Source organism: Carlito syrichta, unplaced genomic scaffold (genome assembly GCF_000164805.1).
Source record: "Carlito syrichta isolate Samal-C Ts95f unplaced genomic scaffold, Tarsius_syrichta-2.0.1 Scaffold314298, whole genome shotgun sequence".
Classification (NCBI taxonomy): domain Eukaryota; kingdom Metazoa; phylum Chordata; class Mammalia; order Primates; family Tarsiidae; genus Carlito; species Carlito syrichta.
Genome location: NW_007258394.1, coordinates 126,033 through 191,173, shown reverse-complemented (window position 1 = coordinate 191,173; position 65,141 = coordinate 126,033). Strand labels below are relative to the sequence as shown.

The 65,141-nt window shown below is 41.9% G+C and overlaps 2 protein-coding genes across 3 annotated transcripts; both read right to left on the bottom strand.

The window, feature by feature from the left end:
- Positions 1-20,441: 20,441 nt before the first annotated feature.
- On the bottom strand, positions 20,442-28,091 carry ZNF660 (zinc finger protein 660). Its single transcript, XM_008071365.2, has 3 exons — positions 28,047-28,091; positions 26,882-26,987; positions 20,442-21,639 (listed from the first exon to the last, which is right to left on the bottom strand). Exon 3 carries the CDS (start codon positions 21,465-21,467, stop codon positions 20,472-20,474), a length of 996 nt encoding a protein of 331 aa, XP_008069556.1. The 5' UTR covers positions 21,468-21,639; positions 26,882-26,987; positions 28,047-28,091; the 3' UTR covers positions 20,442-20,471.
- A 10,639-nt stretch (positions 28,092-38,730) lies between these two features.
- ZKSCAN7 (zinc finger with KRAB and SCAN domains 7) lies at positions 38,731-50,740 on the bottom strand. Of its 2 annotated transcripts, XM_008071361.2 has the most exons (5): positions 50,267-50,740; positions 45,036-45,204; positions 43,343-43,434; positions 42,911-43,037; positions 38,731-40,903 (listed from the first exon to the last, which is right to left on the bottom strand). In XM_008071361.2, the coding sequence occupies exons 1-5, from the start codon at positions 50,687-50,689 to the stop codon at positions 39,459-39,461; spliced, it is 2,256 nt and encodes a 751-aa protein (XP_008069552.1). In that variant the 5' UTR covers positions 50,690-50,740; the 3' UTR covers positions 38,731-39,458. The 2 variants fall into 2 exon arrangements, with proteins under 2 accessions (XP_008069552.1, XP_021574873.1); XM_021719198.1 differs by lacking the exons at positions 45,036-45,204; positions 50,267-50,740 and having other exon boundaries at positions 38,731-40,900; positions 43,343-43,357.
- Positions 50,741-65,141: the final 14,401 nt, after the last annotated feature.

Below are 65,141 nucleotides of genomic sequence, written 5' to 3'. Positions count from 1 at the left end.
TGCTCTACAGACTGATCCAATTAACTGTGGGCTCCTTTGCAAATATAGTGTTTTTTTTGGTTTTTTTTTTTGAGTTGGAGTCTCACTCTGTCGCCCAGACTGGAGTGCAGTGGCCGCTTCTGGCCACCGCAGCCTCGACCTGCTGGGCTCCGGTGATCCTTCTGCCTCAGCCTTCCAAGTAGCCGGAATTACAGGCATGTGCTCCCAAGCTTGGCTGATTTTTAAATTTATTGTAGAGATGAGGTCTCGCTGCCCAGGTGGGTCTCGAACCCGTGGGCTCACGCAATCCACTCACCTCAGCCTCCCAAAGGTGTGGGATTACAGGCTGAGCCACCGAGCCCGGCTGCAGATATAGGTTTTAAAGTTTTTTTTTAAATTTGTTTTGTTATTTATTTATTTATTTTTAGTTGGAATCTCACTCTGTTGCCTGGGTTGGCATGCAGTGGCATGCTCACAGCCATCACAGCCTCGACCTTCTGGGCTCAGGCAATCCTTCTGCCTCAGCCTTTCAAGTAGCTGTAACTATAGGGATGTGCTACCATGTCTGGCTAATTTTTTTATTTATTGTAGAGACAAAGTCTCACCAAGTTGCCCAGGCTGGTCTCGAACCCCTGAACTCAGGCAATCTTCTTGCCTCGGCCTCCCAAAGTGCTGGGATTACAGACCTGAGTCACCTTGCCTGGCCTAAAACAAATAATTTTAGGTTTTAATTATGGTTAAAAAAATGCAAAATATAAAATTTACTGTCTTAACCATTTTAAAGTGTACAGCTCAGTAGTGTAAGGAATACTTACATTGTACAAACACTATCTAGAAATTTTTCATCTTGCAAAACTGGAATTATACATTCATTAAAAAATAGCTCTTTATTTCCCCATCCCCCAAGTTCCTAGCTACCACCATTCTAGTCTCTGTTTTATGAATTTAACTACTTTAGTTATCTGTTAGAGGTAGAATTATATAATCTTTTTCTTGTTGTGACTGACTTATTTCACATAGCAAAATGTCTTCAAGATCCATCCATGATCTAGCATATAACCGAATTTCTTTCTTTTTTAAGACAGCATTCCATTGTATGTATATACCAGGTTTTAGCCAGGCACAGTGGCTCACACCTGTAATCCCAGCATTTTGGGAAGCAGAAGCAAGAGGATTGCCTGAGCGCAGAGGTTTGAGACCAGCCTGGGAAACTTGGAGAGACCTGATCTCTACAATTAAAAAAAAAAAACAAAACCTAGGTGTGATGGCACGTATCTGTAGTTCCAGCTACTTGGAAAGCTGAGGTGAGAGGATCACCTGAGCCCAGCAAGTTGAGGCTGCAGTAGCCATGAGCATGCCACTACACTCCAGCCTGGGTGACAGTTGAGACTCAACTAAAAACAAAAACAAAAACAAAAACCAGACAGTTGTGGTAGTGTGCACCTGTGTTTTCAAATACTTGGAAGACTGAGCCCAGCAGGTCGAGGCTGTGGTAGCCATGAACATGCCACTGTACTCCAGCCTGGGCAACAGAGTGAGACTCTTACTCAAAAATAATAATAATAATAAAAATAAATAAATATTTGTCTAACTCAAGATGACAAAATTTCTCCTGTTTTATTCTATAATTTGTATTGTTTTAGATTTTCCACTTAGGTCTATTGTTTATTATGTTTTTGTAAAAATATACAGTAAGATAATAGATCAAAGTTTATTTTTTGCATAGGGATATCCAATTATTTCAATATGATTTTTTTGAAAGATTATCATTTATCTACAGAATGCCTTTGAATATTTCTCAAAAATCCATTGTCCATATATGTGTGGACCTATTTCTGTATTCTCAATTATCTTCTGTTGATCTATTTTTCTATTATTATACCAAAAATGCAGTCTTGATTACTCAAGTTTTATGTAAGTTTTGAAATCAGAATTAGGAGGGGGATGGGTGGGGGGAGAAATAAAAAATCAGAATTAGCCCTTCAAATTTCTTCTTATTTTTCTAATTTATTTTGGCTATTCTAAGCTCTTTGCATTTTCATATGGATTTTAGAGATAATTTTTCAATTTCTACAGAACACACACACAAGTGCTGGGATTTTTATTGAGATGGATTTGAATTTATACCTCAATTTGTGGAGAACTGATATGTTCAACATATTGCAAACTTTGATCCATGAACAAGGTGGATTTCCATTTATTTAAGTTTTTAATTTAAATCAGCATTGTTTTGCAGTTTTCGGTGTACAGATATTTTGCATTTTTGTCTTACTACTTCTGTATTTCATATTATTGCTATTGTAAATGATATTATTATTTAAATTTCATTTTCAGATTGTTCATTATTAGCATACAAAAATAAAATTAATTTTTTGTTTTGAGTCAGAGTCTCACTATGCCTACAGGCTGGAGTGCAGTGGCATGCTCACAGCCACCCCAGCATTGACCTGCTGGGCTCAGGTGATCCTTCTAACTCAGCCTTCCAAGTAGCTGGAACTACAGGTGCATGCTACCATGCCTGGCTAATTTTTAAAAAATTTTATTGTAGAGATGAGGTCTCTCTTGCCAAGTTGCCCAGGCTGGTCTCAAACCCGCAGGCTCAGGCAATCCACTTGCCTTGACTGTCCAAAGTGCTGGGATTACAGGCTGAGTCACCGAGCCTGACCATAAAATTGATTTTTATAAATTGATTATGTGCCCTGCATCCTTACTAAGCTCACTTATTTTTTCTAGTAGATTTTTTGTTTTGTTTTGTTTTTTTGGATTGGAGTCTCACTTTGTCACCCAGGCTGGAGTGCAGTGGTATGCTCACAGTCACCCCTGCTGGGCTCAGGTGATCCTTCCGCCTCAGCCTTCCAAGTAGCCAAAACTACAGGGGTGTGCTACCATACAAGCTAATTTTTTGATTTATTGTAGAGATGAGGTCTTGCCAAGTTGCTCAGGCTGTTCTCAAACCCATGGGCTCAGGCAATTCCCTCACCTCAGCCTCCCAAAGTGCTGAGATTACAGGTTTGAACCACCAAACCCAGCCTGTTCTAGTAGTTTTTTGTTTGTTTGTTTTTTGAGTTGGAGTCTCACTCTGTGGCCCAGACTGGAGTGCAGTGGCCACTCCTGGCCACCGCAGCCTTGACCTGGTGGGCTCCGGTGATCCTTCCACCTCAGCCTTCCAAGTAGCTGGAACTATAGGCGCGTGCTACCACACCCGGCTAATTTTTTGATTTATTGTAGAGATGAGTTCTCGCCAAGTTGCCCAGGTGGGTCTCAAACTCACGGGCTCAGGCAATCCACTCACGTCGGCCTCCCAAAGCGTGGGATTACAGGCTGAGCCACTGAGCCCGGCCTATTCTAGTAGTTTTAAAAAGAGGTTTCAGTGTGTGTCCAGCAGAACAGCACTACCCCAGTGGCCTGGGGTGTCTCGCTAATCCCCACTGGGGTAGCTAAGAGTACATACTTGCTGGGTGCTTCAGCTCCTTTCCCCTGCACTACCCCTGAAGGCTCAAAACAGATAGAAAATTGGTGAAATCCCAAGAGCCTACCCTCGGCCTATGCTGGCTGGGCACTTTCTTGGACCAACACTTACCAAGGAAAAACCCTACAGCCACCATTGCAACAGGCTTTCTTCCACAAATACTACCTCCTAGCCAGCCAATAGTAGAGCCCACTACATTGGATGCAATATCTCAGTTTTAGGGAGAGCCTGATCCCAAATGCCAGCTAACAATACTTTTCCAAGCCACTCTAGCTACATAGGATGCTGTCAGCCAGTGCAAATACACAGCACAGGACTGCCATATCTAGCAATTGAGAAACCCACCACATCAAGGCTATATATAACCAAGGGAACCCTGCAGTGCCTATGTCAGCCCACTCCTAACCTTAAATAAGAAATTGTCTACTCAAATGAGAAGGAACCAGAAAAAATAATTCCAACTATATATATGTGTGTGTGTGTATATATATATATGTGTATAAATATATATATACATACATACGTGTGTGTGTGTGTGTGTGTGTGTGTGTATATATATATATATATATATATATATGTAGTGCTCTAACACCCCCAAAAGACCACATGAACTCTTTAGTAATGAAACCTAACCAAAATGAAATTTTTGAAATTCCAGACCTAGAATCCAAAAAGTTGATGATAAAATTGGTCAATGAACTTCAGGAGAAAATTGAAAACCAACATAAAAAAATTTAAAAAACTATTCAGGATATGGATGAAAAAGTCTTAAAAGACACACACACACACACACACACACACACACACACACTCCAAGCTGAAATACTAGAAATGAAAGAAGCATTTAAAGAAGTACAAAATCCAGTGGAAAGTTTTAACAGTAGACTAGAACAAGCAGAAGAAATGATCACAGAACTTGAAGACAAGGCTTTTGAATTAACCCAATCAGACAACAATAAAGAAAAAAGAATCGAGAATGGAACAAAGTCTTCAAGGGATGTGGAATTATGCAAAACACCCAAACCTAAGAATTCTAGGCGTTCCTGAGGAAGAAGAGAAAGCAACAGATTTGGAAAACCTATTTGAGGAAATAATGGAGGAAAATTTCCCTGGCCTTGCCAGAGATCTAAACATGAAGATACAAGAAATTCAAAGAATTCCCAGAAGATGTATTGCAAAAAGGTTGTCCTTAAGGCATATAATCATCTGGCTATGCAAAGTTAAAGTGAAGGAAATAATTTTAAGAGCAGTGAAACAAAATCATCAAAAAACTTACAAAGGTAAAGCTATCAGACTAACAGTAGACTTCTCAGAAGAAACCCTACAAACCAGAAGAAATTAGAACCCATCTTCAATCTCCTCAAACAGAATAACTGTCAGCCAAAGATTTTGTATCCACAAAACTAAGTTTTATAAATGAAGGAGGAATAAAGTCCTTCACAGACAAGCAAATACTAAGGGAATTTGTCACCCCTAGACTGGCTGTACAAGAAATTCTTAAAGGAGTTCTAAATGCTGACATAAAAGGTCAAAATACATCAGTAGAAAAATGCTGGAAATCATAAAGTTCACAGACTTTATGGAATGCCAACACAATAGAGAAAATAAAGAAAGAAAGCAACCAGAACCTGGGCTCGGTGGCTCAGCCTGTAATCCTATGCCTTTGGGAGGCTGAGGTGAGTGGATTGCCTGAGCCCGTGGGTTCGAGACCTGCCTGGGCAGTGAGACCTCATCTCTACAATAAATCAAAAAATCAGCCAGGCGTGGTAGCGCATGCCTGTAATTCCAGCTACTCAGAAGGCTGAGGTGGAAGGATCGCCGGAGCCCAGCAGGTGGAGGCTGCGGTGGCCGGGAACGGCCACTGCACTCCAGTCTGGGCAACCGAGTGAGACTCCAGAAAACAACCAGATAACAACTAGTATGGTGAATAGACTAGTACCTTAGATATCATTATTAACTCTAAACATAAATGGTCTAAGTGCCCCACTAAAAAAATACAGACTGGCAGAATGGATTAAAACACACACACACACACACACACACACACACACACACACACCCCAAATATCTGCTGCCTTCAAGAGACCCACTTAACTCCCAAAGCCTCCTATAGACTAAAGGTAAAGGGGTGGAGAAAAATATTCCATGCAAATGGAAACCAAAACCCAGTAGGAGTAGCCATTCTCATATCAGATAAGACAGACATTAAATTAACAACAGTAAAAAAAGACAAAGGCAGTCTTTTTTGACTGTCTTTTGATATAATGATAAAGGGATCAATCCAACAAGACATAATTTAAAATATATATGCACCTAACACCAGAGTCCTCAGCTTTATAAAACAAATTCTACTGGACCCCAAAAAAAGAGATAGAAAACAATACAATAATAGTGAGAGACTACAACTCTCCACTGTCTGCAACAGACAGATCATCAAGGCAGAAAGTCAGCAAAGAAACATCAGAGTTAAACAGGACTCTAGAGGAAATGGAACTAACGGACATGCCAAAACTACAGAATATACATTTTTCTTATTAGCACATGGAACATTCTCCAAGATAGAGCATATGATAGACCACAAATCAAGTCTCAATAAATTCAAAAAAATTAAAGTCATATGAAGCACCATTTCAGACCACAGTGGAATAAAACTCGAAATTAACTCCAAAAAGAACTCATGGAACTGAACAAAAACAAGGAAGTTAAACAATTTGTCCCTAAATGATCCTTGGATCAACAATGAAATCAAGATGGAAAATTAAAAATACCTCAAAATGAATGACAATAATGAAACAAGTTATCAAAACCTCTGGGACACAGCCAAAGCTGTACTCAGAGGAATATTTATAGTGCTAAGGCCTACATTAATAAGACTGAAAGATCGCATATCAATAACTTAACAGCACAACTCAAGGAACTAGAAAAACATGAACAAAGCAGACCCAAAGCTAGCAGAAGATAAAAAATAATGAATATCAGAGCAGAACTAAATGAAATCTTTTTTAAAGTAAAGAATAAAACAAAAAGTTGGTTCTTTGAAAAGATAAACAAAATTGATAGACCACTAACTAGTTTAATTAAGAAACAAAGAGAGAAGAATCAAATTAGCTCAATCAGAAATAAAAAGAAGACATTACAACGGATATGATGAAGATTCAAAAGATAATCTGAGGCTATTATGAACACCTTTATGCAAACAAACTAGACAATCTAGAGAAAATAGATAAATTATTGGAAGCATACAACCTCCCCAACCTTCAATCAGGAAGAAGTAGAAACTCTGAAAGAGCAATAATTAGTAGCAAGATTGAAACAGTAATTACAAGTCTCCCAACAACAACAAAAATGTCCAAGACCTGATGGATTCACAGCTGAATTCTACCACAGTGTCAAAGAAGAACTGGTACCAATTTTACTGAAGCTATTCCACAAGATTGAAGAGGAGGAAATCCCTCCTACCTCATTCTACAAGGCCAGTATCACTTTGATACCAAAGCTAGGAAAAGACACAACACAAAAAGAAAACTACAGACCACTATCCTTTATGAACATAGACGCAAATACCCTCAACAAAATATTAGCAAACTGAATTCAACAGCACATAAAAAATAATAATTCACCATGACCAAGTGGGTTTCATCCCAGGGATGCAAGGATGGCTCAACATAGACAAGTCAAAAACGTGATCAACTACAGAAACAGAATTAAAAACAAAAATCATGTGATCATTTCAGTACACACAGAAAAAGCATTTTATAAAATCCAGAATCTCTTCATGATAAAAATCCTCAGCAAAAGAAGCATAGAGAAAACATTTCTCAAAATAAAAAAAGCTATGTATGACAAACCATAGCCAATGTCATCCTGAATAGAGAAAGGTTAAATACATCCCCCCTCAGAATTAGAACAAGGCAAGGATGCCCACTTTTACCACTACTATTCAACATAGTATTAGAAGTCCTAGCCAGAGCAATCAGGCAAGAAAAAAAAAAAAGAGTACCCAAATTGGAAAAGAAGAGCTCAAACTATCTCTGTATGCCAATGATATGATCTTATACCTAGAGAACCCTAAAGACTTTTCCAAAAGAAAAAAAAGAGAGAGGTTTCACTGAATTTTATACATAGCCAGTCATGTTGTTTAGAAAGAAGAGCAATTTTTCTTCGTCCTTGCCAACATGGATGCCTTTTCTCTTTTACTTAACTGCAGTGGCTAGAACCACAGTGCAATATTGAGTAGAAGTGGCAAAAACAGATACCCTCATCTTATTTCTGATCTCAGGAAGAAAGTCTTTCACCATTAAATTTGATACTAAATATTGGATTTTCATGGTTACTTCTTATCAGATTGAGGGTTTCTTTTGTTTCCAGTCTGCTGAGGATTTTTAAACAGAGGTTGTGATCATTTTTTGTCTTTGGTTTTGTTTAGTTTTTTGTCTTTAGTTTGTTAATATGGCAAATTACATTTTTTTTTTTGAGTTAGAGTCTTATTCAGTCAGCTAGGCTGGAATGCAGTGGTTTGACCATGGCTCACTGCAGCCTCCACCTCCTGAGCTTAGGATCAAATTTAATGGTCTCACTATGTTGCCCAGGTGGTCTTGAATTCCTCAACTAAAGCAATTTACCTGTCTTGGCCTCACAAAGTCTGGGATTATAGGCATGAGCCACTGTACCCAGCTTATCAATTTTTAAATATAAAGGCTACCTTTCATTCTCTGAATCAATCCCATTTGGTTGTGATGTATTAACTAATTATTAGATTGTGATTTGCTAAAATTTACATTTTGTTGAATTTGATTCACTAAAATTTCATTTAGGATTTTTTACATTTATGTTTATGAGGGCTATTTGTCTGTTGTTTTATTGTAATGTCTGGGTTTTTGGATCAGGGTAATACTGGCCTCATAGAATGAGCTGGGAAATATTTCCTACTATTCGGTGAAGCCACTTAAGTCTAGAATTGTGTGTGTGTGTGTGTGTGTGTGTGTGTGTGTGTGTAGTGTTTTAGCTTCAATTTTAAGTATTTTAAATATTTATGGGGCTATTCAGATTATCTTTTTCTAGGGTGAGCATTGGCAGTTTGTGTCTTTTAAATAATTGGCCATTTCGTCTAAATTGTCAAAGTTATTGGCATAATGTTGTTTATAACACTCCCTTATTATCCCTTAATTGGTGTAGAATCCATAGTGATGTCACCTCTTTCAATCCTAATATTGATACTATACTTTGCATAATTTCTCTTCCCACCCTTTTTTGTCCTACTAGAGGTTTAACCATTTTATTGATTTTCTACAAACCACTCTTGGCATCACTGATTTTTCTCTATTGTTTTCCTGTTTTCTATTTTATAGTTTCCCATTATGATCTTTATTGCTTCATTTTTTCTGTTTTAGTTTTAATTTGCTTTTCTTATTCTAGTTTCTTAAACTTTACTCTTTTCTGATATATTTAGTGTTATAATTTCTTGCTAATCTTTTAAGAACATCCCATAATTTTAGACATTTTCATTTTCAGAGTCAATTCAAAATACTTTCTAATATGCTTTTTTTTTTTTTTTTTTGAGTTGGAGTCTCACTCTGTCTCCCAGACTGGAGTGCAGTGGCTGCTCCCGGCCACCGCAGCCAACCTGCTGGGCTCTGGCAATCCTGCTGCCTCAGTCTTCCAAATAGCTGGAATTATAGGTGCGCGCTACCATGCCTGGCTCATTTTTTTTTTGATTTATTGTAGAGATGAGGTCTCGCCAAGTTGCCCAGGCAGGTCTCAAACCCACAGGCTCAGGCAATCCACTCACCTCAACCTCCCAAAGTGCAGGATTATAGGCTGAGCCACTGAGCCCAGCTCTAATATGCTTTTTAATTACATCTTTGACCCATAAGTTATTTAGGTGTGTGTGTGTGTTGGGACAGGGTCTCACTCCATTGCCCAGGCTGGAATGCAGTGGTGTGATCCTGACTCACTGCAATCTCGAACTCCTGTACTCAAGTGATCCTCCCATCTTAGCCTCTTAAGTAGTTTGAACTACAGGCACACACTATCACACCCTGCTGGTTTTTTTGTTTGTGTTTGTTTTTCTTTTTTTTTCTATAGATAGAGTCTCACTATGATGCCCAGGCTGATCTCGAACTTCTGAGCTCAAGCAATCCTCCCGCCTCAGCCTCTCAAAGTGCTGGGATTACAGGGGCAAGCCACTGTGCCTGGCCAGAAGTTTGTTATTTAGTTTTCAAATATTTTAGGGTTTCCAGTGATCCTTGCTGTTAAATTCTAGTTTAATTTCATTGTGGTATGTCCTATGTTGCTGATGGAGCATTTCTTAAGTGTCACTTAGGTGAAGTTGGTTGGTGGTATTGCTCATGTCTTATCTTTGCTTATTTTCTCTCTACTTATTCTATCATTTATTGAGAGAAATGTACTGAAATCAACTATAATTGTGGATTTGTCTGCTTCTCCCTGCAATTTTTGCTTTGTGTATTTTATTTATTTATTTCAATAGCTTTGCAAGTACAAATATTATAGTTTTTAGTTACATGGTTGCATTGTATAGTGGTGAAGAAGTCTGTGCTTTAAGTGTACCCACCACTCCCACCTGTGCACACTGTACCAATAGGTGATTTTTTGCCCCTCCACTCATGTCCCCTTTCCCTGTATGAGTCTCCGGTATCCATTATACCATTCTCTGTGCCTTTGCAGATCCTTAGTTTAGATCCCACTTATAAGTGGAAATGTGGTGTTTGGTTTTCTGTTCCTGTGTTAGTTCACTTAGGATGATGCTCTCAAATTCCATCCAGGCTGTTACAAAAGACATTATTTCATTGTTTTTGATGGCTTAATGGTATTCCAAAGTGTATATATACCACATTTTCTTTATCTGCTGATCAGCTGATGGTCATTTAGGTTGATTCCACACATTTGTAATTGTAAATTGTGCTACAATGAACACGCGAGTGGAGGTGTCTTTTTAAATAAAATGACCTCCGTTCCTTTGGGTAAATACCTAAACAGTGGGATTGCTGGATCAAATGGTAGATCACTTTTAGTTTTTTGAGAAATGTCCATATCTATTTCCATAGAGATTGCACTGATTTACGTTCATCAACAGTGTATAAGCATTCCATTTTCACCACATTTGTGCCAGTATCTATGTTTTTTTATTTTTTAAACAATGACCATTCTGACTGGGATAAGGTGATATCTCATTGTGGTTTTAATTCCCATTTCCCTGAGATTAGTGATGTTGAGCATTTTTTAAAATGTGTGTTGACCATTTGCATATCTTCTTTTGAAAGATGTCTGTTCATGTCATTTGTCCACTTTTTAATGGGATCATTTGGTTTTTTCTTTTTTTCTTGTTTGAGTTCTTTGTAGATTCTGGATATTGGATATTAGTCCTTTGTCAGATGGATAGTTTGCAAATATCTTCTTCTATTCTGTGGGTTGCCTATTTGCTTTGTTATTTCTTTTGCTGTGCGAAAGCTATTTAATTTAATTAAGTTCCACTTATTTATTTTTGTTTTGTTGCATTTGCTTTTGGGTTTTTATCCATAGATTATTTGCCTAGATCAAAGTCCAGTAGAGCTTTTTTCAGGTTTTCTTCTAGGATTTTTATGGTTTCAGGTCTGACATTACATTTTAATTCATCTTGAGTTAACTTTGATATACGGTGAGAGATACACTATAGTTTGTTTCAACCGTTTAGCTATTCAAGAACATTTGGGTTGTTTACAGATTTTGTCTTTTACAAATAAGACAGCTATAAACATGCATGTAAAGGTTTTTGTGTGAATGTAAGTTTTCATTATCTGACATAAATGCCCACGAGTGCAATTGTTGGGTCATATGGTAAGCATATGTTCAGTTTTGCAAGAAATTGCTATACTCTCTTCTACAGTGTCTATACTACTGGCAACATATGAGTGATCCACATTCTCCGCATACTCACTAGCGTTTGTGTCATTATTATTTTCACCTTAGCCATCCAGATAGGTATGTAGCAATGTCTCACGGTGATTTTAATGTGCATTTTCCTAATGGCTAATGATGTTCTTCATCTTTTCATGTGCTTACTTACCATCTGTATATCTTCTTCAATGAAATGTCTTTTGTTCATTTTAAAATCAGGGCCAGGCATGGCAGCTCACACCTGTAAGCCCAACATTTTGGGAGGTTGAGGTAGAAGTATTGCTTGAACCCAGATGTTCAAGATCAGCCTAAGCAACATAATGAGATCTCATCTCTATTAAAAAAAAAAAATCAGCGGGGTGTGGCGGCACACACCTAATCAATCCCAATTACTCAGGAGGCTGAAGTAGGAAGTCTGACCCCAGGAGGTCAATGATGCGGTGAGCCATGAACATACCACTGTACTCCAGCCAGGGTGATAAAGTGAGACCTCGACTCAAAAACAAAACCACCACCAAAAAATCAGGTCACGTGCTTTTTTTTTTTTTTAAACGATTGAGTTCTTTATGTATACTAAATACAGAAAACTACCTTTAAAAAAATCCCTGGTCGGCTGGGCTCAGTGGCTCAGCCTGTAATCCAGCACTTTGGGAGGCCAAGGTGAGAGAATTGCCTGAGCCTGCGGGTTCGAGACCCACCTGGGCAACTTGAAGAGACCTCATCTCTACAACAAATCAAAAATTAGCCGGGCGTGGTAGCGTGCGCCTGTAGTTCCAGCTACTCGGAAGGCTGAGGCAGAAGGATCGCCGGAGCCCAGCAGGTCGAGGCTGTGGTGGCCAGGAGCGGCCATTGCACTCCAGTCTGGGTGACAGAGTGAGACTCCAACTCAAAAAAAAAAATCCCTGGTCATAGTTTTTCCTTGGAAGTCTACTTTGATAGCAATATAACCATTCCAGCTTTTAAAAAAATTAGGGGTATAAATATTTTTCTATTATTTTACTTTTAGTCTACTTGGGTCTTTATATTTAAAGTGTTTCTCTTGTAGGCAGCATATAGTTGGATCTTGTTTTATCGAATCTGACAATCTCTACTTTTTAATTGGGGTATTTAGGCCAGAACTTGGCAAAATTTTACATATATATAAAGGACTAGATAGTAAATATTTTATCCTTTGTAGGCCCTATGGTTACTTTCACAACTACACAACCTTGCCACTGTGGCATGAAAACAGCCATAAGGGCATGGCTGATTTCAATAGTATTTTATTTACTAAAACAGGCAGTGGGCAGGCTCACAATTTGCTGACCCCTTGGTTTGTATCATTTACATTTAATATGATTACTGCTATGACAATATTCTGTCATGGTGCTATATACAAACATATATTTTTTGAGTCAGAGTCTCATTCTGATGCCCAGGCTAGAGTGCAGTGGCACACTCACAGCCACCGCAGCCTCGATCTGCTGGGTTCGGGCAATTCTTCTGCCTCAGCCTTCCAAGTAGCTGTAACTACAGGTACATGCTACCACGCCCTGCTAATTTTTTTATTTATTGTAGAGACGAGGTCTCACCAAGTTGCCCAGGTTGGTCTCAAAGCCCTGGGTTCAGGCAATCCTCTCAAAAGTGCTGGGATTACAGGCTTAAGCCACCATGCCCAGCATTGTTCTGATTTTTCTGATCCCATTATATTTTCTTTTTGATCAGTTGTAATTCTTGAACATGTAATTTTAATGATTCCTTTAGGGCTGGGCATGGTGGTTCATGCCTATAATCCCAGCACTTTGGGTGGTCAAGGTGGGAGCTCAGAAGTTCAAGATCAGTCTGAGCAACATAGTGAGACCTCATTTCTACAAAAAAATATTAAAAATTAGACAGGTATGGTGGCACACACCTGTAGTCCCAGGTACTCTGTGGGGGGCTGAGGCAGAAGGATTGCCTGAGCCCAGGAGGTTGAGGCTGCAGTGAGCTGTGATCATGCCACTGCACTCCAGCCTGAGGGACAGAGTGAGACTCTGATTACAAAAAAAAAAAGATTGCTTTAGGAATTGCAGTGTAAACCTTTATTAGTATACCTTCAAATATTATATCAATTCCTGTATAGTAGTGGTATGTAACAGTGGTTCTCATTTGGGGGTAATATTGAGAGATATTTTTGATTGTCATAATTGGAGGTAGAAGCCATGGATACTGTTAAACATCCTACAATGCACAGCACAACGCCCCACAACTATCAGGTCCAAAATGCCAATAAGGCCAAGGTTGGAAAAATTCTCATTTCTATCAGGTGTCATTTTTATTCTGCTTGAAAGACTTACTTTAACATTTCTTGTAAATTATTCTTAATTATTTAGTGTTTTGCCTTTGACCTGGAACAGTATTTTCGCTGGTTTAGAATCTAGGTTGGCCATTTTTTAATTTCAGTATTTTAAAGATGCTGCTCCACTGTTTACATGGTTGCATTGTATCCGGCAAAAACTATTTTGTGACCTTTGTCTTCTTCCTCTGTACATAATGTCATTTTTTTCTCAGGTTGCTTTTATAATTTTCTTTTTAAATATTTTGAGCAACTTAATTATGACATGCCTTGGAGTATTCTTCAGATTTATTCTATGGCTTATTGTGCTCCACTATTGAGACAAATCCCTTTTGAGTACTCTACCCAACACCCAAAGTAATGAAGTGTTTTCAGTCTGGTTTGTGAGAACAGACACTATTTTTTTTGCCAAGTTGTGCCTGGTGTCATTTCTTCTAATCCTTTAGGATGGCTCTTTCCCTGGTCTCAGATAAGTTTCCTCATGTACATACATGTTTCCTCATGTACATATGCCAATCAGTACTCAGCTGAATACCCTAGGGTACCCTTCACAGATTCCCAGAATTTTCTGTGTAGTTCTCTCTTCTTCAGTACTGTCTTGTGAACACTATCTGCCTTAGTCTCCTTGGGTTCTCAGCTCTGTGTCTTCAATTCAGGAATTTCTAAAGAATCCACTGTGGTCTCCCATCCTGTGTAACTGTCTGGGTACTCTTTCAAGCAACTAGTTAGCATATACTTTCAGGGCTTACCTCAATTTGTTTCCTATCTACCAGAGATCATTGTATCTTAAAAAACCACTATTTTGAATATTTTGTTTGGGATTTTTGTTTCAGGCAGGAGTGTAATTTTGGTCTCTGTAACTCTTTTATGGTCAGAAGTAGACTACTGTCCTTCAGTTTTATGTTTAAGTATTTTCTCTTATTTAATGAATTTTTTTCTTAATCCAGGAATTACTTTAAGATGCATTAATTTCCAAGTGTATGATTTTAATTTGATTTATATCCTAATCGCATCATGACCTATACAGAGAGCATTACGCTGTACTATTTGGATTCCCCTTCAGGCTTTCTCCCACTCCACCACCTCACTAGAGGGAAATGCTGAAAGCCCTCAATAACACTCCCAGTACATTTTCTGCATCATATTCTCTGTCTCAACGTTTACATACTGAAAGGCTCAAGTTAAGACAGTTAAATAACTCAGTTTTAAAAATTGTGTCAATTTTTTTTAAACGGAATTTTTCAATGAAATTTTTTCTCCAGTATATATTATTTTGTCAATTTTTAAATAACTGCTCCAAGTATGCTTAGAAATGTGTATACTCTAATTTTATATTATTTCTTGGTTTGGTGTTGCCCAATTTTGAACCCCAAATTACCATGAGGATTATTGGCTCATGACTCTAAATTATTACAGACTTTTAAATTTTCCTTTTAAAGTCTAGGATCCTCCTTGCTGTATTTCTTTGTTGCTGGGTGGCTTTTTTCTAATGCATGCTTTTACAGAGGGTGTGTGGTCCTGTCAGCATCTGGGCTTTTTGTAGAGACCTCAAGTATGATTTTCTACCTCTTGCAAGCCCAAAGATTCACATCCTACCTTTGCATTGGTAACCAAGACCACCAAACTGTCTCATGGCACCCAAAGGCATCATCACCCACTTACTTTCTGTTTTCCACTTCCTCTACAGTTTTGGCTATGAGGATTTATTTCACTTTCTTGAAGGCCCTTTTAAAGGTTGTCTACATTTTATCCAGCATTCTAGTTCTGTAGCCAAAGGGCTTTATGATTACCCAGCTTGTGCCATACTGTTCTATTCCACCTTTTAAAAACATGAGTCTCTGCTAAATTCTGTGGTTAAACTAACAGCAAATGTGACAGGATTTTCTTTTTTTTTTTTAATCAATATTTTTATTATGATATTGTGGGGTACAGTTAAGGGTTAGGTATACAAATATGATTCGTTTGGGCACCCTTGTTGATAAGAGGTGTCTCCCCGTCCCCAGGATTTTCTTTCTGACTTAATTAACTGATTGCTAATTTGTTATATGACTGCACGCACAAACTTTGGTATAAGTCTCAATATTTTGTGACTTCTAGGTTCTTCTGAGGGAAATGGATAATCATAATAAAAATAGTCACGTGAAGAGTCAAGGCTCCTAAGGAGAAACTTTCTCTGATCCCCATTATGAGGCTTTTGTTTTATATCAATTCCTAGGCCCCATTCCAGATATGCTGATTTGGTAGACCTGGTAAATTTATCTGTAGGTATGAAATTACCCCTTGTGATTTCCAAATTTGGAGTCATTGGCCTTAGTTTCAGAGACTGGCTATAGCCTTTGCATACCTATAATTCATATAATAAAATTATACCATCTGGATTTGAAATAATTAGTGGAAGGTGTGGGAACTAGTCAGGTACTATATCCACGTTGCCCAGAAAGGAGTCTGCCATCTCCTTTTCTGCTCCCACCAGCCTACCTTCTGGAGCAGAGATGGACTTCAGAGAACATGGCCTTACACAGCCAACTGAGGTCTACATGATAGTAGGGGTTTGAGACACAGGTGTGGCTGGAGGGGATGGGACAATAACTAGCTGTATAAGCCCTGCCATGAAATAACAGAAGGAAAAATTCCTATGGCTAGAGAACTCTTATTTATATATGTGTGAAAATAACAAATTTCATGTAGTGTTTGACTCAGAAACAAACCATAATCACTTGTTCATTCTAAAAACAGCTGGTAAAGAAAGAAAAACATATTGAGATGTTTTCTTCCCACTCTGAACAAAGGAAGCAAAAAGAAAAAAACCCACCTGTGATATTTATAAGAATAGCAGATGTTTATTAGAAGAATTATCACTATTTCCTGCAAAAGCAATTTCATGACTTCAGTTTTTAACATCAGAGGTGATTAAAGACAGTCTAGTGACTAAAAACAATCTAACAATATGGAGCATATTTTAAAATTTACATTGAATGAAAAAAAATTTCAAAAGGAAATTTGTCACTGAGGATATAGAGCTGTAATGAAATTTAGTCTCATAGGATTTAGGTTGAACAGAATTATTCAGCTACTTAAAGCTCTTTTTGGTTTCAGTTTTCTTCCAAGTAAGACCTAACACAGGACACACCATCTATGGAAAAAAAAAAATCTCTAAGTCCAGGGAGACACTTTTCTTTCTAAGCACAATTCTTTGTCTTACATATTACCCTTTAATCAGGGCTATATAAAATGAGATTTTTGATTTTTTCTCTCAACTAAAAAGAGCATGTATATTTTTAGTCTACACAGGAGCAATTCTACACAACGAGGATGCTTGCAGCTCCAAATATTGCTTTTTCATATTCCTCAGGAATATTCAGGGCACTAAAAACATGAATGAATAAATGTGAGTTCACAAGAGGCCAGCAGATGACAAAAACAGAAATGGGTAATACAAAGTAGTGATGTTCATTCAAAAGAACTGAGTTTTTGATGGAGAACAGAAAAGAAATGGCAGTACTGAGAGGTGCATGAGTTGAGGACAAAAACTAGCCATTGAGGGACTGCAGAGTAAGCCCTGCCCTTAGGGAACAGGTTTCCATTAGAACAAGAAAGTGAAGAAAACGCATTCAAAGAGACAGTTCCTGAATTGCAGAGGGTATCTTGAAAGGGCTTAAAAGGATAGTAAGGGCTGCATGCTTAAATTCTGAGGTAACAGCTGGTAGTCCTAGGAGACTCCTGGAGGAAGGTGGGTGATCAGTTCAAATTATATCGCAGAATATTTATCTGAATGTATGCAGGGACCTGTTGTCAATGTTTATTCCTGCAGCTCAAGGCATGTTATCAGCCTAGAAGATGAGTCAAGGAGCCTTCCCAAGGGACTATAATCCTAGCTTGCCTGGGGCAAGAAATGTAAATAACTCCAGTATTCATATGTCTGGGCTTGAGATGAGACCACATGATATCCTTCCTAGAAGATATTTACTCTTGAAGATCATAAAGTCTTCTAAGATAAAAAAGAAAGCCTAAGTGAAGAAAGAATTTCAGACAATATGACATAGTGATGAAAAGTGTTTTGGCCAGAGAATATCTGCTAAGCAATATAGGAAATGTCAACAATTCTGCTCAGTGATGATATAACAGCCCCGCCGCTCTAAATGCTGCCAATCTGTTGCAAGCCCTCCAAAACCTGTTTTGAATAACCGTGAAAAAAGGACTATTATATTACAAAATCATGTGCAAACACTATCCTATCAAAACAGGATAAAACCTTTCATTTTCACTCAAATGTACAACTTTCACTTCTTTCTTTCCAGTAACAAGCAAGAAATATATAACCCTTAATACTAAATTATGAGGTGCAGAGATGGGCCAGAAAGCTCAGAGAAGACTGATAGCACCTTCCTTATGAAAACATGGCCAAATAACTGTCCAGATACGATCACCTTTCATAGAAGTAGCTATCTAGGAGAACTTGGTTTCCCACTCACATAGAATCACCATGATGGGCAGATGCACTTTGGTATAATGAAGAAAGTATGTACTTCAAAGTCAGATCTGAGCTCAAATCCTGGCTTCAACAACTTACTAGCCAGTCACCTAACTTCATTGAGACTCAATTTTCTTTTACAAACGTTGGGAGTATTAAACGAGATAATACCTCCTCAATAATTCCTGAAACAAATCATGTGCATACGACAAACAGCATTGGGCTTAAGGATTCACTGTATACAAATAAGAGGAATGATTGAGTTCAAATGGAAAGATTTTAAGTGCTCCGAGTTGGATTGTGAGCTAAGAGCTTAAACTTTTAAACTGGTTGAAGATGGGCTAAGGCCTTCAAAGAGGGCTGGTCATAAAGAAAGACAGAGGAGGCTAGTTGAATATCTGTATCTGTAGTACTACTGACTGCTCAACACCTCTCCCCACTTTCTTCAAGGAAATGTTTTTCTCAATGATAAAGATAAAAAACCAGATGAGAAAGCCTCAGGTCCTTTCCTCACTTCCTGACTTTGAAGGAGTTGTGTGAGGAAAATAAGCTTGTGGCTATGGCCACTGTCTTGCAAATATGATAATGAAAAATGAAAGCCAGTATGCTGAAAATTATGGCATTAAACGAAAGTCTGATGAACTACTGAGTTCCCAAACCAAACATGAAACTGCTTACCTCTAGTCTGGCTCTTAAACAATCAATGTTCTTAAGGTACAGGTTACCAGTACTTGGTATTCTGTTCATTACACCTGAAAAGATCCTAAGTGTTACCTTGGCAAAACTTCTCTTGAACTGTTCTCTCTAAAGTGTTTAGAAACACTGCTCCAGTGTCCTATGCTTAAGCTATTATTATTTACCAAATGTCAGGCTTGTCATACTTTACATGCATTATCTAATTTAATCCTCACAACAACTCGGTGACGAAGGTAATTATTCCCTTTTTACAGATAAGTATGAGGCCCAGAGCAGTTAAGTGACTGGTCCAAAATTGACAAGCTAATATATGCCACACCTGGGATTAGAACACAGAAACTCTGACCCCAAAGTCTATACTTTTGGCTACTAAGCTCTATATAACACGTGAAGGCAGAATTTTCCATTAGTTTTATATTAATGGTGACTGCATCTTTCTAAAGCTTTTGAGCCCACAGTTGTTTCAAATTTATTTTTTTCTGGTTGTTCTATACATATATTGAGAAGATGGAGCCTAAGTAATTCGTCATCATCTGCTGATCCTTCACAACTGTGGGAAAGGAAGATTCAGTAAATTTTTTGCAATGTTCTTTCAACTTCATAGTAATAGTATATACTTTGTTGACAAATCTAAAGTCAACTTATCTGAAAACTGTAAAAAACAAAGGATTGATATTTATGATTTTACTAAACAGGAAACACGCTCTAAAAAGAAGTGACTTGGGCCAGGTGTGGTGGCTCATGCCTATGATACCAGCACTTTGGGAGGCTAAAGTGAGAGGAATGCCTGAGCCCACGGGTGCGAGACCAGCCTGGGCAACTTGGTGAGACCTCATATCTACAGTAAATCAATAAATTAGCCAGGCGTGGTGGCATGTGCCTATAGTTCCAGCTACTTGGAAGGCTGAGGCGGAGGGATCATCTGAGAACAGCAGGTCGAGGCTGTGGTGGCCAGGAGCGTCCGCTGCTCTCTAGCCTGGGCAACAGAGTGAGACTCCAACTCAAAAAAAAAAAAAGTGACTTGCTCATGGTTCTACTGCCACTAAATGCCCATGTTAGGGTGCAATCCCAGGACTTGAGATTCTATATACTATGTCTCTTTCCTAACACTGTTGAGTAAAAATGAGTTAATAAACGCATTGCATTTAAAAAATACTGTACTTCTTTCCTGAATATAAAAGTAGTACATTCTCATTGTAGAAAATCTAGAAAGCATAAAAAAGTAAACAGAAGAAAATAGAAATTGCCTATCACCCAGAGATAAACACTGTTAACATTTTGGTTTGGAGTATTTCCTTCTCATTTTTTCCTATGCATAGTTTCTTTAAAAGCTAGATTGTATTTCATTTTCTTTCTTTTAACTTCCATTTTATCAAAATCATTTCCATGGCATTAAATATTCTTTAAAAATGTTTTTAATGATTGCAAAGCCATCATATGGCTAGACCATCATCCATTTAAACCCTGTGCTTCTGTACCTCTAGTTTTCTTTCACTTATATATGATGCTGGTATGAATATCCCTTTTTTTAACCTTTGTCTACTTTTGATTATTTTCCCCGTATGGATTCTTAGAAGTAGAATTAAGGTTGATGATAGTGAAAAAATTCTAAGAAAAGTAACAGCCCTATCACCAACAATATTTGTAATTTAGGAAGTCTCTTTCTCTTCATTATGTTTCCTCTGATGTTGAATAAGCTGTGAGCTATACCGATATGCTTTCCCACATTCACTACATTTATAGGGTTTCTCCTTAGTGTGGGTTCTCAAATGTAAAATAACTTGAGAAGTTTGCCTAAAGGTTTTTCCACATTCGTTACATTTATAGGGTTTCTCTCCAGTGTGAACTCTCTGATGATCAATAAGGTTTCGATTAGAAGTAAAAGCTTTCCCACATTCATTACATTTGTAAGGTTTCTCTCTACGATGAAGTCGCTGGTGTTCATTAAGGGTCTTCCTTAAGATGAAAGCTTTTCCACACTCATCACATTCATAAGGCTTCTCCCCAGTGTGAATTCTCTGATGGTCCATAATCTTTGTATTAGAACCACATGTTTTCCCACATTCCTTACATTTGTAAACTTTTTTTCCTTTGTGCATTCTCTGATGTTGAGTAAGGTTTGAGCTACGACTAAAGGCTTTTCCACACTCAATACAAGTATAGGGCTTCTCCCCAGTATGAACTCTGTGATGTGAAATAAGGCCTGAACTCCGACTAAAGGCTTTCCCACACTCTTTACATTCATACGTTTTCTCCCCACTGTGTATTCCCTGATGCCGAATGAGGTGTGACTTACCACTGAAAGATTTCCCACACTCACTGCATGTGTAGGGCTTCAGTCCAGTGTGGATTCTCTGATGAACAACAAGGTTGGAGCTATGACTGAAGGCTTTTCCACACTCCTTACACTTATAGGGTTTCTCTCCTGTGTGGATTCGCTCATGTACCGTGAGGTTTGCACTCTGACCAAAGGCTTTCCCACATACAGTACATACATACTGTCTCTTTTCAGCCTGAACTCCCTTGTTTGTTGTAGGGTCACAGCACTGACTACTATCTTTTTCAGATTCTTGATCACTCACTTCTGTGAGTGCTTTATTGTCTTTAGCTGTCTTGTGTTTTAAGTTTCTTGTCTTTCTCCTCATTTTCTCCTGCTTGGGGCATTCCAGTGGCCTCTCTAGTCTTTCCCTTCAGAGGAGGAACATTCTGACTTCCTTGGCAACACCTCTGTGGAATTCTCTTGAAAGTATAATGCAATTTTGATTTTTCAGGAATGATGCTTTGGAATCAGCACTTCCTCAGTCCCAGTTTCACCATCTGACAGGAGAAACAGAAATTGCATATGTCACCTATTCTCTGAACTAGAGGAAGGAGAATTATCCAAGAACAAGATGTGGTCGACTACAGGGTCTCATATGAAAGAGTAAGTATTCAAAGTCAAGGGAACTAATCAAAAGAATGAGAAAAATGAAGTTAGACACAGAGGCCAAAGTAAACACATATGGAAAGCCAGGGGCTGAGAGGAGCCCAATACGTCCAGCATCAGAATACAGAGTGAACAGTATAAAACCTAACCTAGTTTCTTCTTGCCTCATTCTCCACTCCCAGAACTGAGTTTATCTGGGTTCTAACAGCAAGCTCAACTATAATCTGTTCCCAGAAAAAGTGATGTAAAAGATTATCAGTTCCGTAGCTAAAATAACTAATCTTCAGATCAGTTTGGGTTTTAGTTCTTGCTAACCAATTCCCCTACTTCTAGTAATACAGTGGCTGGTTTTGTCTATCTACTTTTCACCATCCTATCACTCTGGCAGATTGAGTCTACTGGGTGAAAACGAGAGGCTCAGTTGGGGAAGAGGATTTGTTAAAGCATGGCAAGGAAAATTCTGATAGGACCTTGCATGGCATGAAATGGTAAAGTACCTAAAGATGGCAAAAGGGAACAGTAGAGAACAGCAGAGAACAGCGCAACCAAGAGGGGTTAATACATGAAACCAAAAGTTGTCAGAATTGAGCAGGAATTTCCCAACTGATTTGACATGAAACTTTGGATATGTAAGTAACCCTGGCAGACCTCAGAATCTAGAGCGGTTTGGGTTGTAAAAGAAAACCAAGCTGGGCTCGGTGGTTCAGCCTGTAATCCCGCGCTTTGGGAGGCTGAGGTGAGTGGATTGTCTGAGCCCGTGGGTTCAAGACCTGCCTGGGCAACTTGGCCAGACCTCATCTCTACAATAAATCCAAAAAATCAGCCAGTCATGGTAGCGCACACCCGTAGTTCCAGTTACTTGGAAGGCTGAGGGGGAAGGATTGCCGGAGCCCAGCAGGTTTAGGCTGTGGTGGCTGGGAGTGGCCACTGCACTCCAGTCTGGGTGACAGAGTGAGACTCCAACTCAAAAAAAAAAAAAAGGAAAAGAAAAGAAAACCAAAAGTTAACGCCATGATACTAACACATGACTGATTTTTCTTTTACTATGTTCCTTTTCAGACTTGTTTACATCATATTGTTAGGTAATAAACTATACGGTAGATGTAACTTTGCATCCTACTTCTACTTAATTCCATTTATTTATTTTTATAATTGATAAAAACTGTATATATTTATGGTTACAACATGATGTTCTGATACACACATATTATGAAATGGTTAAATCAAGCTAATTAACATATCCATTACCTCACATACTTACTAGTTTTTCATCGTGAAAACATTTAAATATATCCTCTTAGCAATGTTCAAGTATAAATACATTATTATTAACTATGATCGTCATGTCGTATAACTGGTTTCCTGAACTTACTCTTCCTAACAGAACTTTTGTATCCTTTGACTGACATCTCCCTAATTCCCTACTTAATTTTTTCCACATTGCTAATCTTCATATAATTTTGTAGCTATGCAATGTACCACTAATTGAATTCCTTATAATTTACCTGCCATTTTGCTGGTGTTAGACATTTCTGTTGTTCTCTGAGGCTTAACTACCATCAATAATGCTACCATAATCTCTTTGTACATATAAAGCTTCTTCCTATTGAAATATATTCCAGCTGGGCACAGTGGTTCACACCTGTACTCCCAGCACTTTGGGAGGTGGAGGTGAGAAGATTGCCTGAACCCAAGGGTTTGAGACCAGCCTGGGTAACTTGGAGAGACCTTCTCTACAATAAATCAAAAAATTAGCCAGGTGTGGTGGCACACGCCCATGGTTCCAGCTACTTGGAAGGCGGAGGTGGAAGGATTGCCTGATTTCAGCAGGTTGAAGCTGCGGCAGCCATCAGTGTGGAGTACCTCAAGATGGCAAAAGGGAACAGTAGGGAACAGCTGCACTCCACTGCACTCCAGCCTGGGTGACAGAGTTAAGACTTCAACTAAAAAATGTGTGTATGTGTGTGTGTGTGTTCCTAGGTTAAAAGTTCCACAAGTGAGTTATTGGGTCAGAAGAAATGAAATTGCTTTTGCAGTACTCTCTGCTTCATTTCAAAAAAAATTCAGCTGACTTCCATTGTATCATAGCTTTCTGATAAACTAAGAAACAGTTTCTGAAGAAGAGGCATATCCAATAGTGAGTACTTAAGACCAACAAGAAGAGAAATGCAAAGATTGGAGTTTACATCTCAGAACTGCAGGTTCCACTGAATCATTACACAGGCACATACACATAGACTTGTGCCCAAGATATGAAGGTAGGCAGAGACAATGGTGGCAGAGGGTGGATTCCTGCCAGGATCCTGAACTCACTCATATCTAGTTGCTACTACTTCTTCTAATCACGTAAGATGAAGCAAACAGAAACTCAGTGAGAAGCCACGTGCCACAGGACACAGTGGGATAGCAAGTGAACTCACTTCTACAGTTTTGTGAGAAAGTTTATAGTTCTTTCTGATTATCTTTCCATTTCTAATCTTTTCTGAAACTTCTATTTTCTTAATACATTTATTAAACTAATAATTACTGAGTACCCTACTCTTGTTTTTTGTGTTTTTTTTGAGTTGGAGTCTCACTCGGTCGCCCAGACTGGAGTGCAGTGGCCACTCCCGGCCACCGCAGCCTCGACCTGCTGGGCTCCGGCAATCCTTCTGCCTCAGTCTTCCAAGTAGCTGGAATTACAGGCATGCGCTACCATGCCCGGCTGATTTTTTTGATTTATTGTAGAGATGAGGTCTTGCTGCCCAGGCGAGTCTTGAACCCGCGGGCTCAGGCAATCCACTCACCTCAGCCTCCCAAAGGCACGGGATTACAGGCTGAGCCACCGAGCCCGGCTTGTACCCTACTCTTATATACCACTGTGCTAAGTCTAACACAGGAAAAATTCAAAGACACACTGTTATGGACTACATGTCTATGTCCCCTTAAAATTTAGTTGTTGAAGATCTAGGCCCCAATGTGACTGTATTTGGAGATGGAGTTATAAGGAGATAACTAAGGTTAAATTAGGTTGTAAGAGTGGCCCTGATCCAATGTGATTAGTGTCCTTATAAGAAGAGACACAAGAGAGCTCTAACATGTGAATTCTCTATCCTCACAAGCATACATGCAATGGAAATGTATTCAGGAATGCAAATTTGAAAATGAGAAGACAGAGAGGACAGAGGAAATCATGAAAATGTATGAGCTTACTGAGAAAGTGATTTGGGTTAGAGAGGGCAGCTAGGGAGAAACAGAAATGCACAGGGATGCACCATGAGGATGCCCAGGGTGGTGTGGAGGACCTGAGGAGGAAGTAAGAAGAGATGGGTGATAAGGGAGGGCCATTATGGGGAAAGTTTGATCAAAAGGAGACCTAACTACTGGCTAACCTCTGCCTGATTGGATGTGAAATTCCCTCAGAAATACTGGAAGAATTCCAAGGCATTAAGCCATTGGGGTCTTGGTTAAAGAAGATCAGAAGAGGGGAAGATAAGGTAATGGGGCCAGTAAACACTAGGGATATTGAGGCAACTAGGCACAAAAGCACAACTTAGACAGTCAGTGAATGAATGAGGACCAACAGGCCTCACACACACCTAACCCACAAATCTCTGAGACTGGTAAGTAAGTGTTCTGATCCCAGGACCATCATCCATTTCAGGCTGTGAGGAACCCTCAAAGGGTAGAATCCTATTCCCTGAAAGAGAGAAAGACAGTGAGAGAGACGGGGGAAAGAGAGCAGTAGCTTTACTTGGAGGCTGTATTCCTTTAGTTCGCCAGCATCACCTGTCTTTTCAGGTTCCTTTAAGCAGTGATCACACGGTCCTTAGTTATTAATTTACTGCAATGGAGTAAGTAATAAGAGGAAATACCTGAAAATGAATTCAAGAGACATATTAGTAAAATGTAAAAATTGAAAGAAAAAAAGAACTAGAAGAAAATATCAAGGGACTACTTGAGCTCAGGAAAATATCAAGGGACGATTTGAGTTCAGGAATAGGGCTCAAGCACAAAGGCTGACACCAAAATGGAAAAGCAGATACATCTGACATATAAAATTTCTCTACTTCAAGAAAACACCTGACAAATCTGTAATACAGAGTATGCTTTACACTAGAATTGTGTGTATGTGTGTGTCTTCCCTTCTCATATGTACATATTACCCTCTAAGCCCCCAGAGAATATCAGGGCCCATGATATTCCCCTATAGATACCACGCAGTACCCAGCACACAGAGGGTTCAGTATGTGTTATGATTTGAAATGTTAAATTAAACAAGTTCAGTCAGGCGCAGTGGCTCACACTTATAATCCCAGCACTTTGGGAGGCCAAGGCAAGAGGATTACCTGAGCCTAGGAGTTCAAGATCAGCCTAGGCAACGTGGTGAGACCTTGTCTCTACAATAAATAAAAAATTAACCAGGCATAGTGGCATGTGCCTGTAGTTCCAGCTACTTGGAAGGCTGAGGCAGAAGGATTGCCTGAGTCCAGCAGGTCAAGGCTGTGGTGGTCGTGTGTGCCACGGCACTCCAGCCTGGGCAACAGTGACATTCTGACTCAAAAAAAAAAAAAAAAAAATTAAACAAGTTCAAGATTCTGTATAATATCTAGAACCCACACAGGAAGTACAGTGACAGGTGAATCTGTATATCACTACCACCATCCTTCCTTCACCTGTTCATCCTTTTTGTTCTTTATATTATGAGAAACACCATGATGGTGTATTTGTATTCTTGGCAATTCTTTCTCAACAGAGCCACCTAAGGGCCCAAATACCCTAAGGGGATTTGACCCAGTCCTACTATTCAAGACTCTCAGAATGTCAGAGCCCCGAAGGGAGCTCCCAGACTACCTAGTCTTATCTCAAAACGTACAGAGGGGGAAACTGGAATTTAGAGGAGGGGAGGGATTCATACCCAAGTTTCATGACACCCAGTTTTGAGTTCTATGACATCACCCTTACTCCCATCCCCAAACTCTACTCCTTGAGGTCCAGAGGCCCTCCTACCACTTCTGTGTTTTTCTACTGTTTGAAAAATAATCATAGAGAAATGCTCCCTTTCAACCCTGGTCCCCGTAGGCAGGAATCCTGTCCCCAGATTAACTTCACAATCTAGGCCTCTCCTGCCTAGGAGAGAAGGGACTGACTCACCCACACTCCTGTGCACAGCAGCCTCAATCCAAAGGATCTGCCCAGCACAGATCTTGTCTGGTCTCTTTGGATTCGGTGAGGATGTTCCTAATGGGGTCTTGAATCACTGCAAACAGATATAAATGATTGAGTTCTCTGAGACCTCAACTCCAAGTGGACACTCAGGTGTCCCATTTTGGGGAAACTTTCCTTCCTATAAAACTGTGAACAGTAAAACTGATCATTTCCATTTTTTAAAGAGGAGGAAATGAAGCTCCCAGGAATTGAATGACTTGTCCAAGGTGTACACATACTGAATGACAAGCCTTCTGTGTTTGAAGGAGAACCTAATTCCATCACATCACAACCACTCTTTTTCACCTGTTCTGTTGATCTCTAAAAGCCTCTATATTTTCCTCTAACTTCAAAACGCATTCCAGTTGAAAAGTTCGCTACAATCCAGTTTTCCACAGAAAGTTTGTGCAAGGGGGAGGAGAAGGGAACTTTGCTGAGTCAAGTGTCTTTCTCTAGGAAGAAATAAGGCTTTAAAGGAGCACTAGAAAGAATTTTTTCCTGATTATGAATTTTTTAAGGCTTCTAGGCCTCAAAATATGTTTTGTTTCTCCCTCCAGATCCCCAGATTCTGCTTCTAACCCTTCAAGCTTTATCCATTTCGTCCCTACCAGAATTTAGTTCTGCCTTGTACACAATTGTTACCCCACGATCTGGTACACTAACAGGTTGGTGCTCAATAAATATTTGTTGAATGAATAAGCAATGACTGAGTAACATTGGGCAAGACTCTGTCTTCCTCTCTGGGACCCAGTTTTCTCAGTGGTAACAGAACCGAGATTGAACTGGTGATCCGAGTTAAATATTCTGGGGCTGTGGAATCTTCTGAGAGCCTGTGCATGGCCCTACCACTATTACCCCGACAGCCCACCGGCTAGGAACGGGGACCACCACGAACCTGCTCCGAGCGAGGAGCTACGAAGTCGGGGAGTGGAGCCAAGACAAAGGGGTAGCTTTGAAGGAGAGAAGTGGGAGGCCCACAACGACTTCCCGGCTGCGCGCCCCTCACAAAAGCCGGCAGCCGCGGAGGAGGCCTGGCTCCTGGCCTGCGTCCCCACCTATACTCTCAATACCCAGTTGGACCCCCCACGCGAGGCTGCCGCGCACCCCTCACCGAAAGCGTCGGACCCACATCTTGCAACAAAGCGGGGAAGGAACTGCGTCAACGACTTTCCAGTAACTGGTATCCTGACCCTCTGGCCCTTCTAGGCATTGGGAGGTTTCCACGACTCTGTGCCCCCGGGGATGGAGTCCCCCGCCCGCTCGCGGGGTTCGGGAGCGCTCTGGCCCGCCTCCCGCCGGGTTTTGCCCTACCATTGGCTGGGACGGCTTGGAGCTCAGCCAATGTGAGAAGAGCCCTGAAAGGGGCTTGGTTAGGGCGGGAAGAGAAGCCAATAAACTGGGCAGCCAAGTTGGCTACATACAGTACCAGGTATCTTGGACTGACACACCCCCCACTTGAAGTCTCATCCCCTGTTCCGGTTGCTGAGCAAAGAAGTCCTTTTTCCCTCTACAGATTCTGCATCTTTCAGCCTCAAGGCCAGCACCACCTATGGTTCACTGGCAGTTTATGAAATTATGTATTAGGTGCCTACTATGTAAACTGTTCTAGGTACTGAGGATGAAGCAGCAAAGAAAGTCAAGAAAGTGAACACCCTGCCTCATTGGATTTACATGTTCAAGCTAACGGGAAATTGGTAAATAAAGACGCAGAATGTAGTAGTAAGGGGAGAGAAGGAGATGGTGGCAGGACTATTTTATAGACGGCAAAGTAGAGACAGGAAGTGAGCATTAAAGCGTGTGGCTATCTGGGGAAAGAGTGTTCCTCATAGGTGGGACGATTAGGAGCAAAAGTTTTGAATCAGAAGGGGGGCCCACATTTAGGACCTCATAGGCTATGATAAATGCTTATGATTTGCATAATACAGGGAGCTATCAATTGGAGGGCTTGGGGACAAAGGAGTGACATGATCTAACTTTTCCCCCTGCCACATATTCAAAGATTTGTTAGCTAGGAGACACGAAAGAAATCAAGAAGATTGTTATGATAAATTCTATGAATTCCTTGCTCTCTATCCTTAGTCATTCTAACATAAACCTTGTATGAAAGTTTTACTCCATGACTTACATCTTTAAAGTTTGCATTGGCTGTCCTGTTGAAAACAGTTTGAAGGTGGGCAAAAGTAGAAGCAGGGAGATTAAGAGGCTATTGCAATATTCTAGGAGAGGAATGATGGGTGCTTGGACTAGCTTAGAAGTGTTGGAGGTGTTGAGAAATGTTTATGCATATATTTGAAGGCATGATCAGCTTGATTCATTAATGAATTGAATGTTGGTTAAGGATGACTCCACGAGCCTGAATGCAATGACTCACGCCTGTAATCCCAGCACTTTGAGAGGCCAAGGTGAGAGGATTGCCTGAGCCCAGGAGTTAAAGACCAGCTTGGACAACATGGAGAGACCTCACCTCTACAATAAATCAGAAAATTAGTGGGGAATGGAGGCCCATACCTGCAGTCTCAGCTACTTGGAAGGCTGAGGTGGAAAGATTGCCTGGGCCCAGCAAGTCAAGGCTGTGGTAGCCATGACTGTGCCATTGCACTCCAGTCTGGGAAACAGAGTAAGACTCCAAAAAACAAAAAAAAAGACTGCAAGGTTATTGATCTGAACAACTAACATAAGAGTGTCTTTTGGAAATGGAGTAGCCTGAAAGGAACAGGCTTAGGGACAGGAATTAATCGTTTTGTTTTGTACATATATGGTAAGTTACAGATGCCAATTAGAGATCCAAGAGGAAGTTTCAAACAGGTAGTTGGACTAGGAGTCTGAAGTTCCATGAAGAAATCACAGTAAAGGATGTAAATTTGAAACCCAGCTACTCAGAAGGCTGAGGTAGGAGGACTGTTTGAGCCCAGGAGTTTGAGGCTATGATGAGCCATGATTGCACCACTGCAGTCCAGTCTGGGTGACAGAGTGAAAACTAGACTCAAAAAAAAAAAAGTAAATTTGGGAGTTGTCAGGTCAGGATGAGACAAGGTAGGGAATGATTTTAGATAAAGTAGTCATCTGAGAATTCAGTTTCTGAAGTACATCAACTGGCAAATACGTGTTGAACAATTAAAATATATTAGAAACTTTCTTCTCCATCAGCTCATGTAGGTAGTACAACTCTGCCACATTTTATAGAAACTGGGAGAGATTCTGAGAGCTGATAGCATACATCAGGAAACACTTAACAAGAATCCTCATGTACATTAGGACAGTTATGGTCTTCAACTTGGTCTTCGTTTTCACTTACTCTTTTTTTTTTTTTTTTTAGTTGGAGTCTCACTCCATCATCCAGGCTGGAGTACAGTGGCATGCTCACAGCCACCCCAGCGTCAACCTGCTGGGCTCAGGCAATCCTTCCACCTCAGCCTTCCAAGTAGCCAGAACTACAAGCATGCGCCACCATGCCAGGCTAATTTTTAAATTTTATTTTGTTTTTTTTCAGTTGGAGTCTCACCCTTATCAACAAGACTCAAGGAGTGCAGTGGCATGCTCATGGTAACCACAGCCTTGAACTGCTGGGCTTAGGTGATCCTTTCGCCTCAGTGTTCCAAGTAGCTGGAACTACAGACACACACCACCATGCCCAGCTAGTTTTTGTGATTTATTGTAGAGACGAGATCTCACTAAGTTGTTCAGGCTGGTCTCGAACCCCTGGGCTCAGGCAATCCTCTCACCTTGGCCTCCCAAAGTGTTGAGATTACAAGCTGAACCACCGCGCCTGGCCATTTAAAAAATTTTTTTATTGTAGACATGAGATCTTGCCAAGTTGTTCAGGTTGTTCTCGAACTCAGCCTGAACAACTTGGCAATTCCCTCACTGCAGCCTCAGGCAATTCCCTCACCTCAGCCTCCCAAAGTGCTGGGATTACAGGCTTGAGCCACCATACCCGGTCTCACCTACTCTTTTATTTGGGTTGGTGGGTTCATTAATTTTGATTCAAGTTGCTAACACCACATCTGGTCCCGGGGAGTATGATTACTCATTAATAGTCTAGCCCCGTCATTATCAAATTTTAGAGAGCACTTGGATGCATCTTAAAAATACACATTCCACCAGGCTCGGTGGCTCAGTCTGTAACCCCCCACCTTTGGGAGGCTGAGGTGAGTGGATTGCCTGAACCCGTGGGTCCGAGACCTGCCTGGGCAACTTGGCGAGACCTCATCTACAATAAATAAAAAAATCAGCGTGGTCGCACGCGCCTGTAGTTCCAGCTACTTGGAAGGCTGAGGCGGAAGGATCGCCGGAGCCCAGTAGGTCGAGGCTGCGGTGGCTGGGAGCGGCCACTGCCCTCTAGTCTGGGTGACAGAGTGAGACTCCAACTCAAAAAAAAAAAAAAAAAAACACATTCCAGCCCTCCATCCAATCCAGTTTGTTGCCCTTATCCACAGGCATATTTTTTTTCCTACAAGGATCTATTTACTCAGTCTAGAATGATGTTCCAGATCAGAAATCAGGGGGTTTTTTGGTGTGTCACAATTGCCTAAATACTCAGCAATTTCAATATTTATCATGGCATATATCAACCAAATAAATTCCAACTCATATTTGGGTAAATGAAATCAACATACAGTCGGTCAGATCTTACTTTGTTGACAAAAATGGTGATGATACAATGCTTCCCTTGGTAGTTCACAATATATTTAAGGATATGTCTTTCAGGATATAGGAAAGAATCAAAAGATATTTCAAAAGTAAAAAAGGAGAAGTGGTCTGTTCAGTTGAACCATGGCTGGAGTCATCCCAAAAGGAGTGGTATGGGAGTTCCCAGAATGAACTGCCCCAAACTGTTCTGAGCTGTGGCCAGTTGGGATTCCAAAGAGAGAAGCACTAAATGTCAGGGTGACCAGTCCAAAGCATTTATTAGGGGAACTTACCTATAGAGTGCTGCATCGGTCCTTATCACGGACAGTGAAAGAAACAGATGTTCTTCTTCCTAGGTATGTCCATCACAAAGGAGATGGGTTACAGAGTTTATATGAGGGTTTAAGAAATTTGGCTTAGAGCCAGGGCTAGTTTATTTCAATATTTTGGGTAACAACCTGAACACTTTTTGAGTGCCTGGGAATGTTCGAGGCCTGAGCTTCAGTTCAAGCCTACAAGGGAAAATATGCAGCTGGCAGTGTCACAAAGTGATCAAGGCACTCTATTTCTCAGTTAGGACTGAGAAAAAAGTGGGGAAACTGGGGAACCTTACAGAAAGGGACATTTTACTGCAATATATTTTACTTTATACGTTATAAAGGGCTTTCATTGACTAATAATTAATTTTATGACATATGACACTTATTTTCTAGATGAGGATACTAAAGTCTGGATATGTGAAATAATTTGCTTATAATTTGCACAGCTAGTAGCAGAAAAATTGAGACTTCAACCTGGATCTTTTGACTACAGATCTCATGCTTTCTTATCTTTCTTATCCACTCTTACTCAAACTACAAATTTAATTTATTCCAAAAGGTATCAAGTTATAACGAGCCATCCATAATTGTCTTTTGCCTTTGTCAAACTTTGTTTAAAAACTTTCAAGCATACATATAACCGGTAGCTATATTCAACAATTGTTGGCATTTTACCACATTAGCTTGATCTCTCCTCACACACATACACTTTTTTTTGTTATTGCTGAGCCATTTGAAAATACATTGACCCTTTAACACTAAATACTGCAAGATACAACTCCTAAGAATAAGGCTATTCATCTATATAATGAAAATGCCAGTCACACTTAAGCAATTTACAAATAATTCCAAATAATCATCTAATATTAAATGTTAATATTAATGGCCCTACTATTAAATTTAAATATTATATTCATTCCACATTCCAATTTCCCCTTTGTTCCCCTTCTCAGTCTTTTTTTTTTAGATCAAGGTTCACTTGCTGCTCTTGATGCTATGTTTCTGAAGTCTCTTTTAATCTAGAATTGTTCTGCCACTTCTTTCTTTTCATTTCACTGACTTTGTTTATTTTAGAGATGTGGTCTTGCTATGTCACCCAGGCTGGAATGCAGTGGTGCGATCACAGCTCACTGCTGTGTCACCCATGCTGGAGTGTAGTGGTGTAATCACAGCCTACTGCAGACTTGAACTTCTGGGCTCAAATGATCCTCTTGCCTCAGCCTCTGGAGTTGCTGGAATTGCAGGTACAAGCCACCATACCTGGCTCATTTCATTGACTTTTGAAGAGCCTAGGTCACTTGTCCCATACAATGTCTCACATCATATAAATCAGAAATCAATAGATTTCTCATATAGTATCTCCCTGTATTTCCTATAAATTGGAAGGTAGGAATTGAGCCTTGGTTATATCCAATTTAAACATTTGTTTCACAGGTGGTGTTGAGACTGGTTTTGTTTTGTTTTAGTTCTGTGTCTCACTCTGTTGTCCAGGCTAGAGTACATTGGCATGACTACAGCTCACTGCAGCCTCAAACTCCTGGGCTCAAGTGATCCTCCCATCTCAATCTTCTGGGTAGCTGGGACTACAGGTGCATGCTACCACACCTGGTTAATTTTTTGATTTTTTTGTAGATTTTATGTTTTGTAGAGATTAGGCCTATGCTGCCTAAGCTGATCTTGAACTCCTGGGCTCAGGCAATCCTTCCATCTCAGCCCCCCAAAGTGCTGTGATAATAGGTGTGCCCAGCTTGAAACTTATATGACATGCCACCCATAATCTTTTTCTGTGTACATTAAAAGCTCCCCATAATAAAAAGTAAGAACAGGCCGGGCTCAGTGGCTCAGCCTGTAATCCCAGCACTTTGGGAGGCCGAGGTGAGTGGATTGCCTGAGCCCATGAGTTCGAGACCCGCCTGGGCAACTTGACAAGACCTCATTTCTACAATAAATCAAAAAATCAGCCGGGTGTGGTAGCATGCGCCTGTAGTTCCAGCTACTCAGAAGGCTGAGGCGGAAGGATCACCGGAGCCCAGCAGGTGAAGGCTGCGGTGGCCAGGAGCGGCCATTGCACTCCAGTCTAGTGACAGAGTGAGACTCCAACTCAAAAAAAAAAAAAAAAAAAAGTAAGAACAAAACAAAATAAGGGATGGTAGGGAGGGGTATGGATTATAGCTAAAGGGTGGAGGTCACTTTCTGAAGTGATGACAATGTTCTAAAATTGTGGTAATGAGCCATAAAAAAGAAAAATATCTTTTGCAGCAACTTAGATGGAATTGGAGACCATTATTCTAGGTGAAGAATGGAAACCAAACCCCACAAGATCTCAAGTATAAGTTAGAGCTAAACTAAGGAGCTGCAAAGGCATATATAATGGCATAATGAACATTGAGGACTCAGAAGAAGGTAGGAAGGGTATAGGAATGAAAAATTACCTATCAGGTACGGTGTGGACAGGTGAGGGTATCCAAATATCTTTACCACCATACAATGTATTCATGTAACCAAAAATCATGTGTACCCCTAAAGCTATTAAAATAAAAATTTAAAAAATTATGGATAATTGCACATAAATATGAATATACCAAAACCATTGAACCGTATGCTTTAAATGGGTGAATTGTATGATGCACAAATTATATTTCAATAAAGGTGTTAAAATAACAAAAATTGAGGAACTCATACTGGAGAAGCATTCATGTGCCCGCCATAGTACTTAAAAGTCCATCTTGACATTCTCTATAAGGTCAACGTTTCAACTGGCAGTGAAATGTAGATTAAAAGAACTTTTGGAATACAACCCAAGAGTCAGTGGCCATGGTGTTTAACCCATGGAAAAATGTGTTCACCTAAGAATAAGGCCAACTTGGTTGGGTGCGGTGGCTCAGACTGAAATCCCAGCACTTTGGGAGGCTGAGGTGAGAAGATTGCCTGAGTCCAAGGGTTCAAGACCAGCCTGGGCAACTTGGCGAGATCTCATCTGTATAATAAATTAAAAAATTAGCTGGGTGTGGTGGCGCATGCCTGTAGTTCCAGATACTTGGAAGGCTGAGGTGGAAGAATCACCTGAGCCTAGCAAGTCGAGGCTGCGGCAGCTGTGAGTGTGCCACTGTACTCCAGCCTGGGTGATAGAGTGAGACTTCAACTCAAAAAAAAAAAAAAAAAAAAAAAGGCCAACTCCCTACATTAGTAAGTCAAGCTAGACTTGCCCTTGTGTTAAATTGGTATTTAAAAACAAACAAACCTGATGTTATGAGCTGAACTGTGTCCACCTAAGATTCATACGCTACAGTCCTAACTTCTAGTACCTTAGAGTGTGACTGTATTTGGAGACAGAGACTTTAAAGAGGTAATTAAGGTTAATTGAAAGCATTAGCATAGGTCTTAATCCAATATAACTGATATCTCTATGAAAAAGGATTAGGACACAGACACAGAGGAATCACCCGGTGAAGACAAATCAGAGATCAGGTGTGCAACTTCTCTTGTTCTTACAAATTGGGAATTGCCCAGGTGTTCCTAATTCTACCATTTAAGCATCCTACATATCCACTCTCAATGGAAACCTTGGGGAACCCCTGAAAAGATAAATTGTCTGGTGTTCCTCAAGGCTCCCTTAAATGAGTAACTACACCTCCTTGTTCCAGGGCTCCTTGCTAGGACAGATGTTGACAGTAGACAGCCATAGTTCAGAGCCTAGAGTGGAAAGAATACAACTGCTGGTGGTTTTAACTTTAGCGCTGTGGCAGCTGCCATGACAGCCTTTTCCACAAATGATCTTTAATAGGTTGCACACATCACAGATCCTTTGGGCACCCTAGTGAGAACCTGAATATCATCAATTTTTGCTCACTGCAGAGGCAGCCTGAATGCTGACTGGAGGGAGAAATTTCACTAGTGGCCTTTTCCTGACATCAGGACATACAGTGACTTGCCAGGGCTGCTGCAGGTATGGTATCATTTTTATTGTTCCAGCCCCTCCTCCTCTGGGCAGCAGAATAGACAGTTTCAGTGAAGAAACAATAGCATTTTGTAATGTTCCCCAAATTGGGAATCAAAGTATATAACTGGTGTACTCAATCTGGTGGCAGGGGATATACAAATGATCCCCATGGCCCTAAACATGGAGCTATAGCTGCCACTACTTATTCATTCTGAGGAAGATACATATTGTGCTGTAATTACTCTGTCCATTGATCTTGTTATAACCAAACCTTTAGTGATTACTCATCCTTTTACAACTCTGTTTACAATCCATATGACACCAAGTTGGGAAGCTGAACATCCTGTAAATGTATCATCCATATAGAAGACAATGCAGCTGGAAGGGATCTGAGGAAGTCTGTTGGACAGCATTATAAAATGCCACCTGTGCATTCATTCCTAGAAACTTCTTTTTAAGTGCAGGGGTTAAGCACTGTGGGCTATCCAAGGGGAAAAGCATTGTGATTTCAGTCAGTTGACAATTCCTAACCAGGTATTCCTTGTGATAACTGCAGATCAAAAAAGAGGATGGGCCCTTATACATTTCTGTTTATATGCAAAGCAAATAACAAGGAGTCTGTACCTTAAAAGGGAGTCTGTATCTCATCCCACTTGGCACCCACCTGGGTAAAGCGACCCTGTGCATATATTAGTGGGAGAACTGTTGTGGTTCGGTAAAGAATAGATCTATAATGTCCAGTCCTAGAACAAGTACTTGTACCACTAGGTACTTTGTGGAGTCAGCTGGTATCATAACACCTTCCCTTTACCTACCTGTGGCAAGTACTTCTACAGGGCCCCCTCAGGCCAGAACATGACCTGATTTTAGGATAGGGGATTTGTTTTCTATTTTTACAGTGCCACCACGCAGGCATTCACAATCGACAAATCCACAATTTGCCCCCAAACCCTAGAGATTTTCATGAATGCATCCTTTGTAGCACTCCAGGAGGTCAACTCCTTGACAGAAACATTCTTGTAACAGAACTGTACTCAATAACTTGTTAACATCCACAATCTCTTGACTTTTCCTACTGGACATAGAAACTAAATGGCCTGAGTTTATGACCAAAATTTTTCTGTGGGATATTTTCTTTGAATGTTTAAGAGGTAAGTGGGTAAGTATCCCACTCCTAGCACCTTTACCATCATGCTTGACCATCTGAGCCATTAATGAATTATTAACTTATTATATACTTAGAAAAGCTAGGAAATGAAATTAAAAGACCTAAAAATAATTTGTCAGCATAACTGGATCCAGATTTAAATTTTTAATTAAGGTTTATACTACCAATAACCAATAGAAATTGGGAGACTATGAGATGCAACCAATTTTCCTTCATCCAAGAGCCTAAGCCTGAGCCTGTGAATGTCAAGGCATTCACATCTACTGAGCACCTACACCTGACTGGAGACAGTGGCTAATAGTTAGGAATACTGAAGGTTCCCAACCTCCAGAAGCTTAGTGTGGTAGGGGATAAGATAAGAACTAGAAGGTAAAACCGTAGAATCCAATAGGCAGGCTCGTTCACTTAAGACATGACCAGAAATGTCTAGCTTGGGGTTGAGGCTGGATCCCTGGGCTCATATAGGGTGAGGCTTTTCCCTTGGGTCTGAGAGCTCCCAAAGTAAAAACAAACAAACAAACAAACAAAACCCCAAAAATCTTATCTTAATCTTCTATAATTTTTATTTTTAGATACAGGGCCTCGCTACATTGCCCAGGCTGGTCTTGAATGCCTGAGCTCAAGAGATCCTTCTGCCTCAGCCTTCCAAAATCCCACACTGGGATAATATGCGTGAGCCACTGCACCTGGCCTACCTTCATATCTTCTAAAGGAAAATGGAAACAAAAATGAAAAATATAGTTGAAAACAAATTTAAAATATATATTTACAAATGACAATTTTTCAGTTAGGGCTTATTAATTTCTTTAGGACCCCAATTATTCTTTCTAAACTTGTTTGAGATGTCCCCCCCAGAAACACACCTAATTCTTGTTTTCTTTGGCTTCAGCTTTTCTCTTTCTTCCATGTTGAGACACACAACTCAGAAAATCTCCACTCCAAGCAACATATCTGACATTGCCCAGATAGCCTGCTCCTCCACCTTTGTTGCACTACTTAACCTGTTAAGAGAAAGTTTGGGGGCTGGAAAGAGAAAGCAGTGGACACAAAAGGTAAAAGTCCTCCAGCAGTAGGCACTATTGCAGGAGTGGAAGAGAAAGTTGTTCAAGCTCATGGATTTACACATTACTGCAGAAGAAAGAAAATCCCCTGAAAAGATGTCCTATTTCTCATATCTTTGGGAAATAAAAGATGGCCCAGAAGGAAACTGCAATAATTAAGAGTACAGTTCTCATCTTTAAGATGGCAGTTGGAAGTCAACAGGACTAGTTGGCAAGGAGAACAGATCAGTGCAAATCTGCCACAAACTTTGTCACAGTGAATTCCCATCATTGAGAAATGCTTCTAGCTAGATTTTCAATCATCTATACCATAGATATGAAGGTCTTCTCTGTAGTGGACTCTGTTCTTAATCTGTTAATTTAGGAGGCAGGGTGCAGTCAGCAAGTTCAGAATTAGAATCATCACACAGGGCAAAGTACTTATCAGGGAGACATGACTGCCAACCTAATACCTAGATACACATACATTCACCCTCTCACATACACACAAAAATCCATTTGCATTTTGAAGCAGAAGTAACAGTAGTAAGACTTTGAGGAGTACATGTAGAAGATATCAGTGAGGCCCGTGTATGTGATATTCTGTGATGAGATGCACATCCATTTTTAGAACAATCTGGTCTGGTTGGGGAGGGGGTACAGATTGCACATACTTTAAGGAAAATTCAATCTGAGAGTTGAGATTTTAAAATTTATTTATTTAATAACTAGTATGTAGAAAGTATTATCTATATGCTGAAACAGACACATAGCTGACCTCAAAAAGCCTTCAAAAAATTGGTATGAAAATATGTAGACACAATTTAACAGTTGCACATTGTAGCACCACCTAATTCAAAGCATTGAGTCAAATCAATAGAAGTTTTAAAAATAAGGCAGTATTAGAAGAAAGTTTTAAAGAGATGAGATGGATTTCGAAGGCTGTGAGGAACAGATAGTAAAAAGGAAGAAAAGGTTTTCTACGCAGGAAACATAAGTGATGAGAGGCTGTAAAGTTTACAGAATAGACAAGGAGGGCCATAGCCAAAGGGCAAGAAAGCATGAATCGGCCTTGCTGAATGACTTTATGTAAATGGTGAAATGGAGGAAGTAGAGCAGAGAAGGTATTTCCTGTCCTAGAGAAGCACACAGGCCAATTATGAATGCATAACTAAGAAATGAGACAGAATTTTAAATATTAAAAAAGAAAAAGGAAACCTATAAGTAAATGAAATGTGTAGTCCTTACTTTCCTAATAATAGGTAAGGATTGAACTAAGTTATTCCCTCTCACACCTTAGTGACTCCAGGGAAAACAGGTAGGAAATGTTCCACTATGATTAGTGGCACCAAGAAATCAGGGTGGACATCCTTCTTATAAGAAAACTTAACTCAAAGGTCCTTGTTTTTTGTCTCAGAACTGTGCCTTAAGAGACTGACCGAGCCAGACCTGAGGGCTTATCTCCCATGTGAGTTCGCTGGTGGTGATTGAAAGTGGAACGCTGACTAAAGGCTTTACCACACTCACTACATTCGTAAGGTTTCTCTCCAGTGTGAACTCTCTGGTGCACAATAAGCTGTGAGCTGTCACTAAAGGCTTTTCCACAATCATTGCATTTATAAGGCTTTTCCCCAGTATGGGTTCTCTGATGTACCATAAGGCTGGAGCTATAACTGAAGACCTTCCCACACTGATTACATTCATACGGTTTCTCACCAGTGTGAATTCTCTGGTGTATAATAAGGTGTGAGTTTTGATTAAATGATTTTCCACACTCATTGCATTTATACGGCTTTTCACCTGTGTGAAGTCTCTGGTGCCGAATAAGACATTTACTCAGACCAAATGCCTTACCACACTCACTACACTCAAAAGGTTTTTCTCCAGTATGAATTCGCTCATGGTCAACAAGTTGAGAGTTCTGATTGAAGGCTTTCCCACATTCACTACATTTGTATGGCTTTTCCCCAGTGTGGAGACTCTGATGTCGAATAAGACATTTACTCCGACTGAAGGCCTTGCCACATTCATGACACTCAAAAGGCTTCTCCCCAGTGTGAATTCTCTGATGGTCAATAAGATTTCTATTGGAACAGAAAGCTCTCCCACACTCATCACACTTGTAAGGCTTCTTACCAGTGTGAAGGACCTGATGTCGGACAAGACTTTTACTCCGAATAAATGCCTCTCCACACTCAATGCATTCATAAGGTTTCTCTCCAGTATGGGTTCTCTGGTGGTCAATAAGTCGGGAACTCTGAGTGAAGGCTTTTGCACATTCATTACATTTATAAGGTTTCTCCCCATTATGGAGTCTCTGATGTTGAATGAGATGGGAGCTGTGCCGATAGGTCTTTCCACACTCCTTGCATTCATAGGGTTTTTCGCCTGTGTGAGTTCTGAGGTGAACAATGAGCTGAGAGGTCTGCCTGAAGGTCTTACCACACTCATTACACTCATAGGGTTTTTCTCCAGTGTGGATTCTCTGATGGCCAATGAGGTGTGAACTACGATTGAAAGCTCTGCCACACTCATCACACTGATAGGATTTCTGTCCCTTTAGAATTCCTTCATATTCAACAGAACTGGAGGACAAATTTGGATGTTCCCTATTTTCCTTGCATCTGTCTTTTATGGATTTTTTCTTATCCTTTTCTGTTATTTCCAATAAATCACTTTCTAATCTGCTCCCTTCTTCATCTATGGGTGCCTCTTCTAGCTTCTTGAAAGTATCTTGACTGACATCTCCAGGCTCTGGTTTCCCAGGAGCTACCCCAAAGAGTCCCCCTGATGTCCTATCAGATGACAATGATCCTTTAGACATTTTCTGCTTCAGAGTCAACACTGAATGCTCCATCATGTTTGCATCTGCTGCCAAAAGAAAGAAGAAAACAACTTTTACTCGTTTCTTGTCCTGCTGAGGAAACAAAATCAAGAGTTTACGTACCTGAAAAATAAGTCAAATATGGTTTAAAAAAAAAAAGAAAGGAAGGAAGGATGACAGAGCAAGAGCAAATGCAAAAAAGGAAATAGCTCAATATTTTCAGAAAAATAGAAAAACAAGGATGGCAACCCCCTAGGGTCCCCTCCGGCTGTGGAAGCTTTTCTGTTCTCTCAATAAATCCTGCTTTCCCAGAAAAAAACAACAACAAGAAGGAAGAGTAAGATGGTCAATGGAGAAGAGTAGAGAAAAGACTCCAGGACAGATGTTGAGCCAGCACAGCAAGTAAGAAGGGCTGTCAGAAAGCAAGGGACCAAACTGCAAGGGATGATGTTATCCTACAGAAGTCTCTGTAGTGCTATGTCTCCTTAGTAAAATGATGAACTTTAAGTTCCTTTCCAACCATGACATTGTATGACGGCATGGTTCTCAGAAAAGATGTTGGGAAAGAAAAGACTGGCAAATAATTTCAAGTCAAATATAAGAAAGAGGGAAGAGAAAGGTGTGAGTAGCTGGAGATATATGATGAGTGTTTGATTAGGAAAGTGTACAAAAAGGAGAGATCTTGTAGGACAGGACAATAACAAGATTTGCAGAAGCTATAGGTTCAGAAATGCTGGGGAGCAGTGTTGAAGAGAATAGCAGAGTTCTTAAAGGAGGGATGACACAGGTCCCCAGAGCACAGGACTGGTAGAAGCCAGTTCTGTACTCCTATAAAAAATAAGAGGAACATCAGTAATTTGAAATATGAACTAAAATATGTCTGGAGATCTTGACTTCCTGGGATACAAAAGAATCTGATCAGGTAAATACTTGAATTAAATTCTGGAAAGCAAAATCTGGGAAAAGGCAACTCTTTCAGAAACATGATCATAACTAAAAAGCAAAATGTTGGTTCCTTTCATCATATCTTATTCAGGGCCACAGCCATCACACCATTTGGCCTACTGAAACTTAAAGACATTTGATCAATGACTACTAAGCACACCCTCTACAGTTGGTCACTGCCCCAAATCTGTCAATCACAGGACCTGTCCTGACAATAAACCCATCTAGAAAACTACCCTTCTCCACTCTTTGCAGAGAGGGACACTGAGGCAATCATGCTTTATGCCTAGTGGTCCTGAGCATCTCATGATGGATCACGGGTGACTGGGTCTGGGACAGGCACCAGACCCAAGGGTAGCTTATCTGTAGGTTAGTAATCAGCCTCTGCCATGGCCTGGGCCAAAGTTCTGCCCAAAAAAGATGAAGTGTAATGGCTATAGCAATCGAAATTCCTTTATAGGTAAATGGAAGTTGGGCAAAATGAAGATAATTCTGAGTAGCAAAGGAAGCTGAAATATGCTTGGACAAAAGTCAAGACATTAAGAGCCACAGCAAGCAATAAGTGTGAGAGAACAAAAAGCAAAGTTAGGAAGGAGCTTTGAGAAGGACCAAAGATTCACAGTGAAGAAAATGGGAAGCAGGAGGAGTACAAGTGAAGTGAAAACTGATATACTGGGAGCAGCTGTGTTATGTTCACACTGAAACACTGGAGGAAAAAACATTTACTTTTGCTGTTTGGGCTCCTGGGATCTCCTAGGTCTAGGCCATTTCCCACAGTCTGGTTCTAACAAGCTAGCTGACTAGTTTGTTCTGGGTTCCCATTTTTAAGCCTTACAACTCACAGTTCCATACTTACAATAGCCTGACAACTAAAACTAAAAAAGCCCTACCTCACAACTAAAAAGGTCCTACCTAAACCACCCTATGTCAGTCAACAATGAGTAAAGAGACTGTTGATCACTGTTAAAGCTGGGTGCAAAAAGGTCACTATACTATCCACTCTAGTTTATCTATTTGGAAATGTTCAAAAATGTTTAAAAACACAAAGAATATCGCAATGAAAATGTACAGCATGCAGAGTCTACATTCCTGGGAATTAGAATCATTACCCAAGGAGACCATGCTGTGGTAATTTTCTGGCATCATGTTCCGGTATAGAGCTTTCTGACTGAGTGCTGGACCTTTCCACTTCTTCTGAGTATAGTCCACAGATAGGTCCTCATATGCCGCAGTATCCTGGAATGACAAAATCTGTTGCTCTGGAACATTCCCAGTCTGAAGGGGAGAGTCATCAGGGGTACAGAAGGCATGGGTATGGTCTCTTAGTAGGCAAAGGGGTGGGAGAGAGGAGCTGGGACAACACATTGAAAAAAAAACAAGTCCAGGACAAGCTCAACAGTAGGGACCCAACTCCAAGGGAAGCAATTAGGCAGGAGAGCCACAGAAGCAGTCTCAGATGGGGCAGAGTCCTGGAGGCGATACCTCTAGCCATTCTTGGGCCACAGACATGGGAACTTGGAGAAAAACAGAACCAAGCTCACCTGGGGCCTGACCATCTGAAGTATACTTGCCTCTACTTGGTATCCTGAGTTCCCTGCTTGGGGAAGGGCAGGAACTTGGGAAGCAAGTTGAGCTGAGGGAAGAAAGAAAGCTATGAGTGGGACAAGCTCTGCCTTTGACCCCCATAAGATGTGTTCCCAAGGAGTGGATTCAACAGAACCTAGGCATCCACACACACTGACTTCACCCTCTCCCATATACAAAGTGTGCTGTAAATTTTCCCTGGAGGGTACAATAGAAGGTCCCTGGTCAAACTGACAACTGGGTGCCTCTCCCAGCCCTCAGTCTCATTGATCTCTCTAAAGAAAGTTATACTTCTGGACAGATTTTCTCTCCTGTTGTTTCCCTAGCACCAGCCAAGCCTGATTTTCCACTTACAGCTCTGGTTCCTCTTTCTGCTCCAGTCTTCTCTGTATGGACTGTCCTTAAAGCTTAGGCCCTAGTGCTTCCTTCTTCTATGTCAGTTCTCTCAGCAGCTTTTATCAGTTTCACACTGTTCTCACAGTTCTCACTTTTCCCCTAGACCTCTAGCACACACTTCCAGTTGCCTTTGGGACATTTCACTTGGGTGTCCTGCAACACCTTAAGTTTAGTGTCTAAAATGCCACCTTCCTCACCTGCAGCCCACCACTCTTAGTTCATGGTTTGCTTAGGCAGGCTTGTAGAAGCATATAAAGCTTCTTGTCAAGGGGCTCGTGCTTGCTCTTGAGCATACCTCTTTCTTGCTAATGAATTCTGTCTTAAAGTATTAAAAAAAATTATGCCACCATCCTTTCTGGACTTCCCAAGTTGTATCAATGAATCCAGACATTGGCAAAACACTCTAATTCTCTGTATTCTCCTTTCAAACCCAAGTCCCACAGATTCCTCCATGGTAATGTCTGTCCTTTTCCATTCCACTTACCCCAGCTTAGGCATTACATACCTCACATCCATTGTACTAGCCTTCTACTAAGGCTCCTTCCCATTCAATCAACAATGCTCACTTGTCCCAAGTAACCTTCCTGAACTATACATCTTCCTCTGGTTCCCAATATCTTCCTGGTCTCAACCTTAAAGTCCTGTACAAGCATGGCTCAGGTTCCCAAATATAGTCCTCCCTGACTCCATCTCAATAAGGAAACAAGGAACCCCCAGATTAGTCTTTACTTATATCCCTTCCTATTGATATGCTTACTGATTTTTTCTCCCCTTCAAAAATGTCCCCAGTTTTCACTGTTCAATCCACTGTTACCTCCTCCATGAAGGATCCCCTACTAGTTTTAGCCCACATCTTGTTACCCAATGATCACTCTGTACAATGTCTACATCGCTCATTTGTGTCAGGATCAAATGCCTGAGGATAGATATCATTCATATGTATCCTATGAGGTTGCTTCTTCTTATACATGTGACTGACTCCCTACCACCTATTGAAAGCAGTGACAATAGATGTACGATATCTCTCTGTTCCTGACAGTGCCTTTCCCATGACATGTGCTTAACAAATACTTGCTAAATATATAAATGATTTGAGAATAAGCAAAATGAACAAACGAGTTCACTAGGGAAGGAGGACAGAAGACAGGGCAATCAGGAATTCATTCCAAGGGTAGGAAATGGGCAGATGAAGGAAAGGAGACACCAGAGGAGAAGAGAGGCATGACTTCAGGCCAGAGCTAGGGAGATTAGTACCAAAGTGTCCATTGGAAAGGTGGTGTGCCCCTGGGTCATGAGGAGACTTCAGGTGGGCTCCAGGAGCTGAGCCCCCATTGATGGGTGAGGTAGGAGGAGATTCCTTTGTTGCACCCAGAGCCATGGTCTCCTCCAAATGCATTTCCTGTTCCTGTGCTGGGGCTGAAACCTAGAGACAAAGAAACATAGCTAGGTTCAAAAAATCATCCTAGAAGGCACTGAACCCAAACCTCTAAGCAATCCCCTCTAGAAAGAAAGCCAGGAAAAGAAGAGTCAGAGTGTCCTTCCAACCCCACAAGTACAGCCCTACTGGGAGAAAAATTGTCAAAGCAGAATCTGAAGCTTGCAATCCTACTTGTCCTCCCTCTGTTGGCCCTCTTGGTAGAAGCCTGAGGACCAGACTCTACAACTGTTTTCACTCTGAGTTAGGTCTTCAGATACAAATTTCCTTATGAAGAACCAGTTAAGACTAAGCACAGTGGCTCAAGCCTGTAATCCCAGCACTTTGGGAGGCCTAGGCAATGACCGCCTGAGCTCAGGGGTTTGAGACCAGCCTGGGCAACCTGGTGAGACCTCATCTCTATAACAAATCAAAAAAATAAGCTGGGCGTGGTAGCATGCACCTGTAGTTCCAGTTACTTGGAAGGCTGAGGCAGAAGGATTGCCTGAGGCCAGCAGGTCGAGGCTGCGGTGGCTATGAGCATGCCACTGCACTCCAGCCTGGGCAACAGAGGGAGACTCCAACTCAAAAAAGCAAAACAAAAACAAACAAACAAACAAAAAACAGACCAAAGAAAAGAACCAGCTAGAAAGAGAGCCAGGAGAGCAATTCAGTACATTCTCTAGGGCCTTGGCCTATAGAAAGGAGTAATCAGAAGTACAAAGGAAATACAGGTGTGTGTATGTGTATGTGCACATATAATGCTCCTGAAGCTAACAGCTGAAGCAACACCCCAGAAGAATGGTTGATAAACCTTAAGAGAGCTTTTCCAATTTCACTCAGCAAAAGTGTTTCCACTTCAGAGAAGTCTTCCCTGACCATAATGACAAAGTAGGGATAGTCACTCTCTTTCAAACTGACTGACTATATTTTCTATATAGCATATATTGACCTTTAAGTAATCTTGTTTGTCTTTATTGTTTGTTTTTCCCAAATGGAATATATATATTTTTGAGGACTCTGTCTTGCTCATTAGCTTCAAAACAATAATTGATCCAACTTTGGTATTCAATTAATATTTGCTGACTTCCTCTTGACATTTTGCTAAAATTATAGGATTATCTGCAAACTGTTTTCAATATGTACTACTTCTCCCCAATAATTTATATTTGAAAAGCCAAATAAGATTAGATAACACTAATCTTTAGAGATCTTGAGAATACCTCAGAGCACAGACATTTTATTTCCAACCATTTATTGTCATCAAAACAGTATCTCACAATCTCATGGTTACTGATTTTAACAGTATTTGGAGCAAAAAACTGAAAACATTATCAAATTAAAGCACATTTATAAGCTCAATCACTCTGGCATGTACATAGCACAGCATGAGGCAAAAACAACCTTTTCGATAAACCACGCTGGATTTGCCCTATTTGGTTGTATCTGCTGGATGTTAATAGACCCTCTCCTTTAATATATATCTCACCAGTGTAGTGGTAGGATCAAAAGGCTTCCTGGGGTCTGTGACTTTCAGGCTCTCCACTGAAAGGTTCTTATAAGTGGGAGTCACAGCTATTTAATATAGAAGCTGTGGGTATTGGTAGAAGATAGAACTTAACTGCAAGCAGTATGATAACACAACTTTGTAATTCACTGACAATTAAATTCTGGTACAGTTCCTGTTCATTACCTAGGACCCAGACACAAAAGTTTCCTTTCTTTTAAGGCAGGAAAACCTCATTCTAAAATGCATCTGCAGAAACACTAGAGAAAAGTTAGTGGCTTGGAACCTAGGGAACTGGAAAATCCTGCTCCTCACACTTGGTGGTAAATAGCAATAATCACTGTAGCTAAATCTTGTGCACAAGAAATGCTTACTAGATATGTTGTCCTGGATGAGTTAATTAACCTTTCTATGCTCACTTCACTTGTCAAATGGAGATAATGATTACTGTATTGCCTGATTTGTAAGTCTGGTAGGAACTTAGATAAGATACAGAATACAAGAACATTAGGCAAGTTGCATGATTTTGCAGCCCAGCAGGGATCACTCTATAGCCCTTTTCCAGCCCCAGTGTGCACACATGTACATGTTCTTCCAGCAGCAATAAAGTGGCTAGCTTCTAATTAGTAGAGCTGACTCTAATTTACCCTCATCCTTCTTAATCTCCCCCTGGCAAACTACCAAGGAAAAGCGTGTTTATTCATTTAGCTATTCTATAAATATGTTCTGAACCCTGCTATGAGAGACAGTCCTGCCCGCATGTCTTAATATCAGAAAACAACTAGGCCAGGTGCAGGGGCTCATGCCTATAATCCCAGCACTTTGGGAGGCCGAGGTAAAAGGATTGCCTGAGCCCACGCGTTCGAGACCAGTTCGGGCAACTTGGCGAGACCTCATCTCTACAATAAATACATTTTTAAAATTAGCTGGGTATGGTGGCACATTCCTGTAGTTCCAGCTACTTGGAAGGCTGAGGCAGAAGGATCAGAACCCAGCAGGTAGAGGTTGCTGGGTGACAGAGTGAGGCTCCAATTCACACACAAAAAAAGAAAACAATGACAGTAGTGGCAGAGTAAACAACAGAGTTTAAAAACCCCACTCTTAGGCTGGAGTCATGAGTATTCAACTGCCTGACCTGTCAACAGTTAGTCACTCTCTTTGGGTTAGGAAACAATAGTCACCTTTTTCTGAGGTTACCTGGATAAAACACTGAGAGTTTTAATAGAAGGAGCATTCACTTTTGCTTTAGCAAAACCAGGTAGAAAATTTTCCTTCCACCCTCCTCACTAAATGGCATTCTAAATACATCTTCAGCCACCAGTCATTGCCATGGCTGGTCCAGTTGCTCTCTAGACTCTTGTGGTGGTTGATGTAGTCATGTGTGCTTGTTTATACAAGGAAAATGATAGTGGACAATGGATTTGATAATGACAAATGTGCACTGGCTGGTGCTCCTGAAAAAAACATCTAGGCCAGGCTCACGCCTATAATCCCAGCACTCTGGGAGGCCTAGTGAGAGGATTGCCTGAGCTCACGGGTTCAAGACCAGCCTGGGCAACTTGGCAAGACCTCACTTCTACAGTAAATTTTAAAAATTAGCTGGGCGTGGTGGCGCGTGCCTGTAGTTCCAGCTACTTGGAAGGCTGAGGTGGAAAGATCACCTGAGCCCAGGAGGTCGAGGCTACGGTGGCCGTGAGCATGCCACTGCACTTCAGCCTGGGTAACAGAGTTAGACTCCAACTCAAAAAAAAAAATCTAGCCCCAGGACCCTGATCAACTGGATCTAATTCCCTAGTGATAGACATGTAATCATTTTTTTTAAAAGCACTAATAGAATGATATGCCAGGTATTTGAGAAATGTTATTTACTGGTTTCCCTGGTAAAGTACAAAGGGGTAAAGTAGGGGAGCCTCTAGTTTCACCCTGCTCAGATTACAGGGGAGCAATTTGAGACTCATTAGAAGGAACAAACTTATCCATGGTATAATGGTTTTTTGATGTGTCAATGTGGTACTAATCATTTTATTTACTTAGTTCAGACTGGAGAGCAGTGGCATAGTTATAGCTCAATGCAGCCTCAAATTCTTGGGCTCAAGTGATCCTCCCATCTCTGCCTCCCAAGCAGCTGGAACTACAGACATGCACCCCAATGGCTAATTAAAAAATTTTTTTTTGTAGAGACAGGGGATCCCTATATTGTCCAGGCTGGTCTCAAATTCCTGGCCTCCCAAAGTACTGGGGTTATAGGTATGAGCTACATGCTCGGCCTGGTACTAATCAAACATGAATCCAGGTGTTGCTGTGACGTACTTTGTAGATGTGACTAAAATCTATAATAAGTTTACTTTAAGTAAGAAAGATTACTCTAGATAATGGGTGGAAGAATGGGCCTGACTCAATCTGTTGGAAGGCCTTAAACAGACCTGAAGTTTCCATAAAAAAAAATTCCCTCGTGACCCGCCGGGCAACTTGGCAAGACCTCATCTCTACAATAAATCAAAAATTAGAGCCGGGCATGGTAGCGCGAGCCTGTAGTTCCAGCTCCTTGGAAGGCTGAGGCAGAAGGATCACCGGAGCCCAGCGGGTCGAGGCTACAGTGGCCAGGAGTGGCCACTGCACTCTAGTCTGGGTGACAGAGTGAGACTCCAACTCAAAAAAAAAAAAAAAAAAATTCTACCCGTGCACTACAGCCTCAACCTGTGCCAGAGTTCTAGCCTGCTCTTCCCGACTGCTTGTCTTATGGGTTTCAGACTTGTCTAGCCAGTCCACAATCACATAAGCCACTTTCTAGCAATAAGTTCCTTCACACACATATAGATGCACACATGCACACAGCTCTCTTACTGGTTCTGCTTCTCTGGCTGAACCCTGACATTGTCCAATGTACCATACCGCTAATTTTTCCCAACTTTTTCCTCTAGTTTGAATTACCTTGGATTTAAACTTGAGAGAACCCCAGGAAATAGGGAAAAACAAAACTAGAACTTAAAAGGCAAAAAGACCCTGGTTGGGTTTGAAAATCTAGCAAAAGGAACAAATGGGGCAACCCTCTCAGGTCCCCTCCCACTGTGGGAGCTTTTCTGTCCTCTTGATAAATCTTGCTTTCTTTAAAAAAAAAAAAAAAAGGAACAAATGATTACAAGGCCCAAAAATATATCTCTCATAAGGAACCTAAGAGACAGGAAGAGAGAGAATTGACCCTGAGAAGTTCGAGGATGTAATGAGAATTTCGCACATTATCAACATACCCAGAGGTCCGCCTCCCCCTAGTTCCCCTATTTTAACCAGTGTGCAGATCCCTGCCTGCCAGGAGTACTGCGTGGATCTCCAAGCTAAAGCTGGGATCACAACACAGTACTTCACAAAGTGATTCACAGCTTAGCTGAGATTTGCCTTTTTATTCATGGCTTGGAGAACAAAACTATTTCCCTTCTCTGTATGGAACAAAATCAGTAATCCCAAGATCACACTGAACTAGAGCCTAGGGACTGGAGAATGCCTAATTCCAGGCTAGCCCAAGCACTGGAGAATGGTTCCAGATGCCTTCTCGACTCAACAGCTCACCTCTCCTGGTCCACTGAGGTGTCTCTGGAAATCCTCCACCACAGCCACAGCCTCCTCTCCACTCTCAGGGTGATGCAGCTGCACCCAGGTCCGGAGCTCCCCAGGCAGGATGCTCAGGAACTGCTCCAGCACCAGCAGCTCCAGGATCTGCTCCTTGGTGTGTACCTCTGGCATCAGCCACCAGTGACAGAGCTCCCGGAGCCGGCTCAGTGCCTCCTGTGGCCCAGACATCTCATGATAACATAATTGCCTGAAGTGCAGCCGGAAGATTTCACAGACAGGAGGGTGGTTCTTTTGGAGACTGCAGCCCTGACTCCAAGTCTGGTTCCCTGGCTCCTGCTTCACGGTCAGGCGTCCCTCTAGTTTCTGGAAAGCAGCACTCCTGGGGATAAGGCCTAAAGTTCCCCTGCCTTCAGTGGTCATTGTGACCCCAAAGAGAGGCTTGTTCCAGCTGCAGATGGTCTGATTAAAATGATGATCTGGGCTAGACACGGTGGCTCACACCTATAATCCCAGTATTTTGAGAGGTAGAAGCGAGAGGACTGCCTGAGCCCAGGGATTTGAGATCAGCCTGGGCAACTTGGCGAGATCTCGCCTCTACAATAAATCAGAAAAAGTGGCCAGGCATGGTGGTGCATACCTGTAGTTCCAGCTACTTGGAATGTTGAGGCAGAAGGATTGCTTGAGCCCAGAAGGTCGAGGCTGCAGTAGCCATAACTGTGCCACTGCACTCTAGCCTGGGTGACAGAGTGAGATTCTGACTCAAAATAAATAAATAAATAAAAATAAAATACAATGATTGTCTGTAATTCAGGTTTCAGGAGCTGTTTTTCAGGGTTAGGGAAGGGGTGATGGGAGTGTCACCTATAGAAAAAACAAAAGAGAAATCAGAGTCTCTGGAGTGTTCAGCCCCAGGCTGATGACAGATCCTCCATTGAGTTAAAAAGCAAAGCTCCAGAAAAAAAGAATACTACCAGAACAGTCCCTCTAAGCATCTCTCCAAGCGACTTCCCTTCTTAAATTTAGTGGCTCCCATCACCTACAGGATAAAACCTAAATATCTATGATAAGCATTCACAGCCCTTCACAACTGGCCTTGGACCTCTACTCTAGCCACACTCCCTACCACTCTCCCCAGATAGCCAGGCTAGAAAGGCAGCAATGGTCTCCAATGTGGGATATGCAAAATATCCCAAAGAGTGCAAAAAGAAAATTCTAAGTTGTTACTGAACTCCTATTTAATGTATGTTTTATAATGTGTATTAGAGTTTGTATAGTAGTTCACATCTTTAATTTACAAATAAACCTATGTAGGAAATGCATGATCAAAACTCTTCCACTGATAAAAGTGTACAATAAAGTTTGGCACTACATCTCTAGAACTAGAAATCGCATATAGTCTCTTTCCCAATTTGGAATTTTCTTCTTCCCTTAAACTTTTGACAAATTCATCTGTCAAGACCCAGAACATATGACACTTTCTCTTGAAGGCTTTCCTGACTGCCTCAGGAAGAAAACAGCTAGTTCCTTCTCTTTGTGTACCTCTCCCTATAACACTGTATTTGAACTGGCTTATGCACGACCCATCATTCTCACCCTCCAAATTGCTGAAAGGTCACCAAAGGAAATGAACCACATGGAGTCAGAAAATGCCCGACCTTTTCCCATCCAATGTACCTTCCCTAGGAAGCCTTCTTGATCTCTATAGGATTAGGTGTGGTTCTTGCCTCAGTGATTTCACAGTACCTGTATCATTCCAATGTGCTAGAGAACTTCTCACACTGTAATTGCTTGTGGTTTACACAATTATCTCCCCCACTTTCTGGGAGGACTCAAAGGGTGGGGCTAGCTTCCAGTTATCTTTGTACATGGGGCACCTATTTGGAAAACAAATGAATATGATTCATCTAGCCAATACTGAAGTGGAGAAAAACTTTGAAAGTTTGAAAATCAGTACCTTAGTAGTAACTAGGGCATTTGTGTTTCCAATTCACCATGCATCCCAGACCCCTGGGTAAGCCATTTCTCTCTGGGCCTCAATTTCTTTAAAAAGACAAAGATGGACTTAAAAATAATCTGCAAACTCTACTCAAGAGCCCACACATGAAGGAAGTTCAGGCTATTTTCCTTCATCCGTTACTGTTCCAAAAGTTCAGCAGCTTATCTCAACAGGATTTTTGCATTTCCAAGTCACACTTCACTTCACGTTTGCTATTCCGAGCCTGGGTCTGACCCACTTCTGACGGTTTTTATTGTCTCCCAGTGCAAGGTTGGGAAAACTGGCATCTACCTTTCGTGTCAAACCAGGCTTCTGCGGCGCCGCTCACCTGGCCACGTCTGCCCTGTTCATCGCAGTACCCGCAGGTGCCCCCGGCTCCATGCCATGCACGGCTGGTCAGAGGAATGGGACAAAGAAGCGGCTCTACAGCGGGCAGCTTCTGGGCGTCACGGGGACCGCGCTTCCTGCCGCGCGGGCGAAACGCAGGCCCGGCTGGCGTCGGCGACCCGGCGCTGGCCCCGGTCGCCTCTCCCTCCCAGTCCCGGCACTGGCGGTGGCACCCGGAGCCGAAGGCAGACACTGCTACTGCCCGTAGAAGCAAAAACAATGGCCGAGCCGGAAGCGAGCGAGGCCTCGACTTCCGGCCTTTAGAGGATCCCGGAAGTCTAGGTTGCGAAGGTGGGCGCGCGCGCCCCCGCACGCGGGGGAGCCGGCGGGACTTACGCGCAGCCTGCCATGCCACCCGCATCTCGGTCGCAGGCCAAGCGGGACCACCCAGACGCACCCTAACTCTGTGCTTTTCCTTCTGGTGACCTTGGGAAAGATATCCAACACTAAGTCTGTTTTTTTAAAATCTGTTTTTTTATCTGAAAAATGCAGATCGTAGTGGGTACCTCACAGAGCTGTGAGCACTGAGTGAGATAACATAGAGGCTGCATACCTAGCGGCCTGGCATAGCCTGAGCAGTCATCTATACCATGTGTGATGCCCAGTCTAAGTCTCAAAGAAGTGAGCAGCGGTCATCTGCGTCTTAAAAATGAAAAAGCAGGCCTAGAGACTGAGCTATTTTGGCCGGCGAATGTGGTTAATCTTTCCTAAGACAGCACCAGCTGTCTGGTGTCCAAGGAGAGGCCCCTAGAGAAAGCCAAGGACCAGATACAAACTGAGAAAGTATTGGAACAACTTTTAATCTAAGAAGTGGTTGTCCAGTCTCTGGGTGGCAAGTGTCACCTCACTGGTCTTCACCTTGGAGAATGGTTTGTTTACAGAAGCAGGGTGTGAGCAGGCCCTGGAGACACAACCTCTGGGTATAATGGCCATTCCTGAGGGCAGAGGGTAAGATGGAGTTAACTTTATGTATCTGTACATATATCTGTTGTAGCCCAGGAGGTAGATTCTTTTTTTTTTTTTTTTTGAGTTGGAGTCTCACTGTGTTGCCCAGGCTGGAGTGCAGTGACACACTCATGGCCACCCCAGCATCGACCCGCTGGGCTCAGGTGATCCTCTCATCTCAGCCTTCCAGGTAGCCAGAACTATGGGCATGTGCTACCATGCCCAGCTAATTTTTTTTTTTTTTTTGAGTTGGAGTATCACTCAGTTGCCTAGATTGGAGTGCAGTGGCCGCTCCTGGCCACCGCAGCCTCGCCTGCTGGGCTCCGGCGATCCTTCCGCCTCGGCCTTCCAAGTAGCCGGAATTACAGGCATATGCTACGATGCCCAGCTGATTTTTTTATTTATTGTAGAGATGAGGTCTTGCTGCCCAGGCGGGTCTCGAACCCGCGGGCTCAGGCAATCCCCTCACCTCAGCCTCCCAAAGCATGGGATTACAGGCTGAGCCACCGAACCCAGCTTTTTGTTGTTTTTTTAAAAGAGATAGGATCTTGCTCTGTTACTCAAGCTGGAGTACAGTGTCATTATCATAGCTCAGTGTAGCTTTGAGCTCCTGGGCCTGGGCTCAAGTGATCCTCTCACCTCAGCCTCCTGAGTAGCTGGGACTATAGGTATGTGGCACCACACCCTGGCGGGATTACAGGCTGAGCCACCGAGCCCGGCTGGCTAATTTTTATTTATTGTAGAGATTTATTGGTCTCGCCACGTTGCCCAGGCTGCTCTCAAACCCCTGGGTTCAGGCAGTCCACTTGCCTCGGCCTCCCAAGGTGCTGGGATTACAGACTGAGTCACTGAGTCCAGCCCAGCAGATTCTTTACAGGGCCCAAAGTAAATAGTCTTCTGGACTGTCTAGGGATCAGCAGTATTTCAGAGGTGTCCTGGGCCTACCTCTGGGCCTGACATGTGTTCCTCATATATACCTGCACAGGTCAGGATGGAAACAAAGACATCAGAAGTCCTGCTCCAGAGTTTTCACAAGCTTAAAGGAAATCTCTGGAGCAGTCTTTGTCCACTGATCCTAATGAGTGGCCTCCTGACATCGAGGTCACCCTCTACATTTGGAAATCTCACAGGGAGGTCTTGGCTATTTGAAACCAAGAACTCCAGTCTGCCTGACATTGCTGCTAGATGTGGCCCATTGGTCCATCAATGCTTCAGAAGCTCAGGGTTCTTGAGCAGGACATCTCTTAAGGCCAGGCCAAATGCCATCAGTCCTGATTTCCAGGTTTCCTGTGTGTCATCCTGCAGTTCTGGTTTCCTAGTGTAGGAGACATAGGAACCAAGATTGAGTTTTTTTATTCCTCAGAAGGAAAACAACCTCAGAGCTGTTTCATGCTTGAGTGATTGGCTTTCATTATCTGTGAGGGCCAGGCCCATCTAGGCGGTATGTCTAGACTTCAGAGGCACGTCTGTGGCCAGCACTGTGGGTCTGTTCTACCATGACTGGGTTAGTACAAGATAGTTGGTAAAGGTGGGCAAGATATGCTCCATGATACCTCCCATCTAGTACCTTGGGACATCTATGTTTTGGCAGAAGACAGCTCTGAAATCAGTCCAATTTTCCCTTAGAACTGGAGCTTGGCTGGGCTCGGCAGCTCAGCCTGTAATCCCAACACTTTGGGAGGCCGAGGCGAGTGGATTGCCTGAGCCCGTGGGTTCGAGACCAGCCCGAGCAACTTGGTGAGACCTCATCTCTACAATAAAATAAAAAATTATCTGGGCGTGGTAGCGCACGCCTGTAGTTCCAGTTACTCGGAAGGCTGAGGTGGAAGGATCGCTGGAGCCCAGCAGGTCGAGGCTGCAGCAGCCAGGAGCGGCCGCTGCACTCTAGTCTGGGCGACCGAGTGAGACCCCAACTCAAAAAAAAAAAAAAAAAAAAAAAAAAAGCAAGCTCCTTGCCAGCCTCTTAAGCTAGAGCTTAAGTACTTACTGCTAGGATACCCCGTCTCTGCGACAAAAAGCAACCCCCAGCTCACCAGGTTGATTTTGATCCTAGCAGTAAGTACTTACCCCCTACCTCCTGCCAATTGGTTAAGTACTTACTTAAGTAAGTAAGTACTTACCCCTTACCTCCTGCCAATTGGTTGTTAATACTGACCAATCAGAACTTACTCCTTACCTTAACTTACTGATCAATCAGAACTTACTCCAATTGGTTGTTAATACTGACCAATCAGAACTTACTCCTTACCTCCTGCCAATTGGTTGTTAATACTGACCAATCAGAACAGCTACAGCTGACAGCGCTAGCCAATTGGCTAAGTACTTACTCCTTTTTGATCCTAGCAGTAAGTACTTACCCCTTACCTCCTGCTTACCAGTACATCCTGCTTACTCGCTTTAGTGCTGTCCCTCATTCTTCCTGGGCATCAGACAAGAACCTCAGCCCTTAAGAGCTGCAACCTGAAGAGCTGCAGAAAATCTTCGGAGTCGAAAAGCTGTGCACCCCAGAGGCTGGCTTGCCAGCCGATGGAGCCGGCTAAACCAGGAGAGCTGCTGGAAGAAGGCGAGACTCCGAAGCTGAGATACCCAGGTAGTTTGGCTTGCCAGCTCCCCGGATCGCAACACTCTCCGGGCTTGGCTTGCCAGTGCATTGGAGCTGACACTTCCAGGGCTGGGCTTACCAGCCCCTCAACGACTCTCTGGGGCTTGACTGTTCCATTGAGCTGACGGTCTTGAACCCCAGGCTGACCTGAAAAATCTGCATCACTTTCTTGGAAACCATCACATGAGCTTTGATATGATAGCTAACAGATAGGTAATCCAAGATCCCCATGGCTGAAGTGAAACTCACCATCTACCCACAACACTGAAGTTCCACCCATATTCCCATCACTGTTAAAGGTATTATCATTCATTCAGGGCCTCAAACTAGAACCCTGGGTTTCATACCTTGAGCTGGGTGATCTTGGGAAAGTTACTTAGCTTCTCTGTGCTATAGGGTCCTTATCTGTAAAATGGAGATAGTCATATACGTAAATTGTAGAGTTATTGGAAAGACTGGATGAGATAAAATATATAAAGCACTTAGTGCCTGGAACTTTATAGATGTTTTCTAGTATTATATTGTATCACAGGAGCCCCAAATCAGACAGGTCACTTGTGTAATTGTAAAAGGTTTAGCAACTAGAAAATAAAATGGCAGCAGTTAGGTTCAGGATATATTCTGACCTTTACACAGTTGGCCTGTAGAAGCTTTTTTTCCTCAGAAACTGAAAACAGCACCTGCTGGCAATGCTTGATTGCTTAACTGTGTTCTTCTGCTTCTGTAAACCCTGCTGGTGTTGCTTGATTGGCTGTTATCTAGGCTACCAGGATGCTATGGTTCAGCCCACTTAAAGAATGCCAAGAAACTAAACCTTGCTAGGAAGTGGTTTTGTCCTTCTTAAGGCATCCCCTGCTGCAAGGTGGGGCCCTCGTCTTGGGATGTGCATGTCCAGAGAGTGGTCGCCAACCAACTAATAAACCTCTGTTTTTGTTAATTACAATTCTGTGTCTGTGGATTAAGCGCTTGAACCCTACTTCATAATGTTTACCTATTTTGAAGAAATCACCCAGAGGACAAGTTGATAAAGAAATGGGTTTAAGCCGGGCTTGGTGGCTCAGCCTATAATCCCGCGCCTTTGGGAGGCTGAGGTGAGTGGATTGCCTGAGCCCGTGGGTTCGAGACCCGCCTGGGCAGCAAGACCTCATCTCTACAATAAATAAAAAAATCAGCCGGGTGTGGTAGTGCATGCCTGTAATTCTGGCTACTTGGAAGGCTGAGGCGGAAGGATCGCCGGAGCCCAGCAGGTCGAGGCTGCAGTGGCTGGGAGCAGCCACTGCACTCCAGTATGGGGGACAGAGTGAGACTCCAACTCAAAAAAAAAAAAAGAAAAAGAAAGAAATGGGTTTATTAATACTTACTGGAAGCCGGGCTCAGTGGCCCAGCCTGTAATCCCAGCACTTTGGGAGGCTGAGGTGAGTGGATTGCCTGAGTCCGCGGGTTTGAGACCTGCCTGGCCAACTTGGTGAGACTTCATCTCTGCAATAAAATAAAAAATTAGCCAGGCATGGTAGCACACACCTGTAGTTCCAGCTACTTGGAAGGCTGAGGCAGGATTGCCGGAGGAGCACTGCACTCCAGCCTGGGTGACAAGAGTGAGACTCCAAATTAAAAAAAAAACCAAAAAAACCTACTGGGGGGGACCAGTGGTGGCTGATCAGTATAAAGCTCTCCGCACCCCAATAGATATGAGGAGATATTATATACCCCTAGTGTGGGAAAGGGAGCAAAACACAGCAATAGCATTACATGCAAAGAAGCAGAAATAAAGATATTTACCCTCAGTAATTGCCTTGAGTTCACAGATGTGTATATCTTCAAGGACATTTCAACTGGGCATAGATGACCCTGGATAGGGGCCATTCTCTCATAAGAGAAACAGTCATTAGCAGGGGAGGGGGAGCGGGCATATGTCTTGCATTTACCCCAAAGATGTTTACCATCCTTGTTTCCTCCCACTTCGTTCCCTGTATCCAGATTGTTGCTAAGGTCTGCCAAGTTTGTATGTAGTAATAATAATAACAATAATAATAATAAATATCTGTAGCACTTATGGTGCTGCTCTGCATCACTATTGCCCCGTCCCATGTTCAGTCCTGTCTGGAGCAGGGGTAGTTGTAAGAACTGTGTCCCTAGGAACTTTGTATTTAAGAAGACCACAAGCCAGTCTCAGTGGCTCAGCCTGTAATCCCGTGCCTTTGGGAGGCTGAGGTGAGTGGATTGCCTGAGCCCGCGGGTTCGAGACCCACCTGGGCAGGCGAGACCTCATCTCTACAACAAATCAAAAAAAATTAGCCAGGCATGGTAGCACGCACCTGTAATTCCAGCTACTCAGAAGACTGAGGCGGAAGGATCGCAGGAGCCCAGCAGGTCGAGGCTGCAGTGGCCGCATGGCCGGCGCGGCCACTGCACTCCAGTCTGGGCGACAGAGTGAGACTCCAACTAAAACAAAAACAGAAACAAAACAAAAACAAAAAAAAAAGGAAGACCACAAACAGGGAAGCATAGTTAGGTGTGGGGAGTCTCTGCCCCTAAACTGCTCACACCTTCTAACATCTGTGTGGAAGTCCCTTTTCAACAGCCAGAATACTCATGCACACCCTAAAAAGGGGTCTTAGACACATTGGGGTAGAAGGAGGGGGATGAGGAGTTTGCTATGGTATGAGAAGAAAACCCCAGCCTCTGTGCTTGAATGGGAGTGGATGGGGTTCAAGCCCTAAGTAGGAAAATGGAGAGACCCTCCTTTCACCTTGAAAGCTCCTACTCATCCTTCAGAACTTTGCTAAGAGGTCCTTTCTCCAGAAAGCCTTTTCTGCACCCCCAGCTAGATTTGGTGCCTCTTCCTTTGTGCTCCTTTGGTGGCCTGCCATATCCTGGCTGTGTTAACACCATCTGTCTACAAACTGGCCTCCCCCACTGTACTGTAAGCCCCCTGTGGGCTGACACCATGTCACCCAAGTCACAGTTGAGTCCTCAACTCTGGGCTTGGCTGGGTTTTTTAGTATCTGTCTTATTTGGATGTGAGCTCCCTTTGCTCAGGCCACCTTTGCTTCCCTGGCATCCAGCACAAAGCGTAATCTAGCCTCTAAGAAATGTGTCATCCTTGCTCCAGGTTGCTGTGGAAGACTTTTAAGCAGGGAAGGAAGCTGATCAGTCTAGGTTGTAGAAAGTTGCCAGGATGGCTACCTATATTGCAGGGCTTAGAGGGAAGGAGACATGGACAGCCCTTATAGCTGCTGATCTGCTTTCCACTCCTGGTGCCTCTGTAAGACAGGATCATTTGCAGATAAGGGAGGCTTGGCAAATGTCCTGCTAGCTGAGTAACATTTTGCTGGCTGAAAAGGGTAAATTAGGGCTTGAATCCAGGTCTTCAGATCTTCCCTCTTCTTTCTGTTGCAAGGTGACTCTCATTCATTCCTTGGTTTTGTTGTTGTTGTTGTTGTTAAATTCCTCTCTCATTTCTTCCTGCTAACGGTATGCCAGATCCTGCTACAAGCGCAGGGAGGGTCAGCGACGGCCTGGAAAAGGGGAGGGTTCTCTTCATCCTTGGGTCTCAGACCCCTGCAGACAGCCTATTTCAGACGAGGAGACCACCGAGACGCTCAGACCTCCGAGCTTCCTAGAGGGAATGGGAAGTTGTTGAAGCGCGTGAAAACCGCGAGGGAACCCGCTTATGACCTTTCTGTTCAGGACTCGTCCTGGGCGACTGCTGGTGGGGCGGCGACCGGGCTAGGAAGCTGATGGCCGTGCCAAGGGACCCAAGAGTGATAGCCGCGACCCTGGGCTGCCCTCGCCCGCCTTTGGCGCTGGTATTGATCCTCCCTTTCGATACAGATGGAGAGACTGGCTCAGAGAGCGGCGGTGACCTACTGGGGACACCGGCACATTGGCGGCCCAGTACCACCTGGACTTTCCATGCTTCCTTCCCCAGGGGTCCTTCCAACCACCCCCCCCTTTCTGTTGCAGATCTGCGAAGTGGAAGGAGCATTTTCAGGCCAGGAGAAACAGGGACACAAGTCTCCTGCCTCCGTAGGGACCTTGTCTCTTTTTGAGCCAGAATTCTGTGAGTTTGATTCTCCTAAAGCACAGTTTTTGTCTTGGAGATAAAAAACTTGACATTATAGGCTGTAATCTATAAGTTACTGGCTACTGTTGGATCTCACATTTGAAATCCAGATTCTTTCAGGAGTCTCTCAAACATAGACTGGAATTTATTTTCAGCCTATAAATATGGTAGAACCTAACTCTACTACTTAGTAACTGGAATTTGTGACCTTGGACATGTTATGTATCCACACAGAGTCTTAAGTTTTCTTTATTTGTGATATGGACAAAATCCATGCCAGCTTTCCCCTCAGAATTCGGAGGACTGACTGAAGTAAGTTATGAGCTTTGACACATTCTATTAAGCACTATACATCATAACTTGCTGAAGACATCTATGCAAGAAACTGAATTCTAGGAGGGAGACGGGAATAAGACCTGGACCTTGGAAATGTTAAGGGCAAGGGCAGGTAGATACCAATGACTCTAACAAAAGGCAGTATGTAATATCCAATGTAGGAGAAGTTCAAGAGCCAAGGGAGAGACTTATCCTGAAAGAGATTAGAGGCATTAAAAGGGAACAGCATTGAGCTGGGCGTTGAAGAGGAGAGGACAGTATTTCTGGCAGATTATTGCTAAGGTCTGCCACAGTGGGGGTGGGAAAATGGGGGGTGGTTGTTATTTCAGGTTATTTTCTATTATAGACTGTAGGGAATTTTTTAAAAAGTGATTCAGTTTCTAGTTTAGATATATACAGTTTGTGTGCCCTTAAGCCCCCTAGAGATTCTGTTCTACCACTTCAGAGACTAGGTGATGATACTTAAATTCCTTATTTTTTTTTAATTTTCAATTTTAAATATGTGGGGTACAATTCAGGGTTAGGTATACAAACGTTCATTATGCAGGTACCCTCTCCCCTGGCAGTTTTCTACTACTGCCAATGTTTCCTTATTTCTTAATTGAACAATTTTATTTGCCATGGGTTTTGAGATTGGAGGACATCACAGCACAGAATTTCTTATTTCCTAACTGAAATGGAAGAGCACTGAAGAGAAGCTGAGCCCTGATACTCAGGGAGTTTCTAAGTTCCCTTCACTTATGAGGCCGCGATCTGCCCTTAGAGCTCTTCCATTTCTAACCCATACATTTGAAGAGTATTTAGAAGATTGCCCTGTGCCCCAATAGCACCAGTGTTCCACACACAAATGTTTCTACAGATTAAGTGGGGAGAACTCTCAAAGTGAGTAGATATTTCCTCCTCCCTCAATGTAGGCATTGTAGAAGGCCAGACTGGTTCTCCCCAGTTAGAGGCAGGTAGGAGTATTGTTTTTCTTCTCTCTTTTCTAATAAATCTAGAACAGGACTAGCACCAGGGCTGCTCACCTGAAATGAGTTGAGCCTTACTGAGTTGAGTGTCTTCCTTCCACTGCCCAGAATCGGATGGAACCTGGTAAGGGGATAGCCATGAAGAAAATTCTGAGTTAGTTCCCTGAATAATTTTAGGATTAGAAGGAGCTAGGTATTTTCCAGTCATTGTCATCAAGTTTACTGATAGGGATGTAAAATAAGTTTGGAGGGTAAAACTCAAGTAGCAACTGTGAAAAGGTCAATTGTGTATTGCAATTAGGCTTGTTGTCTCTTTGCTTCTTGGACTAGAATAAATGCTACAACTCTTCTCTAAAAGAAACACCCCAATGATTTTATGTATCTCTTAGGACTTTTTGAGCACTTGCTAGAATTTTGTTTCATTAATCTCATTAATCACCCACCCCTGTTCCAAATCATTCTGCTCTGCTGTGATGTCCTTCAGTCTCAAAACCCGTAGCAAATATCAACCTCAAAATTTCTGGAAGCACTACCTGGAAAACAAACTTGTTATAGCTGGCTTCCATCTATGTCTTTGGATTCCTTCCTCCAGTTTATATTATACCAAGAAATTTCTGAAATGTCAGCTTCATTTAGTTCAACCTACTGTTACATACAACTATCTGTATTAGGGTTCTCCAGAGAAACTTTATAATGTTTATATATATTTTTATTTCATATGAATAAAATAAAATGTATATACAGGAAGCCTTCACTTAAAGTTGTTGGTAGGTTCTTGGAAACTGCGCCTTTAGGTGAAATAACGTATAACAACCAATTTTACTATAAGCTAATTGATATAAACAAGAGTTAAGTTCCTTTGGCATATTTACACTCACACTGGGACAATCAAGACATGCCAGTTCACCTAATGTGCACATCTGTGGGGTGTGGGAGGAAACCTGAGTATCCAGAGAAAACCCCACGCAGATGTGGGGAAAATGTGCAAACTTCATACAGTAACCTTGACCAGGAATTGATTTTTTTCTCATGAACATCGTAACAAAACAACATGAAATGAAATGACATTTTTTGAGAACCTGCTGTATTGTATACATTATAAGCAAGAGTTATAAGCTTATATATAAAATAAAGTATAAAATAAAAGTATATAAATAAATATAAAATAAAAACATGGCATATGTTGTGTATATGTATATATATAAATATAATGAGATTTATTATAAGGAATTGGTCTCAAACTCCTGACCTCAAATGATTCTCCTGCCTCAGCCTCCCAAAGTGCTAGGATTACAGGCATGAGCCACCACACCCAGCCAAGATTATCAACAAATGTTGGTTCCCTTCACTTTCCCTTGTGTCTGTAGGAAGATTAACCCCCTACCAACTTGACCCAGGTATTAGGATGGATATAGCAAACATGCCACCTTAGCTTAGGAATGAGCTTATAAGATCTTAGAAGACTAAAGAGCTGTAATGATCTCCCAGTTTCCCAGAGAGGGAGGGCAATGTTATTAGTGGGCTAATGTGGTGATGTGCAAGAATGGTGATTTGGCTGGTGCCAGGTCTAAAGGGACTGGTTTGGGAAGCTTCTGCTGTTGTGGAGGCTGGTGGTGAGTTGTTCTGACCAACTGGGAATGTTGCAGAGGGAGGGTAGGGAAGAAGAGCAATGGGAGGAAATCCCACTCCTCCTGGGAGCACTTTTGCGCTGGTTGGTCTGGCTGGCTGCAGCTAGAGGGAGGGCAGGTTGGTCCATTTGACACTGGCATCTACAGACCTTTTGGAAGGGAACATCTATTAAGATCAAGTTTCCTTTGTCTCAATCACAGAAATTTAGTTTTCCCACACTAGGAAGAAAAGCAGTTAACATTTTTTATTGTGCCCCAGGAAGACTGTCTGAAATTTGCAATGACAAAATAAGGAAAAGAATCCAAAAGTGTGGGTCCACTGTTGTCTCCAGTTGGCTGCCCTGTAAATCCCCAGACAGAAGTATCCCTTGGTGGAGGTCAGAGAAGGAACAAAGGATATGAGGTTTTGGTTTGTGGAAATGCTTAAAGCCAGCCTGCTCCAGTGCCTGGAGAGCACTGCAGAATGACTGCTGCTGCTGAATTTAATGCTGGCAAGATATGGGAAAGCCTATTTATGCCATCTTGTCTGCTGCAGCGATCAGCATATCTGCCCAAGTGATACTATGGACAGGGGACCAGCCGTTACCTACTCTCCTGATGGAAGTGCCATGTACATTGACCTGAAACTGGAGTGCTGTCCAGTAGCCTACTGTCCAGCCCTTGACCTTACTTCTGCCCAGGAAGGATGACAAGTGAGCAAGAAGTCAGCAGCACCCTCCATTCCCTAGTGTGCCCCTTGGGTAGACATTGACTCATCCAGAAAATTTGATTTGGAAGTTACTGTGTTTCTTTTATATAATTTTTTTCTATCCAAGTAGCACTTATTTATTGTAGAAATATAAGAAAATATAGATAAGTAAAAGAAGAAAATAAAAAGAAATTATATTTCAAAGATAACCAGTTAAGCAACGGTTTATTTCTTAAGAGATTTTTTAATTAAGCAGTAGTACTAAAAAATGCATAAATAGCAACACACACACAGATAGTGGAATAAAGGATGCTTTGCAGTAAGTTTAAGTCAGCTCTTCTAGTCACATTATTGCAGAGTGTCCCCCATTGCAAGAGAGACTTCAGTCTGTCTTGTCATCCTAACCTTTCCAGTGAACCCTGCCCCTCACAGAACACAGTTCTGGTCACTCTGGGTGACAGGAGGGAGTTGGCAGTCAGTCTTAGCTGCAGAAGGTATTATTAGCCATGTATAGGACATAAAAAAACTCCAAGCTGTTATGTTTTTTGCAATAACCCTAAACATAACACTAATGCTATGCTCCTTCCTGTCATCTTCCATCTTAGTGGCACTCAACACACTTTAGTAGGTTTGACCAGCTCCTCGGAATCATACTAGAAGATTTTACAAATTTTTTGGGTGGATAGACTAAAGCAACATCAAATTTCATTTATAAAAATAATACATATTCTGAAAAATAATTCAGAAATATAGATGATAAAAGCACTCATTTGGCCGGGCTCGGTGGCTCAGCTTGTAATCCTGAGCCTTGGGAGGCTGAGGTGAGTGGATTGCCTGAGCCCGCGGGCTCGAGACCCGCCTGGGCAGCGAGACCTCATCTCTACAATAAATCAAAAATCAGCCGTGGTAGCGCGCACCTGTAATTCCGGCTACTCGGAAGGCTGAGGCGGAAGGAACGACAGAGCCCGGCAGGTGGAGGCTGCAGTGGCTAGGAGCAGCCACTGCACTCCAGTCTGGGCGACAGAGTGAGACTCCAACTCAAAAAAAAAAGCACTCATCTACTTTTGGGTTTTAAAGGTCCTTTTTGGGGACAACCCCCTCGAGTCCCCTCTCACTGTGGAAGCTTTTCTGTCTTATCAATAAATCCTGCTTTCTCAAAAGAAAGAAAAGTCCTTTTCTATTTTGAGTTTGCTTGACATATTTCTTTCTTTTTTTTTTTTTGAGTTGGAGTCTCACTCTGTCACCCAGACTGGAGT

Coding starts and splice junctions, on each gene's coding strand:
- ZNF660 (XM_008071365.2), bottom strand. CDS start 21,467: ATGAGGAGAAAGACAAGAAACTTAAAACACAAGACAGCTAAAGACAAT.
- ZKSCAN7 (XM_008071361.2), bottom strand. CDS start 50,689: ATGACCACTGAAGGCAGGGGAACTTTAGGCCTTATCCCCAGGAGTGCT. Junction 45,205..50,266: donor ACCTCAGTGGACCAGGAGAG/GTGAGCTGTTGA, acceptor CTTTGTCTCTAG/GTTTCAGCCCCAGCACAGGA. Junction 43,038..43,342: donor TTCAGATGGTCAGGCCCCAG/GTGAGCTTGGTT, acceptor TTGTCATTCCAG/GATACTGCGGCATATGAGGA.